We start from the raw sequence: 72,089 nt of genomic DNA on the forward strand, positions 1-72,089 counted from the left end.
TGCCAGAGGAAAGGGGGTGGGGGGAGAAGGGGGTCCTAATATAAGGTGAGAGGAGAAGATTTGATTTTGGGTGGTGGGCACACGGTGCAATATACAGATCTTGTAACATAGAACCCCACACATGAAACCTGTATGTTCATGTTGACCAATGTCACCCCAATCAATTTAATAAAAAAAAAATTTTTTAAGTAAAAAGAAGGAGAAGAAGAAGAGGAGGAGGAGGAGGGGGAAGAAGAAGAAGAGGTCCCTTCACTAGCTCTCCTGGGATGCCCCTAACTGGACTGTGTCATCAGTTTGGTCTTTGGACCATGACTGATCCAGGGTGATTGCAAATGCAGATGAAGGTGTGAATCCTGGAGATACCGCGGCCATACGATTCCAGGCAAGACATTTCACGCCTTATATCTCAGTGTCCTCCACTGTGAAACAGGGATAAAATAATGCCATCATGGAGGACTATCTGAGCATCAGACAAGTCACTGTCTGGAAAGAACCCAGAGAAGTCCTGCTCCTGCAGGATAAACTCAAGAAATACACATCCCCCACCCCCTCCCCCACCCCCCCACCCCAGCCGCCCCTCATCCCATTTCCCCTGTACCAATGTTTACCCATCTTAGAACAATGGAAGGCTTTGAATGATTTAAACGCTCTTTTCCATTTCAAGAGTGAAAAACAAGTAACAAAACCAAGTGATAAATTTCCCTGGGCCACAGACAGCAGCCTTTTTGTGCTTGTCAATAAAATGTTTAAAATAGGACTTGATTTGCTTTCACTTTAAAGGAGGTTATTAACTTGCTTAGATCTACCCGAGGAAGGGAGGTGTGTGTTGTTCCCCATTACTCACCATGTTTTTAATCAGCATCCAGGGCTCCGCAAGCTGCCCTGGTGGGGGCTGAAATGGCCCAGGGAGCTGTCTGGGTGCCGGGGGAGACAAAGGCTCCGTGGTAAAGACGTTAATAAATGGGAGAATTCAGCTCCATGAGAGAGAGAGAGCACAACTCTTCCCTAGATGGTTTACCTGCTTGAATTGTTACCAGCTCCTAATCCTCTTTGCACTCCAATGTTTCAGATCTCAGCCTGCAAACAGGGGTGAAGAACCCAGCATGGCAGCATATGCCAGTGTAGCAAGGGGCAAGAAGAACTGCCCATTGCCCTTAAACCCAGCAAAATGCATTCTGTGATGCCAAGCCTGGAGTTCTACCACTTAGGCATCCATTCCCCTTGGTATTTTCCAGAAAATTGTTTGAAAGGACAATGCCATGATCTTCTTCCCCTAAAGTTCATACAAGCTATCAAAGTGGGGATAAAGAACCAGGGCCAGATCTTTTCAGAGCAAGAAGAGCGGCAAATCAGGCAGAGCCGGGGTGGCTCTGCGAAGTTGGTCCAAAAGACCAGGATTCTGCTGAGTCCTTTCCAACACACCCCTCACCCAGGCCTGACCCCTTTGCCCTTGAAGAAGGGCCAGTGGCACCATGAGTTCTTAAGAGACACTTTCATGGAGATGTCCCCTGCCCTCATGGAATCCCAAGTTGAAGACATTTTATTTAAATAAAAGAATAATGACCATTCATTCATTCATTCATTCACTCTGTTAGGTGATACTCCCAGTTCTGTAGAGGACCACCCTGGTATTCATGGAATCCATGGGGGAGGCCAGTGGCATTTTTAAAAACTGTCTCATCAAGGAAGTGTGCAGTGAACTATCTCAAGCCACATTGCAAAGACAACTTTTCACACAAGTTCAAACAGCTCTTCCCACAGCCGCTCACATTGTGGCATCTCCCCCAGCCCCTTTTCCATTTGGCTCCCTCCCCAATACCTGAATACACCACAAGCAAGAATGTTATCCAGAAAAGGCCTGAAAATATTCCTGAACATTTCAGAAGCCTCCTATAGTGAACTTCATGACAGTAAGCACCTTATTTAGCCTCTTTGAATACCACCTTCCTCATCTGCACAATGATGTCACGATGACCCACTTCCTAGACTTGCTGTGAGTATTCATGAGACATACACAAATGGTTTGTTGGGTAGCCTGGAGCAGGGCAAACGTGCAACAAACTAAAGTCCTTTGCCACTTCTATGTCATCGTCATCATCATTTCTATTTTTGCAGCTTTGTCACAATTTATAAGATACGGAACAATCCATTAATATGAAGAAAACTCCACCAATGCTCCAAGACACTTGACCAAAGTGCAAGAGAGACCAAATGGCCAGCATCCTAAGAATACAATTTGACTGTTTCCTAATCACCACACCCAAGACAAGGCCGAGAAATGCTCTCAGAGAAAATGAACTCAGCACCTCACTGAGCAGCAGCAAATCAATGAGCATCATGACACTGAATAAGAGGAAAGGAAGAAGACAAATCAAGGCAGGTGTGAGCATTCACCTTAGGAGGTGAGCTCCCCACTTCTCAGACCCTCTGCTCACACCCCCGCTGGCTCCCCTAACAGAGGAGGGATGGCTAATCTAATTGCCCCTCCGCTGAGCCACGTTCGCTGCTGGATGTAGTTACTGTGCCTTAAAGCTCTGCTTCCTCCGGTAGACTCCCTCTGCTTTCCCACCCCACTGCTTTCCCACCCCATGCTGTCAGCACATCGACACAGGAGAGAGCAAGCAGGGGACCTCAATGAACTCTCCTCCAGGCTTATCCACATTCCCCATCTAGCGTTTTACTGCCACGCCCTGGGGAGTATTGGGTGCTTACCCAGCTATTTAAAAAGCAGTACTTTCTCTTCCGTTTAGCCGTTGCTTTTGCATGTACTGTACTTCCCTTAGTCAGGAATCCTTGGGAGAGAAAGACTGTTGGGGCAGAATTGGAGCATATCTTTGTTTGGGTTCCCCCAGAAGCAGGCCCCTGAGACAAGAATCTGAGTGAGAGCTGTTTTTTCTGAAAGTTCATGGAACACTGGAAAGAAAGTGGGAAAATAACACAGAAGGAGAAGGGCAGGCAATAAAAGGTACATTAACAAGCCAGTTTCCACAGTGGGCAGCCAAAGTTTAATCCCACAGGAGAACCTTGGGGAAAGGTGTAGAATGCATGACTCAGTACTGGGGAACTGGGTTCTATCTACACCCACTCTCCTCAGACATTGGGTGAGGGATGCTCCTTGGGGCAGGGTGGACATGGGAGGGTGGCGTTCATTCCTTGGCACATCCAGCCTGGCTTGCAGGTAAGCGGAATGGTTTTCCAGAAAATGTCAAGAGGTAGGGATGCAGATAGTGGCAGCTCAAAGTCATTCGGAGCCCAGGGAAATAGGAAGATGTAGGAGATGCAGACAGTAGCTGCTGTAGAGCATTTCTAGGTCTCTGGCCATAATTCCACCCTGTACTGTCAGAACACTGTTTATGAACCAGAGCATCCATAGAGCTAAACCCCAAGGATATCTTGTCTACTTTCCCTTTGAGTGTTCCCTCATCACAGCTTCCCCAGCACCTTGCCAGCCACTCTTCCAGGGACTGCGAGCAGCAGAGCCACACAATTCACCAAGAGGGCTGAGCAGGATGATCAAAGAGATTGAACTCAAGAACCAGAGAGTCCACGTTCATATCTCAGTTCTGCTACTTCCTGTGCATAAATTGCTTAATAACATCGTTGTTCCTCTGTTTCCCCATTGGTAAAACAAAGGCAATCACAGTGCCTACTTCCAAGGGTTGGTGTATTGTATGGGTTAATATCTATAATGTGTTTAACACCTAGTAAACATTGTATAAGTGCTTAATAAAATAAATGCATCTCAAGAGAAGCCCAGTAGGTTGAGAACCATTATGAACCATTGATTGGGCTGCGTGATGACATCCATTACTTCATATAACCCTTGCAACAACCCTTTGAGCTAAGAATTACTCTATTTTTATTTTTCATATGTTTTTTTCTTGATTGCAGAGAGGAAAGGAGAAGAAGAGAGAGAGAGAAACAGCAATGATGAGAGAATCATTGATCAGCTGCCTCCTGCAAGCCCCACACTGGGGACTGAGCCCACAACCTGGGCATGTGCCCTAACCAGGAGTCGAACCGTGACCTCTTGGTTCATAAGTCGGTGCTCAATCACTAAGCCGGCCAGGCAGGATGACTCTTATGATTTGAGCTAAGGATGACTAATGATTTTTCACACATGGAGATTGACTCTCAAAAGCCACATACTCTGCTTTATTCAAGCAACTGGATCTCCAGCGTACCAAACACTGAACTTACGCAAACAGTCAGTTTCACAGGCGACCAATCAAATATAACTTCCCTCATCATTCCTGGCCCATGTAACTTTAGCAATGATTATTCAGCCAACCAGAATAATTGTGTAAAGATGTTTCCTGGGATGATGAATTGGTTCGATAATAACTTCTAAAAGAGTCATTCTGAAGCCCATTAAAGAATTGGGTTCTTCTCAAGGAACTGGCCCAGAGCTAATCTACCCTTGTGTCTCTTAGGATGATATAAAGAAGTGGGGGAAGCTCTGGGAACAGGAATCTCATAGAGGAATGACAGAGCCGGCACCTTGAGAATGCTTTCAAAGACACGGGCTCCTGGTGTGAATTCTCATCACATCTGCTGAGGCTCAGCTTTCCCTGGAACCTAGATGTTGAATAGGAGCACACTGGTTTCCATCTGGTCCCTGGCGCCCTTTCCCACCATCCTTCCTCCCTCTGATATAGCACTGATCATTTGCAAATGAGCTCTCTCTGTCCTCTGGGTGTTTTGCCTTCACTGGAATTAAATTCGCTTTTTTAGGTTTCCTGCTGACAGCCGAGCCGGCCCTGGCATCCACTCTGTTTACCCTGCATCCTTAGCTATGCATGGCTTTTCACTCCCGGAGCCAAGGCACCAAAGTGTCACTGATTAGACCTAAGCTTAATTAGTCCAGACCCCTAGCAACACTTCCTCCCATATGCTTGGTGCTCGGGTACCCGGAGGCCCCTCACTTCCCCCAGCAACTCTCATGGAAGATAAATTACTTTCCTTTCTTTTCTCCCTACAAGATACTTATTCTGGATCAGAGAGATTTTACAGAGTAGTGAAAAGAGGCCAGGATATGCATTCAGATAAACCTAGATTGAAACCCTGTGATATACTAACTCTGATCTTGGCCAAGTTGTTTAACTTCTCTGAGCTTCCAATTTCTCATCAGTAAAGTGGGAAGAGGATACTAACTAGGACTCATGAGGACCTTTGATGAACGTTGAGTTAAAACATGCCTGTCTTTAGAGCCTGAAGTGCAGGAGGACCTCACGGATAAATACCTGTGTCTAAGATGCCCTGTAGAGTCCAGGCACCGGGTAGACTGAGCTCACAGTTCCTGCCATCAGAGACTCTGTCTCCCAGAGGTTGCCCTAAGAGTAGCTGTTGGAAATGGTTTACAAATCACTGGGTATTCTTATGGTAAGAAACTAATTTAAAGATGGCCCCCAAACCTCCCAGTTCCTCTGCTGATCTTGGCGCATTCTGAATGGGTTCGCTCTCTTGGGTTACTTTCCTATGGTGCATTGGCACATTTCTATTGCAAAGAGAGGCTGATTGGAGCAAACTACCTGCTTGCTCTCTAACTCAGATATCCTAAATCAGATATATTTTGAAGTTGATGCAACAACCTTGGGTAGTCATATTTGGATGTGTCTTTTCCCCTTCACTGACCGCCACCCCCCCACCCCCCCCCCCAGTTATCCCCTCAACGTGGGGAGCAGGGTTTCTGGCAGCCATATTTATACTGGACATCATACCTCTCTCCCCTCAGGCAACTTTCAATGTACAATGTCTATCAACCATCTGGGGAAATTGGATTTTCTCTCTCGAAAATTTGAAATCAGGACTTGAAGTAAGACAGGAAAACTCTGGACATCATCCTTTGCCTGTGAAATGGACAAAGAAGCAAAATAATAATAATTTTGCAGAAAAGAAAGTCTCTACTGCAGAGGGAGGAAGATGGATCAGATATTCAGAGAAAATCATAACTGAGAGATCAGAAAGCTTGGCTGGCTTTCCAGTTCCTAGTTCCTGACTCTTGCTCAGATGTGGTTCTCTGGGCCTCCAGGAGAGGTTTCAATACCTTTCAGTAATCCCTTGGCCCCTCACCTTTCATTTTCTTAGTCCAGTACCACTAGGATTGGACCATGATTAAGGTGACTCTTCAAAAGCCCTGGGCCCTAAGAATCACTCAGATTTTCAACTAGGAGTCCTTCTCTCAGTCCCATCACTGTGTTGACACTCCGTGGTCACTATTCATTCAACAGGTACTTGGCCAATGCCTTCTGTGGGCCTGGTCCTGAATTAGGCTCAAAGAATGCAGAGATGAATAACACCCCTTATTCAACCAGAATCCACCCACATGGGGGACTGGGATAGAAGCAGGTTTAAGTGTCTCAAATTAGGGAGCAGCATGCATAATAGGAAACAATTTCAGTCCCTGCATCCAGGATACCTGCACACAGTTCCTAACTCCACAGACTCCTAGCTTTTCAAGTTACTTTTTCTCTCTAAGCCTCATCTTTCTCATCTTTAAAATGGGGACAGAAAGAATGAAACATTGCAAGGTTTCAATGAGACAACCCATGGAACATGCTGAGAACAGTGTCTGACAGTAAGCATTTAGGAAATGATGGCTTGAAAAAACACCTTGAAGCTCTTTGGCCCTATCTCATAAGAAAGATGCCATGGTACCCTGGTAACAGATAAAAAAGATGAGTGGTATTTTTCTGACCAACGTTTGTCACATCTTAGGTGCTATCACTGCAGGAAGGAAATGGAGAATGATAACCACAGGTTCTCAGAGCATAAGTGCCTGCAAAACAGTGTTGTGGATCACGGGTTGAAAGCTGATAACAAGGGAAGGTGTCCAGGGCTCAACTAGAAGGGTTTCACACTGGTTCATTCTCAAGCCTGCATTCAGTCTGGGGAGAAATATTGGACCAGCCCTGACCTGGCAATAGTCAAGCATCCATGTGCTAAGGAAGAAGAAGGTAACATCACTTAGTGAAGGACTGTGAGTTGCAGAGGTGGCCAAAACCTCTACTGCAAAGAGATGCCAAGAAACACAGCCTGGTGCAAACTTGGACGGTTCTGGGCTCTATAATGAGACCTCACAGCCCGGCTGGATATTCCAGCTGACAGCTGGTCTGAATGGGCAAAGCATCTCAAATCTCACTGCTGAGGCTGAGAAGCATCAGGAGAATCCACCGGGAGGCCGAGGAGGTCTGTGGAGGGAGAGAGAGAAAAGATGTGGTGCAATGAACATCCCCAACTGAGTTTCCCACTGCCGGAAATAAACAGACCAACTTTATTATCATGGCATTTGGGGGTATAAAACTTAGAGACACAAAATTCTTCCACTCAGTGCCACATCAAAAATCTTTCAGGATTGCGTGGTTTATAAAGGAATCAGGTTGCCTCCTCAGAAAACTTTTGAAATCAAAGCACATACCCTGATTTTGCTTGCCTTGGGCATTTGTGGAGGCCACATTATTTCCCAGGAGTGGGTGCAAGACAACAAAGGCCTCTGACGCTGGCATTTTGATATTGCTTCTTTGCCCTAATTCAGTTACAATACACCAATCAGCCTTGTGGCATTCAGGTCTCAGAACGCCCATCCTCAATGGCCTGAAAATGATCTCCCTCCAGGACAGATGAGGATAATGATGATATGAATAGTAACATGGCCATTAACATTTACCTCCCAGAGCACTTACTATGTGTAAGATATAATGTTAAGCTTTTTACCTTTAACTTCCAATTCTTGACTATCCTAGGAGAAAGGCATCACTATTATCTCTATTATGTAGGTGAAATATTGAGGCTTAGAACAGTTACTATTGCTGCCTAACGAACAATCCTAAAACTTAGAGAGTGATACTGCAATTGTTTTTCAACCTTCATGGATTTAATGGGTAGGAAATTGGGTGGAGCACAGCAGGGATAGTTGGTCTCTGCTCCATCACCTTGGGGGATTCAGCTGGGAACACTTGATCAGCTGCAGGAGACTCAGATGGCTGATATCTGGAGATAACCGGAGGTATCTTCACTCACTTGGGCTGGGTGAGTTGAAGGCTCAGCTCAGCTAGAGTTGTCAACTGCAGGAACAACATGTGGCCTCTCCCTGTGATCCAAGCACCATCTGGCGACTTCTGTGCAGGTCAGCAGCAGCTACTTGGTCTTTAATGACCTCACCTTGAAGGTCACATGATGTTACTTCTGCTGTGCTCTACTACTTGAATCTACCAATATTCAAGGGAAGGGAACAGAGAGCCAACGTCTCAATGGAAACAGAGGCAAAAAGTTTACAGTCAGGTTAAGCTCTTGCCTAGATCACTCATCTAAAAAGAGTGTTAGAGGCAAGATTCAAATGCAAGCTTTGCAACTCCAGAGTGTGTCCTCTTACCTATTCCTACACCCGACATGTAGATTGGTGATTCTGTCATGGTGCCTCACCTTGACCTCAATTCCTTAAACACAATGTAGGAATCGCTTCATCCGGATCATCACAAGGGCCCAGGTTATCAGTGCCAGTCAGGGAAATAGACAGAAATAGAAGATCTGAGACATGCGTTTGTATCCTATGTTTTGTCCTTGTGTGACCTTGAGCATGTCCCTTCAAGCCATCTCAGAATGACATCACAAGTGTAAAATGAGAGTTCATAGGAAGCATTTTTATTAACTGTGATTCTATTTTTACTTCCATGTGAAGATGTCGAAGAAAAACTTTATCCTCTTTCCTCCATGGATTTTTTTATATGGTGCCTCAAGATTTTCACAAGAATGTGTTTTACTACAAAGCAAAAAGGGGCCACATGGTCAACAACATTCTAGAATGAGGCAGATGAACAAAACAGGTTCCTGACTATAAGGAGCTAACATGAGGTACGTATTATTACTAACCCCTTCTGATAAATGAGGAATTTGGGTTCAGGGAGGTTAAGGGACTAATTCAAGGTCATACAGCATGTATCTATATTTGGAAAACCCAGTCTCTTTGCTTTCAAAACTCCCCTTCCAGTTTGTGTATTGATGTGTTATTGAGAAGTTTTCTTAAGAATTTCAGTAATACCGTCCTTCTTCTTTTTATTTTTTATTTTATTCTGCTTGAACAACCATATGACAAATTGCATACCTAATTAGGGCTGGTGAGATAAAGAGGTGCATGGTGATCTTCATGGGCAGCATGTGTGGTTAGGCCTGGAGAATGAGATGAAACAACATCACTAATCACGTTGACGAGGTCAGCGGCACTCGTTCTCTTCATTCTTTTCATTCTTATTAGGTTAATTTTACACTTCCTATGCTCAGCAATTGAACAATGATTACTTTGCTAAATACTACATGAGTTTTGACAAAACAAACCCCTGAGGAATCAAAATAAGTAATTTCTATTCAGCAGAAATCATTCTCAGATTAGTCTGTGTGCCACATTATACAACCCAATTATCTCAATATGCAGACATGTATAATAAATAAAGGGCACACCATCTCACATGAGCTGGGGTTAGGCAAGAGGTGGGGTGGCTGCATTTGCAATTAGAAGCTGTCCATTTTTAGCCTGTTACCTCCAAGAAATAGAGCGTCAGGAGGACTCAAACCTCCATCCCAGCAATGCTGAAGTTCTTTTGTAGGTGACTTTCCAGCTCCATGGGTGTAATGGAGATGTGTTTGCTCATTTATTTAATGTTTGAATCCAGACAACATTCATTGGGCCTTACATTGGTGTTCAGCATGGTTCTGGGAACCAAGATGAACACAACACAATCCTTGCCTCATTGGGTTGTGATGAATTTAGCAATAGATAGATACCCAAACTAGCACACTCCTCTCTTTCTTTTGAAAATTTGATTGACACCACAACCTACCATTTTCACTCACTCATTCACTGTTCACTCTTTTTGAGCCCTTCTTATGTGCCAACCCCAGAGGCAAGCACTGGGGATACAATGGTGAACAGAAACAACCTCAGGGCCTGCCCTTATGGACCGACTGTCTTATGGGAAAGATAGACATTAGATAATCATATGACCACATGTCAGACTGCAACTGTGACAGGAGTTAGGAGGAAGGATACTCAGTAAGATGGGAACTTATCATAAGGGGATATGCCCCAGTCGAAAAGATCAGGAAAGCCTTTCCACAAGGTAGCATATCCTAAACCAAGAGTTCAAGAGAGAGAAGGGATGCTCTAGCCAGTTTGCTCAGTGGGTAGAGCATTGGCCACCGGACCAAAGGGGCACATACCTCAGTTGCAGGCTCGATCCCCAGCCTCAGTTGGGGCATGTGCAGGAGGCAACCAATTGATGTGCCTCTCTCACATCCATTTCTCTCTCTCTCTCTCTCTCTCTCTCTCTCTCTCTCTCTCTCTCTCCCCCTCCCTCCTTTCCACTCTGTCTAAAACTCAATGGGGGGAAAAGTCCTTGGGTGAGAATTAACAGAGAGACAGAGAGAGAGAAGAGAAAGAAGTTAACTAAGTAGATGGGGGTGGGAACAGAAAAAGCAAGATCTGAGTTCATTTCCTAACATGGTATACATAGGTGGTACCATATAGATGTAGAAATTGAAACTTGGAGACTTAAAGTAATTTAGTCAAGATCATACAACTCATAACAAGGAAGCTGGGATTTGAACCCAGGTCTGGAGCCAGCATGGGGCCAGCTTCCAATCATGGCCTCTTTCTATTGGATATCATTTGCCCTCCAGATCTCTTTTATAGTTGTCATCTAGTGTTCAAGGGGATGAAAGTAATTAAGACTTCACAGATAGTTACTTAAACTTAACTCTGCCCTGCGCATAGCTGGAATCAACTCCTGAGTCCACACCCAAAAGTAGAAATACTAAGTCACCACCGGGCTGGCATGGCTCAGTGGTTGAACATTGACCTATGAACCAGGAGGTCACGGTTCTATTCCAGGTCAGGTCACATACCCAAGTTGCAGGCTCTATTCCCCAGTAGGGGGCGTGCAGGAGGCAGCCAATCAATGATTCTCTCTCATCATTGACGTCTCTCTCTCTCCCTCTCACTTCCTCTCTAAAATCAATAAAATATATTTTTTTAAAAAAAGAATGAGTCATCCAGCAATCCCTATACTAGGGGTTTTTTCCAGTGGTGTTTGTGCCAAGATAGGACCACGCACAGAAGGCTCAATAAAAAAAAAAAAAAAATTGTCCAATAAATGTGGGAGGAAGCGGAGCAGTATAAAACCCTCAAAAAGTACCTGAGAGATGCTTGACCTTCCAATGGCCTTGGTTTGGAATGTGCTTCAGAGTTTCACCAGGTCCATTTTCTAAACAAGCCTAAGGCCACGTTTGAGCCCCTGGGTTATTTATTAGGCAAAGCAAGGCATTCAGGGTTCCAATCAGTGAACAAAGAGACTGCAGTGAAGAGCTGTTCCTGATTAGATGTGCTCAAAGGAAGCCTTGTAAAACAGGAGCTTGGCACTGTAATTGAACAAGTGGCTCCAAGCAGAGCCAAGACATTAGCAGTGAAGGAGAAAGGGCATTAATACAGCCAACATTATCTTTGCAGAAAAAGGCCCCTGAGATTCCACCTGCATTTTATTTATTCACTCAGTTATTTAGTTGTTTACTTAGCTCCATCTCAACCGCATGAAGATCTGAGTCATTTACAGAAATAAAACAAGATAAATATGTAATTATTTTTTTAAAAAAAAGAGTAAACTTATTATAAGGAGTAGGAAAGAAAGATACAGCAAGGGACAGAGCTATACACAAAATGAATGACAGAACCTGAAAGAAGTAAGACTTACATTTGAATTTGAATTTCCTGGCAGCCAAAGCAATGAGGGAAACAATCTCCAGAAAACTAAAACTTAGATGCTTGGGTGAGGTATGCAGTTCCCAGATACTGAAACCTGTGAGTAGTTCTAAAACTGCACCATGTGGAGTACTGTTTTCCTAAGAGGCTCCATGACCAAAAGGTATCCAGGTCAATTGGTTTGGCAATTGATTTGGAATATTCAAGTTAAAGACTGACTAGCCCTCTATGACTGACACACCTATGAACACTGGGCCTTTTTATTCACATCCCATGCTGTGTGTTCTGGGGATGACTAGCTTCATAAGAAAGTACTTATTAAGTGTCTAATGTCTACCACCAGTAGCTACCCTATAAGTGATTATTATATGTACTAGAGGCCCAGTGCACGAAATACATGCATGGGGGGGGGTGTCCCTCAGCCCAGCCTGCACCCTCTCCAATCTAGGACCCCTCGAGGGATGTCCGACTACCCATTTAGGCCTGATCCATCCCGGTAAGATCGGGCCTAAACAGGCAGTCAGACATCCCTCTCACAATCCAGGACTGCTGGCTCCCAACTGTTTGCCTGCCTGCCTTCCTGATTGCCCTTAACCGCTTCTGCCTGCCAGCCTGATCACCCCCTAACCACTACCCTGCCAGCCTGATCACCCCCTAACCACTACCCTGCCAACCTGATTGATGCCTAACTGCTCCCCTGCCAGCCTGATTGCCCCTAACTGCCCTCCCCTGCAGGCCTGGTCACCCCTAACTGCCCTCCCCTGCAAGCCTGGTCACCCCTAACTGCCCTCCCTTAAAGGCCTGGTCCCTCCCAACTGCCCTCCCCTGCTGGCCTGATCGCCCACAACTGCCCTCCCTTGCAGGCCTGGTCCCTCCCAACTTCCCTCCCCTGCTGGCCATCTTGTGGCGGCCATCTTGTGTCCACATGGGGCAGCCATCTTTGACCACATGGGGACAGCCATCTTGTGTGTTGGAATGATGGTCAATTTGCATATTACTCTTTTATTAGATAGGATATTATTTCATTTCATCCTTAATAGTCCCTGTAAAATGAATGGTATGCCCCCTCTTCCACAGTTGGAGAAACTAAAAAACAGAGAAGTTAAGGGTATTGGACAGTTATACACCAGGAAGCAACAGGGCCCTAATTTCTCTAATCCCTGTGGTCTAGCAGGGCTGTCAATCATATTCCCTGGATAAATGACACTGACTGCCAAGCCCTAATACTTCTCACAACCACTGCGATTGGCTCAGGGATGGGCACAAGACTAGTCTGTCAATCACATTCCCAAGTACATGACACGCTGACCAGTCCCTAATTCCTCCCAAACTTTTGAAATTAGCTCAGGGTTGGGCATGTGACCTCCCCCAAATGTTGCAAGAAGGGCACTTTCCTTTGCATGGCTACTGGCAGCCATCTCACCTACCATGGAGTGATTTGCTTTGTGAAGAAAGATGTCTAACTGAGCCAAGCAGATGTGAGAAATGCTGAACCAGAGAGGCAAAGTCATAACAATACATTTGAGTCCCAGGAACAGACTCTCTGAAACCACATTCATCCTTGGGCTTCTCACTTACACAATCTATGGATTTCTTTTGGCCAGTTTGATTTGAGTTTCTGTTACTACAATTGAAAGCATCTTAAATTAATACAGCATCCATGTGCATTTGTTTGTTTTTTATGAGAGAGAGAAATTGGCACCTGAGTCACACGTAAGAGTGGTGATAAAGTCCATTTGTCTAAATATAAGAACTAGATTCGGACCCAGGGGAAATAGTAATAAGGGTTTAAAAAGACATTTAAAGCAGATTTTCAAATCCCCAAAGAACTCGGTTTAAATGCTGACATAAGCTGAACCACAAAAGCACAAGTGGCCTCACTATAATTAGTTTACCTTTCAATTTTATCCTAATTCAACTTCTGAGGACTTGGCTGGGCACTCAGAGAGGAACAAAGTCTTAGCCACTGGTGTCTCCACAAGACATCCCTAAGAGGTCCTATTGACTTTGCACAGTTCATTCTGCATAATCTCAGAGCAGCCTAAAAGATTGCTAATGGCTTCATGGAATTCCCTTATGGACCCCAGACTCTGGGTGGCAGTGCTGGGGAGGCCACATCAGCAGGCTGTGAAGCATTCCAGGTGCAGAGATGTTTAATGAATGCAGAGCACAGAGCTAGTGGGGCATTTGTAAATGGAGCAAGGGAGAAGACGTGTGTGCAGAGCAGGGCTGAATGCAATATATCGTTGCCATTTAATTACAGCCAGCTTCTGAGTCCTTTGCTGGAAAGGAACCAAAGTTGTATGCACACGCACACACACACACACACACACACACACACAGAATGAGAAGAGAAAAGAAAATCCACGCCAAGCATTCACAATGCAGGTCCTGATTGATTATCCGGCAAACTCCAAAGTCAGTGATGCCAGCAAACCAAGTCTGCAAGCTCTCAGCTTCTCTTCTAGGAAAAAGAAAAAGACAAAGGAATGCTAACTTTCCTCTAGCTTTAAATGAAATTATAGGGAGATCAGAAAATGCCCTAGTCATATATGACAGTATAGAGGAACTGAAAAATGAGAGGGACAATCTCATATCACCCGGTCCATGCAAATGGTCCCCATTTGAGTTGTGCAGTGTGCAACATTCCTGACTATGCATGGAGGGTCTGGATAATAGGTGAAGAGTCAAAATTTTTGTCTGCCCATTTCCTTGCTGTTCCCAATGTCATTTCCAATGCCCTTATCCTCATATGTGTTTGTAAAAAATACCAATCTTATTGCCCCAGTTTCTTTACTATAATATAGGGTGTTGGACTAGATGCTCTCAAATGAATTGTCCAACTCTAGGAATTTATCAGTTATATCTTTGAGATTAAAAAGATCTATAAAGTTTGTCTTCTCCAGTCCCATGTATTGCAAGCTCCTAAGATTAATATTGGTTAAAGATATAGACTTCATATCACACAGAACTGAGCTAGAATCCCATCTCTTCCAATTCTTATCTGTGTATGCAATTAAATAAATTATCCCCTGCCCAATCAAATCTCTATTTCCTTGTCTGTAAAATGGGGCAATAATATAATCCTAGATCACAGAGTTATTGTGAGCATTCAATAAAATAAAAGACATAGAGCTATGAGCTCATGGCTGGCCCATGTTTAGCATCTAATTATTGTAACTTTTGTTGCCATTAATATGATTATGCTCATTTTTCATATGAAGTGGTATGGTCCCCCAGCTGGTAAGATGGTAGAAGGGGGAAAATGTCTCCCAATTTAGTATTTTTTATGCTCACCATTGACATTGCAAAATGGCAACAAGGAGGGCAGATAAAATTTCTTCCATGAAATGGTACCATCCCCTCTCCAGACCCACACCACACCAAGGCTAGCCATGGAATGTACAGGAATAAATAACTACATTTGGAGCTGAATTTTCAGGCCTCTGAGAAGTCCCTGAGTTCTCAAAAACTTTTCCTATTTAATGGAAATATCTAAAATGTCACCATTAAGGGTTTTGCCATATAGCTGAAGACTCTGAACTCTATGAGAGAGGAGTTGTGTTACTAGGAATAAAAAATAACCTAAGAATAGACTAAAGGAGAAAAATGAAATATAAGAGAGGGGAAATAAGTAATGCATTAACAAAAGGTGGGGACAAGGGATGAGAAGTCCAACTTTGCCCAACTTCTCCCTTGCCAAGGAATGATATAGGTCTATAGCGAATACATATAAGTATTCACGTCTTTTGGCTCTGGGCTTAACTTCAGTAAATTTGTAGAGAATTTAGAGAAAACTAATCCTATCCCCAGAATAAACCAAGTCCTATCTACACTAATAAAAGAGAAACATGCAAATTGACTGTACCTACGCTATGCCCACAAGCCACGCCCACCAGCCAATCAGGAGTGAGTATGCAAATTAACCCAACCACGATGGCTGCGGCCACGGAGTGAGCAGGAGGCTTGGGTTTCCCCGGCAATGGAGGAAGCCAAGCTTCCCGCCCACTCTGGCCAGCCCTGGCCTCCGCTCCAGGCTACAAAGTTTCAATTATAAAAGATAAATAAATCCCAACAAAAATGGCAGCAGCCACAGAGCTGGAGAGAACAGGAGGCTTGGGTTGCCCCTGGCGATTGAGGAAGCAAAGCTTCCTGGATGGCCCTAGCCTCCGCTCAAGGCTACAAAGTTTCAATTATAGAAGATAAATAAATCCCAGATACCAGGGCCTCCGCTTGGGTCACGGGGGTGGGGGAGGGGGGACGTGGCTGGCCTGCAAACCACCACAGGCCCCTCACCCAGGCTGCCCCATGCCCCAAGGAAACCCCCACCCTGATCTGGGGCACCCTTCAGGGCAAACCAGCTGGCCCCCACTTGTGCACCAGGCCTCTATCCTATCTAATAAAAGAGTAATATGCAAATTGACCATCACTCCAACACACAATATGGCTGTCCCCATGTGGTCAAAGATGGCTGCCCCCATGTGGACACAAGATAGCCACCACAAGATGGCCAGCAGGGGAGGGAAGATGGGAGGGACCAGGCCTGCAAGGGAGGGCAATTGTGGGCAATCAGGCCAGCAGGGGAGGGCAGTTGGGAGGGACCATGCCTGCAAGGGAAGGCAGTTGGGGGCAATCAAGCCTGCAGGGGAGGGCAGTTAGGGGTGACCAAGCCAGCAGAGGAGGGCAGTTGGGAGGGACCAGGCCTGCAGGGGAGGGCAGTTAGAAGCAATCAGGCTGGCAGGGGAGCAGTTAGGCATCAATCAGGCTGGCAGGGTAGTGGTTAGGGGGTGATCAGGCTGGCAGGCAGAAGCGATTAGGGGCAATCAGGAAGGCAGGCAGACGAGCAGTTGGGAGCCAGCAGTCCTGGATTGTGAGAGGGATGTCCGACTGCCCGTTTAGGCCCGATCCCAGGATCAGGCCTAAACGGGCAGTCAGACATCCCTCGAGGGGTCCTAGATTGGAGAGGGTGCAGGCTGGGCTGAGGGACACACACACCCATACACAAATTCCGTACACCGGGCCTCTAGTCTTATATAATAAAAGGCTAATATGCAAATCGACCGAACAGCAGAATGACCAGTTGCTATGATGTGCACTAACCACCAGGGGGCAGACACTCAATGTAGGAGCTGCCCCCTAGAAGCCCTGAGCTGGGCTCACAGCAGACAAGTGCAGCAATGGTGGCGGGAGCCTCTCCCACCTCCACGGCAGTACTAAGGACGTCCGACTGTGGGCTTAGGCCCACTTTCCACAGGAGCCATGGGGAACAGGCCTAAGCAGTCAGTCAGACATCCCCCGAGGGCTCCTAGACTGCAAGAGGGCACAAGCAGAGCTGAGGGACCCCCCTCCCCCCAGTGCACGAATCTCATGTACTGGGCCTCTAGTAAAAGATAAAAGAACTGTCCAAGGTCAGACAGCAAGTTGGATAGAAGAGCTCACCCCTCCCAATGCCTGACTCCAGCAGGGTTCTTTGTATTAAATCATGCCATCTCTTCATACCATGCTTCTCATAAATGAGAAATGAAGGGACAAGATAGATTCATTTAAGTCTTATGGTGCTGCCAGAAAGTTAGGACTTCAAAGCTACCCCAAGAACCCCCAACTCCCCAAAAAAAGCAGCTCCAAGGGCATAGGCAATGCTACCATGGATGGATCTTAGGACACAGAGGTGGAGATTGCAGATCCATGTCCTGTAGCTGTGTGACCTTGGCAGAGTCACAAACCTTTAGTTCCCCCAACTGACAAACAGTAGTAATGGTCCTTCCTATTTCACAGACTTGCTGGAAGATTAATGAGATGAAACTTGAGAAATATCCTGCCAGTTTCTAACATGCTGGCTCAGTTTTCCCTTCCTGTTTGTCCAAAATCCCTTTATATCTCTCTGATTTTTGACCTTATATTTACAGCAAGCCCAATTTCATCAAGCCCCCTTCCTTACCCTTTTCAATTTTCCCACATACCCAGTGCTCCAAAGTTATGATTAAATGAGGAGATCCATAGGTAAGTATATTTGACAAATGAATCTATTTATTTTCATTTCTATTCCACACCACACGTACCAGTCTGCAACTATCTTCACAATCATATCTTGGGAAGAATACCTGAAGGTACCTTTCTGATTGACTTCCTCCATCTATATGCAGATGTGTGCAAAGCCAGTAAATAATTTGTAACAATTTGCATTGAGTTTATGGTTTCTCTAACCCAATCCTGATCATTTGTAAATTGTTTCTATTCATGTGCAGATCAACTGTAATAAGATTGCTAATGAAAGAGTAGTTAATAAAATTCATAATGGGAAGACAAAGCATAATTTAGAGGCAGGTATTTTTGACACAAGGGCTTTTCCAGGCTGTAGGCAAAAATAGATTAATAAAATTGTATTTGTTTTTATTTTACATAGTAAAGAATACTTCATGGTGAAATGTGGTCTGGAATCCTACTCTTCCTCCTAGCCTTGACTGTGTGTCTTGAGTGATAGGGTTTGCTCATGTTTTGAAAAACTCTCCCAGTAATGACTCAGCCTCTCATCAACTCTATGTTAGTGGTTAGGAAGAATCGGAGTGGCCTGTATGCATTCATCTCATTTATTCAGAAAACATTTAAGTACCACTGTGTTGTAGATACCATGACAGGTCATGAAAATACCTGTGTGAGTGAAGCAGGGCTATCTCCATCAATGAACTGACAAACTGCTGACAAACAAGACTTAATATGTGTTGTTTGGCATCAGTAAATGCCTAAGAAGGCAGCTAATACATAGTATATGATTAATAAATGTTTGTAGAATAAGTGAATCTACTGGAACAGTTAGGCAATAAGCCAAACTAAAGCCATCAAACCTCAATGCACTCACCCATTACTCTGGGACTTTAGGAGTGAAGGCAAATCCCATTTGACTGGAAAAAAATGATAAAAGGTTTTATTGGTCAGATGACATGCATGAGATCATGGGAAACAGGTAAAACCCATACCAAATCTCTCTCCACAAGAGAGGTTCTCATAAAAGTCTGTGAACTCTCCTCGCTAATAAGTACCTAGTAAAGTGAATGGCTCGGGACTATTCCTTCTTTATTTCTGCCAGATTGGTGCTATTGTGGTTATTTTGCAAGTGAGAAAACTATGAATCATAGAGGATGAGCAACTATCTACAATCACAATTAGAAAGAGGCATGTCTGTCTCAATTTGGAGCCAATGTTTGTGAACAGCCATCCTTCCTTCGGACCTGTTAAGGGGTGGAGTGAGAGTGAGAAGAAAGTGCCAGAGTGTTATACCAACAGAGATTCGGCCACACAAATGGAAACATGAGGAAAGAAGATGTACTCCTTCCCCCAAAAGTCACTTCTGCTGTATTTTGAGCCTGTTTTCTCTTATTTGGTCCCTGGTTACCTAGTCCAAAACTTATCTTCCCTTCCCCAAGAAAGACAGCCCTTCTTGTGCCTGTACCTGCCATCCTAATCTTCTCCTCCTCTTACTAAACTAGCTCGATTCTTCCATTTAAATAATCCTCTACCAATTCCCCAAGGGAAGGATGGAATTCCCCATGGAGAAGAAGTCAAAGGTATATGCCTGGAACAGAAAGCAATGGCCATCACGGGCCTGACACATTGAATATTTCATGGGACTACAACGCAACCAGAGCTGCAATGCAGTCCCAAGTGGTAGCTGCCAAACGCCCATTGTAGGAAAATGACCTAATTTCCTCTTCTGTCATCAGGCCATCTTTCCAGGCCCCATGCCTAATTCAGAAGCCTTCTGTACACTTCACATTCACCCTGTTTTGCGCCTGGGGCTCAGGGATGCCAGCAAAGAGCTTCCACAGCTGCTGTTCTCTTTCAATGCTTTTTGTAGAATAAGGAGTGAGTGGGAGTGGGAATCGCAGATCAAAAGGAAACAGTGAAATGTCATCAGCATTACATAATTTGTACTATCACTTGTCAACATTGATCCCCTTAATACTATCCCTTTGACAGATGAACGAGGCAGGATTGTAGAATACTAAGAAGTAAACGAGTGGGATAAAAAGACAACCATGTTTGATTACCCTCTGCAATCCAAAGGATTTGAAAGTCACGACACTGGTTATTACTACGGTCTTTGGAGAGAGGAGCAGAACCTTAATCTATCTAATAAAATTGCCTCCAGAGATAAACTTAATCTAAACTTCCTTTCTGCTATCTCTCAGTATAATCTAATGGATTTTTCTTGTTCTTCATTGCAGCACAAGACAGCTGGGTGGAAGATAGACCCACCACGTTAATTAATCCACTCCGCTCCTGTCAAATGGACATGGTATGTGGGATACAGGTTGGTGCTCCTGAATGTGCAGGGATTCCATATTTAATAGAACTTGTCTGATGGGACAATCACAGCCCCTCACACTGGGAAGACTGACAGGATGTCAGTGATGTTGCTTGAAGGACTTTTGGATGATTATCGTGGAGCAGTGGGAGGTGAAAGGGGGAGTCAGGGAGAGCCAAATATCTGAGCTGTCACTATAGGAAAGCATCTGGGAGTGGAGAGAAGTGACTGGTCACTACACGCCAGGAATCATGCTGGGCCCTGGAGAAACAATGGTGTATATATGACAGAGAGCCTTCTCACCCAGATTACAGTTTAGCATAAAGACAGATGATTTACAATGCACGTTTCCAGGTACGTAGCACATGCTGAGTGATACCTGGCTGGTAGAAGAACAAGTTAGGGAAGGATGTTGTGCTGAGTCAGGCACCAGTGTCCCTGCCCTAAGGGAACAGAAATTTTCCAGGAAGAGCTTGGTCATCCTCACTTCTCAAAGCTATATCAGACCCTTGTTTCCCTTTTTGGGTAATTGGGCTGCAGCATGCACTTGGATAAAGGGTGTACAACCAGGGGACCACCCAGGCTCAGAATTTATCTGTAGGGTCTCTGTCCTCAAGTATGGGCAATTCCCATTGGCTTTTCTTCCCCAGATCCATTCCCCCCACCCCAAATCTGAAAAGAGGTGATTGCAATGAAGCCAAATTTTATTTCAAAGCCAGTAGTCCCCACTGATAGAAACCATACAGGAGTGAGTGACAACTGCTTTATGCAAAGCAAGCAATTTCCTTCTCCCTCCCAGGAGGAAGGGATCCCTTTCTAACATTTTTTTTTCTTACTTTTTTTTCTTTCTAGTGCAAACCTTCATATGGGGGATAAGAGAATGGATGTCTATGCACACTCAATGTGAGCCAGCAGTGATGGGGGCAATTATATGAAGACATTGTCTCTTTCAGCAGAGTGGGTAGTCATCTGAGAGAGAGTCACCTTCAATGGCATTGTTTGATAAGCCTGCTACAGTTTAGATGCAAGTGTCTACGTCCTGGCACCAGGTCTGATAAGGAAGAAAGAAGAGACTGTGTTTGATGGTGGAGGGAAGAGTTAACAATGTTCCAAGAGCAGGTGGGTACCAGCCTGCGGAACTGCTCACTCCATAGGGAAGAGTGAAGAGGCTATCTCCCAGTGATCTCACTGAGGAGGGAGTTTGGAACAAAAGGAAATATCCAATGGGGAATAAACTGTGTGCTATGATATATACAATGTCAATAGCCCCTCTGACTCCCATGTAAAATATTCAGAAAAGACAACATTGCTCTCTAACGCACCATCAAGCAGACTCATTGTGGACCTTGAAGAGCCCATCCTGTTCATGAGACTGCAAAAGGCAGAAGGGGAAAGCTTCATTGGCATCGCTCCTACATTAGCAAACATTTATTCACTAGTTCCTCCCAGTAAGCCTTTCTTACAGCTAAAGAAACCCATTTATTTATGTACTCAATCATTCATTCAAGAAATCTATATTATATATATATATATATATATATATATATATATATATATATATATATTACTAAGAAATGTGCTTGGTGCTGGGACTACATACACTGGTGAGCAAGCCAAGCTTTAAAAAAGAAAGAGAAAAAAAGAAAAACCTGATTTTACCTGTGACTGAGATAAAACAAACCAAATAATCATACCAGTTAATAATTAATTAGCTAACTAATTTTAATTATAGTTGTCCCTCGGTACCCATGGGGACCTGGTTCCAGGAATCCCTCCAGAGATATAAAAATCTACAGGTGCTCATATGCACAACCCATGCACACAGACAATAAGGTGCTGAAGGCCTGCCACGGGGTTGGGGGGGAGGGCTGGAGGGGGTCAATGAGGGGAAAAGGGGACATATGTAATACTTTCAACAATAAAGAATTATTTTTTAAAAAACCTACAGATGCTCAAGTCCCTTATATAAAATGGCATAATATTTGCATATAACCTGTGGCCATCCTTCTGTATATTTTAAATCATCTCTAGCTTACTTATAATATCTAATACAGTGTAACTGCTATGTAAATAGTTGTTATACTATACTAGAGGTCCGGTGCACAAAATTTGTGCAAATGGGGGGCGTGTCCCTCAGCCCAGCCTGCACCCTCTCCAATCTGGGACCCCTTGGGGGATGTCCGACTGCCGGTTTAGGCCCGATCCCACAGTCAGACATCCCTCTCACAATCCAGGACTGCTGGTTCCCAACTGCTCGCCTGCCTGCCTGCCTGATCACCCCCTAACCACTCCCCTGCCAGCCTGATCGATGCCTAACTACTCCCCTGCCAGCCTGATTGCCCCCAACTGCCCCTCCCCTGCCAGCCTGGTCGCCCCTAACTGCCCTCCCCTGCCAGCCTGGTCCCCCCCCAACTGTTCTCTCCTGCAGGCCTGGCCCCCTCAACTGCCCTCCCCTGCTGTCATGGTTGCCCACAACTGCCCTCCCCTGCTGGCCATCTTATGGTGGCCATCTTGTGACCACATGGGGCAGCCATCTGTGCGAGGGTGTGATGATCAATTTGCATATTACCCTTTTATTATATAGGACTAGACGCCCAATGCACAAAGATTCATGCAGAATGGGCCTTCCTTACCCTGGCTGCCGGCACCACCTTTGCTCCAGCCCGGAGCCACCTTTCTGCCTTCCCACGCTGCCCAGAGCCCGGAACAGCTGGGGCGGTGCGAAATGCCTGCGTCGTCACCATGGTGATGATGCAAGTGTCCTGCCCCCAGCCACTGGGCACCTTTGTATGCAAATTAACCCACCATATTTGTTGGGTTAATTTGCATACTCACTCCTGATTGGCTGGTGGTCGTTATGAAGGTACGGTCAATTTGCATCTTTCTCTTTTATTAGTGTAGATTGTTTAGAAAATAATGACAAGAAAAAAATGTCTGTACATACTCAGTACAGATGTAACCAGTTTAGGCCTAACTACATAGTACATGTCAACAACAATGTAAATTTTTAAAATATGCTTTTATTGATTTTTAGAGAGAGAGGAAGAGAGAGGTGGGAGAAGAGAGAGATTGAAATATGGATGAGAAAGGAACATCAAGAAGCTGCCTGCTGCACATCACCTACTGGAGATTGAGCCCACAACCAGGGCAAGTGCCCTAATGGGGAACTGAACCAGTGACCTCTTGGTGCATGGAAGGATGCCAACCACTGAGCAACACCAACCAGTGTAACTTTTTTTTAATTTTCCATCTGAGGTTGGTTGAATCTGTGGATGCAGAATCCAGGGATTCAAAGGGCCAACTGCAATTCACTACAATTGTGATAAGAGCTAAGTAGGGAAAGTATAGGGTGTTATTCTGTACTTGTCCATGGAGACCCAGACAAGTCTAGGGGAGCCATGAAAGGATTCCATGAAGAAGCAACATTTAATCTATGACCTCAATACTGAGGGGAGGTAGCCTGATAAAGAAGAGGTTGAAGAGTGTACCTAGCAGAGGGAACAGTACATGAAACATCCCTGAGGTTGGACAGGAAGAAGCTGGGCAAGCTCAGGGCATTGAAAAACCAGCAGTCTGTGTGTGAAAGGGAGAATTATCCAAGAAAAGACTGGAGGGGCTGGATGATGCAAAGTCCTGTAAGTCATAGGAGAGATTGTAGACTTTATTCAAGAGTCATGAGAAGTCATGGAAAGGTTTTCAACGTGATCCTAACATGGCCACATTTGCCAGACTTAGAAAAGTTAAACATCTCTATGAAGCTTACTTAGTAAGCAAGGTTCAGATCACCTCCAGACCCATCTGACTTTAAAGTGCATGCTCAGTATGGTTTGTAACATTAGCTACTTTTTAAATGAGTTCAAGTCTCCAAGTTGGGATAGTTGAAGCAGCACATCCCCTGCCGCCCTACACACACACACACACACACACACACACACAGTACATCCCCTGCCGCCCTACACGCACACACACACACACACACATACACACCACATTCCTTATGCAGAATATGAGGACCAAAAACTGGTCCAATGGTTGAAGATGACAAAGGAGGGAAAATTCACAAAATGTGGAAGTAATAGGAAAGGGTGTCTTGGAAGATGCAGGATTTCAACCAAACTTTGAAGGATGGGTAGACTTCTAAAAGGTGGAAAGGAAATTCCAGACAGAAGAAAAGTCCCTAATTACAGGAGAAAAGTCCTAGGAGTATGAGCAATTAATAGATGAGTTTGACTATAATAAAGGATGGGAATGAGCTTTAATTTATGGTCACAAGTTATATATAAAATCATAACAACAACTGATCATTTATTGAGAAGTTACTCTACATAAACCAGGTATGATAGAGGAAACAGATTAATACAATAATCCCATTCTTACAGCAACCCTGCAAAGTAGATTTCACCATCCTCATTTTATAGATGAGACCTAAAGAGGCGAAGCAATTTGCTCAAGGTGTTTAAGATTAGTATTTTTAGCCAGGTCTGTTGAATTTCTTGTATCATGCTATACCACCTACTTGAAAATGCACATTGTTTTCATTGTCTATGGCTGACTAACAAGTGACTCCCAAACTGAGTGACTTTAAACAACATTTATTAACAGTTTCTGTGGGTGAGGAATCCAGGTGTGGCTTTCTGCTTCAGGGTCTCTTGAAGGCTGCAATCAAAGTGTGTTCCTTAGGTCTGCAGTCATCTGAAGGCTCTACTGGAGAAAGATCTATTTCCAAGCCTACTCATGTGGTTGTTGGCAGAATTTAGTTCCTCACTGGCTGTTAGCCGGAGGCCACCCTCAGTTCCCAGCCAGATGAGCTTCTCTAACATGGCAGCCCACTTCACTGAAGCCTGCAAGCTGAGAATGTAGTCAGGCAGAATAGGAGCAAGAAGGAAATCAATCCTTGTAACCTAATCGCAGAAATAACAGCCATCACTTTTTCCATTTGCTACTCAGTAGAAGCAAGGGTAGAGGATTACACACAGGTGTGATTACCAGGTGGTGGGGATCACTGAAGCCACCTTAAAACCAATTTTACTATAGACTAACTGATATAAACAAGCGTTCACTTCCTACACCATCTCATCAATGTTATAATGAAACGATATTAAAACAAATGACATTATTCCAGGACCTGCTTGTATACCTGAAGCGACTCATTCTGCTGTTTTGATTAAAATTTTGTGTGCCCCTGAATCTGGATTATTCCTCTATAAAGTGGACATGAAGTGAAATAATATCCATCCAGTAAAGTTCCTGGTCCACAATAAGAACTCAAGAAGTGGTGGCTACCCATGAGTGGGGAGGACTGAGCCCCTGTCAGTTTTATGAATCTATGACCTTCCTTGTCCCTTCTGATGGATGCTTATCCTATAAACTCATTCCTTATACCATTGGCAAGTAATTCCCTGATCCCTTGGGTGGCACTTCCTCAAAAGTTATGCCTCTTCTATTGAGATTAACTCATGAGGTCACAAGAGAATGTTTGTCTTTAAAGAAAACATCTGTAAACCGAGAAGGCAAATCCATTAGGCAAATGTTCCTGCTTGGGCTAATAAGGCTCTTGAATCGTCTCAGCATCCTGGGTCAGCATAAAACACGACCACCCCTTCCTTGTTTTGCCAAGCTTGGTTTTTATCCAACCCTTTCGAAATGTCAATTTCACCCACCACCTAATCTGTTAGCTCCCATTTCCTGAGATGTTTCTAGCTCCACATCCATAACACAATCCAGGTCTCTCAAAGATGCAAAAACTCATGAAAGACAAATAGCAAAGCTCACTTTTTCCTTAGAAAGCAGTTAGCTGACTGGGCAGCTGAATTCACTGGCTCCCAAGGCATGATTTGCTCAAAGGCTTGGCAGAGAAGTCCATTTGGCAACAGGGAGGAATTCACTGCCAGGCAGGAGGCTAACTTGGAGTCAATGTGCCCAGGACCATGGGCAGAGAACTCACGAGAGAGGGAAGCAGGGCCATGCCACTGGGAAATGACCACGCAGGACCCCGATTCAAGACACACAGACCACGAATGCCAGGCTTGCTCCTTCATTTATTTATTTAATTGTGCCGTTTCCCCTTTGTGGGGGAGGGGATATATAGTTCCCATCACTGTTATCAGCATGGCCTCAAAATGACTTTCCTATTATTGCTTATACACAAAACCTTTATCACAGATAGCTTGCCTGCTGAATTAAGACACTGTGTTAAGCAGTATATTGCTTCTGTCTGGCAGATCAGCTGTTTGTAGGAAGATAATAATACCAAAAGCAACCACAACAATCAACTACTGTAAATTAACTTAACCGTGTGAAATAATGCCTCCCCTATCAGATTAGCTTTCTGAATGACTTTATCCTTAAATTAAAGCTTGCTGGGGCTGAAGAGTAAATCATTTAAATGGTGCCGGGTTTTTCAGGTAATGTCTTCATATATTACTATAATTTCACTCCGCCAAGGCATGCAGATGGCTTTGGTCTCTCGCTGCTTGTCTCCAGAAAACCTCTCCTGCACTGCCATTTTGTAATTACAGTGCGGCTGAGCTCCTGCCGAGGCTAGATTTCCCAGGGTGCACCAGCAGCCAAGGCAATGTATCTTAAAATTATTATTCTTGTGTGGCCCTCGTAACATAAATGTAAATCTTTTATGCTAACGCTGTCAGAGGGTTAGCTCTGGGGCTCCAAGGTGTGCTGATGTAGAAATCACCCGCCATCCATCAACCGCGGACCATTTGGGATCCGGCAAATAACTCGCTGTGGGGGGGAGGGGAGAGGGTTGTAAGCGGAATGAATATTGCTTTGGAGTTCGAGTGGTATCAAACAAGGCACTGGTATTTTTTATTTGCTTTTTGGAAGGGGAGGGCGCCCTGCAAAGCCATCTGTATGGGGGAGTCTCCTAGCTCTGCAGCCCTCTCCTGGGAGGGGAGGAAGCCACAAATATAGGTCACGGTGATATTGCAGTGATGTCTGCGGCAGGGAAGGTGGGGAAATAGTATCTTCAGAAAGCGGCCTGGAAATTAAGCTTCACTTTGAACGCCGGCCTTGGAGAAGACGGTGGAGAAGCACCTCTCTCCTCCAGCAAAAAAGAGTTTGCAGGTATCTGATCTTCTAATCCAAGTGGGTCCCAATTCCCACCCTCCCTCTGGGAGAGTCCAGAGCCTACTTCAAGGGACTGAGATGAGGGTTGGTTCTGCCAGACTGGGCACTGGAATAGGGGAATCAGGCAACAAAGAGGTGACAGAGGCAACCAGGAGACAGGAACCCAAATGCTAGGGAGACAGTGGGCACTAACTCCAGAGGATCTAAAGAAGCATCCAGGGACTTGCAACCTGGGAGATGAGATGTTTTAAAAAACAGGGGGGAAAGATGACAAAAACAGATCATGAAGACCATGAGAGAAGATAATATTAATAACAAGAGGCCCAGTGCATGAAATCATGCACTGGTAGGGTCTCTAGGTCTGGCCAGCGATCAGGGCCTATCTGTGGGGCGACCAGTGGGGTGATGGGCACCACCTTGGCTGGCCTGAGGCCTGCTGGCTGGGGTCAGCTCCTGCATTGAGCATCTGCCCCCTGGTGGTCAGTGCGCATCATAGCGACCAGTCATTCTGCCGTTCGGTCAATTTGCATATTAGGCTTTTATTATATAGGATAATAGCAGTAGTGCCCAGCCAGTGTGATTCAGTTGGTTAGGCCTCCCATACACTGAGAGGGTGCCAGTTGATTCCCCATCAAGGCACTAGTGGGGGGTTGCAGGCTGGTCCCCAGTAGGGAGCATGCAAGAGGCCGTGGATTGATGTTTTTCTCTCATCAATGTTTCTCTCTCTTCCTCTGCCTCCTCTCTCCCTCTAAAATCAATAAAAATAAGGTGGGCTGGGTGGGTGGGTGGGAAAAGATCAAACAAAGAACTTGTATGTATATATGCATAACCCAGGAACACAGACAATAGTGTGGTTGAAGTTCGGGGGCGGGGGGGGGGGGGGGGGCGGGCGGGGAAGAAGGCTAGATGGGGTCAATGGGAGAAAAAAGGGAATGGATGTATGTAATACTTTCAACAATAAAGATATTTTTCAAAAAACATACTTTAAAAATAATAATAGTAGTAATAGTAATAATAGCAATAGAGTAATAACAATAGTAATAATAGCTGTAGTACTAATGATAATAGTAGGAATAACAATACTATAGCAAATATTATGTACCAGGCATTGTTCCAAAAGATTTATATACTCTATTTTCTATCTTTACCAAGTTAAAGATGCCAACCTATTTTTACCAATTCTACCTTTGAGGCTTCTCTTTATATACTAGTGGGAATGATAGGTGAGTCATTCATTCAGTCTGCCTTAAAGACAAGCTTAATTTCATTTGAATTGGACAGCAGGAACTAAGCCTCACCCACTATCTGGCATGTGGATGGCAAATTAAATGAGTTCTGGATTGGGTGAGAGAGTTTGTAGCTTGCCCAAGACATTTCTAGTAAATGTGTCCCCAGTTGATTGAGTGGACTATGGCTGCAGTGGCCAAATTTCATCAACATATGGACTTTTTACCCAAGATTTTTTTTTCATGATTCACAAGTTTATTGATAATAATAAACATAATGGAGCATCAGTAGGGTGTTTTGTTTGTGCCAGGCACCAATAAAGCATATTATATAAATCATCTCATTTATTCCTCTCAAGAATCCTATTGGATTCTATAAGTGAGAAACATGTAGCACCAAAAGGTTGAATTACTTGACCAGAGAATAAGGGATGAAGCCAGATTTTAAGTCCTAGAAGTTTGATTCATAACTCAAGGAGGGGTACTAAAATTTATAGAGTGCCTCCTAAAGCCAAGTTTTATTTTAAACTATGTACATTATTTTAATTCAACTATGTAAAAATTCTACAAGGATATGCAAGCAGCTCTCTTAAAATATGTTTGGAGGTACCTGCCCACCCTTGTCCTCTTGCCTGAGAATCTGCCCCATCATAGCCTCTGATATTGATGTGATGCCCTTGTATTAGTCAGCATTATCTAGGTTATGCTGCAGGAACAAAACACCCTTGAATCTCAATGACTTATGGCAACAAAGGCTTATTTCTCACTCATGTTACAAGTTAGTGGAGAGCCAGCTGTGGCTCTGTTTTCTTGTCTGAAAAGGAAGCCCTGTCTAGGACATCAATATTCTCATGGCAAGGAAAAAATAGTGATATCGATGGCTCTTAGCACATCTGCTCAGAAGTCACTCATGTTACTTTACTCATACCATTACCCAAAGCAAGTCACATGGCCAAGCTGATATCCATGGCTGGGAGCGGGGGAAGCGGGGAGAAGAACCACAAACACCCAGTAATGAGAAGCTGGTAGATGATGGACACTGAGCATTTACAATAATGTGATCTATCCCTGACCCCACCCATGAGATCTGGCACCCACAGCTGATTGGACTACAGGTACTCAGTGCAAAAATAGCTCATTTTCTCAGAATTTGGAATTAGGACACCCAAAGCTGGAACTTGAAGCAGGAAGGTCATGATGTAGAGTGGGGAGTATATGAGTAATTAAATATGCCAGCTGATGAGGAAACAGAGGCTGCTCATCTTCAGAACAAGGAGAATAAGACAAACACATGGGGGAGGGGCAGAAAAGGGAGAGAGATCCTGAAATCCCAGGAGACTTTCTTTCAGTTGCTATTTAAGTTTGATCTTTAAATTCTTATGGAGTCATTAGAGCTAATTTGAGTGGATTTCTGTTCCTTACAAAGCTGAGGCCTCAGAGAGGTTAAGTTACTTGCCTATAGTCACACAGCTCTCTTAACTGGGAAAGTAAGATACAAATATGAATCTCTAAAAGTGACTTGTTTTTTACATTTATTATAAATTTTTACCTCCAAAAACATAATCCTATATAATAAAAGGCTAATATGCAAATAGACCAAATGGTGGAACAACCAAACAACCGGTCGTTATGATGTGCACTGACCACCAGGGGGTGTGCGCGGAACATGGTGGGCATCGGCAGCAGGTGGCAGAGCGTGGATCGTGGTGGGTGTCGGCCACAGTGGGATGGTGGAGCAGGTGAGCAGGGACACCAGACCAAGGTGGGGCACCGGTCGCTGTCATTGGGAGAGCCTCTGGTGGTTACTGAAAACTCTTTGCTCCCACACGCCATGGTCCCAACCAGTGCTCGCACCTGCTGCTGGCACCAGTCCTGCTCGCACCTGCTGCTGGCGCCCAGCACCAGACCGGATTGCTCGGCACCATCAGCAGGTATGAGCAGCAGCTGCCAGCCCCGATTGCCCCTCAGGGCTTCTCCACCTCCCCCTGCTCTTGAGGGGTGATCGGGGCCAGCAGCTGCCTCTTGCACCCACTGCCAGCGACGGCCCCACTCACACCCGCTGCCAGTGCTGGAGCCACCCCTCACACCCACTACTGATGTCTGGCACTGGTCCCAATCACTTGGCACCATCAGCAAGTGCAAGCAGCGGCTGACAGCCCTGATCGCCCCTGAGTGCTTCTCCACCTCTCCTTGCTCCTGAGGGGTGATTGGGGCAGCAGCCGCTGCTCACACCCACTGATGGCGCTGGTTCCAATCGCTCCATACCATCAGTGGGTGCAAGCGGGGCTGGCACCATCAGCGCGTGGGAGTGGCAGCAGCAGGAGTGGGGCTGCCGGCAGACAGGGGGCTGGGGGCCGCGACGGGAGGGGCTGGGTGGGGGTGCGGAGGATAGGTCAAGACCCGCCCCTATGCCCATCACAGCCTTGTGGCCTACAGTTCCTTTCAAGGTGCATGAATTCATGCACTTGGCCCCTAGTGAATAATAAAATAAATACTCATGCACCTACAACCCAGACCATGAAATAAAACTTGACCAATAGAGGTGAAAACTCTGGTGCCCCTCCTGGACCCCATTTCTCTTCCTCTCAACGGCTCTCCCCACCCAAAAGGTAAATATTCTTTCAAATTTGGTGTTTACCATTCCCATGTATTTATTTATACATTTTCAAAAATCATGTATGCTTACATGTAGTTTTAAATACTATAAAAATTAGGTCATTCTGTACATTTTCTTCTAAAGGTCTTTCCCAACAAAGTTTGCTAAGTTTCTCAAGACATTGCTTCACCATGGTCTACTTTGGATGGGGTCCCTGGGAAACAGCATGCAGTAGGCTTGTTGGAGAATGCTGGCAGAAGCGCCCCCTGCAGGACAGTGAGAGAAGCAGGCTTCAGGAGCAATGCCTCCGCTGATCCCTGGGGAGTTCTATAGCTGGGGGCAGCCTTTTGTTCCAAATTGAAGCAAGAAGGCCAGACATTTATTTCCTACATTGTCGTTAATAAATATGGGCTGTTCCTGGGTGAGGGTGTGATCTTGGGTGATGCAACTTTCTCCAGCCAACAACTTGGCTGAGCCTTGCCAGCCACTACGCTCTCAGCAGCAGGGACAACGAGAGCCTCTGTTCTGAAAGGGTATCTGGGCAGTGCCACCCACTGGTTATCACAGGTTCTGGTTCTTTCAGGGTCCTGGGCTGACCAGCTCTGTGTTACTCCCAGGGCCCCCACCCACCCCCATTTAGTCCTGTTCCTTAACCTCCCAGAGAAGTTGCTGTGTGCTCATTTTAGATGCATCCAGAGTCTACCAGATATTAATCCTCCTATCTCAATTATAATGTACAAGCCAGAGAGGAAGTGCCTTGTTGAAGATTTTTTAGAGTAATAGGCTATTATTTCTAAGAAGAAGAAATCATCCCTGGGTGCCACTGACCTGGAGGACTTTTTCATTTTTCTCCTTCTTTTTAAAGCTTTGTGACCCGAGGTATCGGAGCTGCAGCGTTATGTAAGAAACTCCAAGCAAAGAGACTTGAACTTGACTTAAAGTCTTTCTTTAATATTCAATAAAAAAAAAAAGTTGGAGATTTATTGGCCTATGGCAGAGACCAATTTCCTGTTACATGGACCAGAGAGGAGATTAAAAAAAGATTTTTAGAGCAGTGCCCATATTTCTTAAAAAGAGGCAAAGAACAGAGCTCACCTAATTTTGCAGATCGGGCTTCTAGCACTGTTCTTTTCTCTAGGCTGATCTGAAATTAGAAGGCTGGAACTAAAATTCTGCAGTCTCCCCACAGGGACCATTTCAATTTTCCTCTGAGTAACAGCCCCATAAGGATCATCTTCACGGCTCTGAGGTCAAGGTTGGAAGTGGCTGAGTGTGGGAAAGATTGAAGACCATGCCACAGGATTTCAGTGATGTTCACTGGTGTGCTCCCTGCAGATGGAGGAGGGAGGAGTAATTCTTGCAGGCTCCTGAATTTAAAAGCCCTGCCACAAAGGTTTGGGACCGCAGGAAATATGGCAGACAGTACTGACAACAGGTCGGCAGGAGCTATCAATTCCCGAAGTGTCCCAAGCTCAGGGTCACATTGTCTGAGTTTGAATACTGGTTCTGTGACCTTGGGTAAGTTACTAACCCTTTCTGGGCCTCTTATACCTTGTCTGTAAAATATAGATACCTGTAGTATCTACCTCATAAGGTAAAGGTGTAGGTAAACGAGATAACATGTGCCACGCTTTGAAATAATGCTGGCACACAATAAAAACTCAGAATGTTAGGTTATTATTACTATAATTATAATTACCCATTGGAAAACCTATTAAATCTGGTTTGAGCTCCGAACTGATATATCAGAAGTAGCCTCAGTGGAATTAGGAAGCAAAGGATTCAACTCACCCAGGCAGATAGTTATGGAGCCCATGATGTGCAGGGCTCTGAGTGAGGCACTGGGAATACACATATGAAGAAAGCATGGCTCCTGCATTGGAGGAATCTATATCATTGGACAGCCACACAAACACCAGGACACAGACCCAAATGCCATACTTGACGTTATATTTAGAGTGCAGAGGTAGCCCAGAGCAAGGAGTAATTAAACTTGTTCAACAATGGTCTGCAAAGGCATCCTGGGAGGATGATACTGGTGCAGGAGTTTGAAAGATGAATAAGAGTTTGACAAGGTGAACAAGATGGGGAGAGATTCCAGGCAAGGTGCTAGAAGGTGAAAAGGCACCGCTGTCTGAAAGAACACAGCATATGTGTATGTACAAAACTTCACACTTTCAGCATGCGTGTAGGCTTGGGGCAAGAAATTAGAGGTAGAGAGGTGGTCAGGGACATGACCATGAGAGGTCCTGAATGTCATGAGTTTGTGTGTCCTGCAAACAATGGGAAAACAAGGCTATGTGATACCTCCTGATTCCCCCATTTAGTTCTGTCCCTGACTTGTCAATAGCACCAATATTTTCTTGCAGCACTGGGTCACACTTTCATTCATCACACCCTAATTGGGCATTTTCTACATGTCAAGTAGAGTGCCGTTCACTGAGATGGCTTCACATATAAGCTAGCATGCCTGTCCTGACAAAGCTCAAAGTTGAGGAGGAGAGATGCCTAATCACAATGCAACCCAAGAGGTCTCATTCTATAGGTAAATATGAGATCTTGCATGAACAAAGAGGAGAAAGCCTAGGCATGTAAATAAAATAATAACAAGGGCTACAGAGAAGAAGTGACACTGGCATGGGATCTTGAAAGCATGAGTCAAAGCTCCATCAGCTGACAAACGGGGGACAATATTCAAAGCCTGAGAAAGGACTTATTTAACTGTCCAGAGATGTAAAAAGCTTGATCATGGCTGAAATTATTGAGTGCAAATGTGGGTAACTCTCCCTGTTTATTGGAGTGGAACATCTCTCTTTGAATCCCCAACTTCCTTTCGGATCCCATTGGCCTGAAGTGGGTCAGGTGTTTGCAAGTGCCCCACGTTGGGCTACCAGTTGCGAGTGTCCCCCCCACAGCCCACATCCTGTGTGGTTCAGGGTTCAGGTTCAGGGTTCGGGCTCTGGAGGAGGCCGCACACAAATGAAAGAGACTAGAAAATATTAATTTGGAAATATTGGGGGCCAGGCAGGAGCCCAACTCAAGGGGAAGGACTTCACCCCGCTCTGGCCTTGCTATCCCTTTTATTAAGACTATCGGATACACCCATAGCCTTTAGGCAGGCAATTCCAATAATAGCCAATCAGCAAGGATTTACATAAAACTAAAAGGTGGAAGTTGCTTTAGCTACCATTGTCTCTACTAAACAGTGGGTGGTTGGCTCTGACCTTTCAGAGCTTCAAGGTTGACCAGCCTTCCGGGTTCCTTATCCACACCTCTCTGCTAATGAAGGCAATGGGCGGCTTCCAACATCTCCCCATTTTTTTTCCTTAAAAAAATCTTGCATTTGAAGACTAGAAATAAACATATAAGAACAAAAATGAGACAAGCAATAGTGGTTATGCTGAGAGGCAAATGAATCAGTCTGTAGTAAGTTTCTTTCTGGGCCAACAGTTCTTTGAGTCCCAATTTCAATGTCCAACAGTTCCTTATATGTACATGTCAGCAATGATATTTCAGTTCTGGATGGTGGACAAATGGTGGTAATGCAGGTCCGACCCTTTCTGGTTTGGTCCTGGGCAACCTGCAGCGATGCACAGCTGCTGATTGCTAGCATAGAAAGGCATCTTCACCGTCTTCAGTCTCTGGACTGTTTCTCCTCTTGTCTTCATGGCTGGAGCAATCTGGTCAGTTTCTCTCTGGGATCCGCTGTAGCAGGAATCCACATGGTCTTTTCTGGAAATATACAAACATATTCTCGACCAAAGGTTAATAAAGAATTCTTTTCTATAAATTTCTTGGGATCCTTTTTCATTTTTTGCCCAAACAATTTTCCTTTGGCTTATTTTCACACCATGTGATTTTTCATGGGTGTCTTGCTATCAGTATTATAAATGAAAAATAACCTTCAAAGTAAAAAAATTTTCTTGATGTAATTTACTTACAGAATATTATTTCTTACAGGATATTACTCTACTATCCCCCCCTTTTTCTATTTAAATATTAGGAGGCTTTTAGAAATTTTTAATGCAGTCTTGATAAATTTTAATTTTTTGCACAAAAATATGACTGCTTTGGATTCATTGTATGTTAGGCAATTTTACTATGAGATGAACTATCAATAAAAAATTTTTATTTAATACTTCAGGAACAGGTTTTTTGTCCAGTACAATTAAGTTTTCTTGAATATTCACTTATTTCAATTAGCCAATTTAAATTAATCTGAAATAAGGTTTATTTTTTAACTTCACTTGTCCTAGATTATGGACAATAAATGACATTAATTAAATTTCGGCACTTAATCTTTAAGTAACTTAACATAAACTTTGTCAGGGAAACAAAGACACAAATTACTTACTTCAGTTTATGAGGCCAAATTTATTGACTTTTAATTACAGTTCTTCAGATGTTTGAAGAAAACCTCTCTTTATTTCCTTCCAAAATAATTTTTCAGGCTACAGAGAGTTTCATTTAAAATTCTTTGTCTTTCTTTAAGACTACTATTTTACTGTCAGATTTAATACTTTAACAACAATCTTAGTTTACCCTGTAAATATTAGTGGAAGAGATTTCAAAATTTTCAAATTTCTCCTTTTTATTAAGCTTAGAATATTATTTTTAAAGAGTATCCCCTTTGGCTAATTAGCATATACAGAGGGATCATGGGAGGTCTCAGTAACTTTATTCAAAGAGAGGGGTTGGCCTTTGCTGTTTCAAGATGGTGGCCCCCAGGAAAGTGGTAAGCCATGAGGCCAAGTCAGGCAGTCCAAAAATAGTGACTGTCTAAACCAGGGGTGGGCAAACTTTTTGACTCGAGGGCCACAATGGGTTCTTAAACTGGACCAGAGGGCCGGAACAAAAGCATGGATGGAGTGTTTGTGTGAACTAATATAAATTCAAAGTAAAGGAATGGAGGGGAGAGCAAGAGAACCCTCCGCTCTTTCGGCTCCACGGGCCGGATAGCACAGCCGAATGGGCCGGATAGAACAGCCGAACGGACTGGATCCGGCCCGCGGGCCGTAGTTTGCCCACGGCTGGTCTAAACTGTTAAAGTCAAAACTACACTGTGGACAAACAGAAATCTCACTAGCTGTTTCTGGTGGCTTTATTAGAATTTAATTGTTTATAATTTAAGTAGGTATCTTTAATTAAAAAAGCAAAGTAAAGCAAATTTAGTGTCTGATTCACAAGGTGCAAAAGCGGCCCCACATTCAGCCCAATTATGGGCTTTTTGTCATTTTAACTTTCCGCCTTAAAATTTTGCTGTTGTATTTTAAGAAATATTTAGTTACTTCACTTTGCCCTTTTTAGAGAAAGACAAAGAGTTTTAAATGAAACTCTCTGTAGCCTGAAAAATTATTTCATAACATTTCAAATATTTCAAAACCTTCATAACATTTATAAGTAAAAATATAGTTATTAATTTTTATTTAATAAAGCTTTCCATGCAATTTCAAGTATATTAGATCAGTTTAACTTCAAAAATATTTCCTTTAAGAAGAGAGTACAAATTTCTTGAATTACTCCGGGCCCTTGGAGCTCTCCAAGAATCATCTCTCGGTTAAAGCCTTGAAATTTTAACATGGAAAAAAACATCAAACAAATATCTATATATGATTTAAAGATTATATTACTTTTTATAATTATCTTAAGATATCAATTAAATTTTAAACTGGTCTTTATATTAAAAATTCAGTTGGGATCACAGAATCAATCCTTTTTTATTTAATTAGACCAACAAAGAACATATTTTAAATTCCTAATTATTAGAGAAAACACATTTTAAATTTCTATACTTTAGGCATTTAGTTACCACATTTACATTTTCTCCCAATTCAATTTGAATCTTTGAACTTTTAGAGCTGGCAAGTCAAATATTTAGCAGTTCTTGATTAGTAACATTTGTATATTTTTAAGAATAAATTTCAAAAATACAAGACATTAACAATCTTTAGCTTTAATTCTGTCCTCTAGGTTTTTCATGAGGCAAATTTAGATTAATATTTTAGCATTTTTTAATTTCAAAATATCTAAACCTTTAACTTTATTATTTATATAATTAAGCAAACTTCTAAAATTTTTTAAGCCGCCTTTCTGGATGGTGAAATAGGTTTGGTCTTTTCAAATGTAAATTACCACATTCTTTGTCATTAGAAGTTTCAGCAGGAAGCTGATTTACCTGTCTGCTGGGGGAAGGGCGACCACCCCTTCCTCCATTAACAAAGGGTGTAGCTTTAAAACTTTTTCATGGCTAGAAAAGAGACTTTAAATTAGCATACTGGGAGAGTGGCCTTCCATATTGGATTGCCACGTGTCTCCCTTCCCCCACATCCTGCTTGTTCTGGGGGAAGTTCTCAGTAACAGATCTGGCTGCATTTCTTTTCATGCTTAATAGAAAAAGACAGAACTTACATTTTTTCTTTCTTTTTCACTTTCCAAAGTAATAACTAGCACCCAATTTGGCCAAATTTTGCATTTCCCTGGGAGTTCTTCTATAATTTTTAAACAAAATTTTAAGTAATCTCATTGCGGGAGAGTGGATAGCCCTGCCCTCTCCTGCCACCTTTGAATTTCTCTGCACCAGAGGTGGTTTCAGCAGTGGAGTTGCATTTCTTATTACAGATTTTAGACTCCAAATACAAATTAAGATTTTAATTTGAACAAGAAACCACATTCCTTAAGCATGCAAACCAAAAGTCTATAATAAAGTTTACTTTATAACATAATTCTTCCCCATTAGCCTGGCTGAAAAAGACATTCCCACACTACTTACAGATTGCAACTTCTGCAGCTGATCATGGGCTTTGTGTGCGGTGAATTTCCCTCACCTATATGGTGATCTTTTCCCAACCTTTTCAGTGAATTCTTAATCTTCCCCACCTTTTCGGTGAAATCTTCCTTTCTTCGCTCTAGGGGAAAATATCATCCCTTCCAGAGGTCCCACATCGAAGGCACCAGTTGTGAGTGTCCCCCCTCCCCCCCCCCCCCGCCACGTCCTGCGTGGTTCAGGGTTCAGGTTCAGGGTTCGGGCTCTGGAGGAGGCCGCACACAAATGAAAGAGACTAGAAAATATTAATTTGGAAATATTGGGGGCCAGGCGGGAGCACAACTTAAGGGGAAGGACTCCGCTTTGCCGTAGCCTAGCCATCCCTTTTATTCAGATTGTGGGATACACCCATAGCCCTTAGGCAGGCAATTCCAATAATAGCCAATCAGCAAGGATTTACATAAAACTAAAAGGTGGAAGTTGCTTTAGCTCCCTTTGTCTCAACTAAACAGTGGGTGGTTGGCTCTGACCTTTCAGAGCTTCAAGGTTGACCAGCCTTCCGGGTTCCCTGTCCACACCTCTCTGCTAGTGAAGGCAATGGGCAACTTCCAACAGTGTTCGTCCCTCAACCAATCATTGGCAAAGGGTAATGAGGTTCCCGTAATTGGCTTAGATCCCATCATAGGTCATCCAGAGATAAAAGAGTTGTCATTTTCCCTGAACACTTGCCTGCCCAGACTTCAACCTAAAAGCAGTGTATTATTAACACAGGTGAAAGGAGGAGGACTATCACTAAGTAGCCAGTAGTCTCTACCATGGAGAACAGTGGCATCTCATCTTGGGAGAGTCCAGATAGAGTTGAGAAAAAGGCCCAGCACTGATGTCTGAAGGTGACCAATATTATGAATTTGGGGAGACGAGATATCTGCTAAGAAGCTTGAGACAGCCAATGAGGTAGGAACAAAATAAATGGGTTGTGATGTTGTGGAGACCCAAAGTGTGAAGAAGGGACGTCAGTTACAAGAAGGCATGAATACCTGTAACTGACACAGAGTGTAGGACATTTCTATGTTCCAACAGGATCAGACAGAGGGAACGATGGCAGTTGGAGACCTATGGAATAGCTTTTGATAGGCAGAATTCCAAGTACTGAGGCATCTGACCAAGAATCCTAACCCTCCATACCATGACCACAGTGGCCTTTCTATAAACCAGGCTCCAGGGGCAGCTGAGTCTGGGGGATGTCTGTGCAGAAGGTCTGGCAGTGCCCAGCTGCAGGGAAAATGCTTGTCTGGGAGGCAGCGAGTTCATCTTCCCCGAGCTGGAGGAAGGCAATCTCTCTGGCAATGAGGTGACAGGGTTCTGATGGTTTCCCCTCTCCCAGATCAGAACAAAACTAGAGCCTGTCAGCCAACCCACTAAACACTCAATCTTCCATCTTTATGGAAGAGTCTTTCAACAAATGAAAGAGAGGTCATCCTGGAAGAATCCATGCACAGAGTCTTCTAAATTCTCTTTCTAGGGACTCTGATTGTGCTTCTGGCCTGGAGGTGGGACAGACAGACAAACAGAGAGATAGACAATACTCTCCACCAATCTTAGCCAAGACTTATGCCAGCTACATCCTTAGATACCTCATTTGCCAGAGCCAGTGCATTTTCTTTTGTGCTTATGTTAGTTGGAGTTATTTTTTTTAGTTCTTTTTGGAGTTACTTTGTGTCTCCTTAATCAAAATAGTCCTATGACACTATCTCTGGCTTACTTTTTCTGAGCCTTGGCTATTTTCCTTTGCAAAATGGGAACAAACACCTTCAGTCCTGCCTGGCTCATAAGGCTGACATGAAATGGTTTTTGCAAAATGTCAAGTGTTATAAGGATATAAGTCATCCCTAGATATATGGCCCTGGTTATGCAGAGGGCTACAGAACTCTTGACTCAGCAAAGCCCGCTCTTCCCTCCATGGTCCTCATTTCAGCAGATGGCAGCACTCAGATGCTCTATCTAAAAATCATTGAGTCATTTTTTATGCCTCTCATTCTCCCACATGCCACATGCAATCCTTCAGCAAATTCTATTTACTCTAGCTTCAAAATATGTCCCCAAATGATATACTTATCATCTGCTCCATAATGACCTTCAATCATTGGACAACCACAATAGCCAAATAACTGGCCTCCCTTTTTCCACCTTTGCTATCCTACAATTGCTTCCCTGCAGAACAGCCAAAGCAGGTGGTCCTTCCGAAATGAGAGTCAGATCAAGTCACCCCTCTGTTCTCAATGCTTCAGTCACTTCCCACCAGCCTTCATCATGCTCCTTCCCGTGACCTGCTCCTGGGCATGCTTCATACTCTCCTCCTAGCTCTCTCATTCAGCTCACTCTGTCCCACTTGCATGGGTCTGTCAGTTACTTTCTGAACATGCCAATTAACTTCCTACCCCAGGATCTTTGCATGTTCTCTACCCTCTGATTGGAGAAATTCTCCCCCAAAATCCAGCAAAGTTCAATCCTTCTCCATTCAGACTTCACCTAATTGGTATAGCCTCAGTGACAGCTTTCTTGATCCTGTTTAAAGTAACACATAGACATATAGATACCACAATCAGAAATCCACCACTTCCCACATCACATGAACCCTTTGCCCTCCTTTGCTTTTATTCCTCATTAAAGTTATCATAACCTAACATTATATTACACATTTACTTATGTGTCAATTAATGTCTATGTCCCTCTCCAGAAAAGATATAATGGCCTGGGATATAATGGAAACTCAAGTATTTATTGAATGAAGGAATGAATGAATGGTGTTATTCCCCAAAATTGATGAGAGTTAGAAAACTGAAATCATTATTGATTTCTAATTTTAACTTGAATCAGTTTAACTTATTTCATCAAAGTTGAAATCCTGCCCTTCCCAGGGTAACCAAACAGTGTTATCATTTGGGCTTCTGTGTATTTCTCCCCAGCCTGTTGAAGAATAGAAACTACAGATGGGTCTCTGCAGCCTGGTTCCTGAACATTGGCCATCCCCAAAGCTTTGGAGTTCTCCAACACATGGTGGTAGCAGTTGACCCATTGTTTACTGTACCGAAAAGACACAAATCCTAACAGAATTCAAATTACTAAGAAATTCTGTCTAGGTTAATAGCATCATGGTCCTAACCAAACACAGTAATGGCTGTAGCTTGAGTATGACTAGATAGTTTAGCAAAGTGTATGTGCTTAATAACACCAGCTCCAGGTCAGGAGAGAGCAATCAAAATACATGTATTGTCCAAGAGTTTTATTAGAATTGCCATGTGACCAAAGTTAAGCAAGGCAAATCATGGTTTCATAAGAAAAAGAAAAATTGCTGACATCTTTAGCAATACCTTACTCTGTAATAGACACTGTGCTAAGCATGCTATTTACCTTGTCATCTAATTTAAGACGAGAATCACTTTCTACATCCACAAGGTGGAATAAGATTCTAAAATATGTACTTTTATTGATTTCATAGAGAGGGAGAGGGAGAGAAAGATAGAAACATCAATGATGAGAGAAAATCATTGGTTGGCTGCCACCTACATGCCCCCCACTGGGGATCGAGCCCAAAACCTGGGCATGTTCCCTAACTGGGAATAGAACCATGATCTCCTGGTTCATAGGTCGATGCTCAACCAATGAGCAACCCCAGCCAGGCTAGAATAAGATTTATGTTAATCCCTAGTTTCCTACACCTGTCTTATCATTATTCAGACTTACTTCCCCAGCAGCCTCAAGAGACATCGTCACTTCAATGTCCCAGAGGCACCCCAAGTTCACCTTGCCCTGAATGAATCAACCATCTTATTTCCCAACATCTCTTCTTGGGTTGCCCACCTCAGTGAAACTGATCACCATGAACCAAAATATCAAAGGTGGAAAACAGGATGTTCCCTAGGCTCTGCCCTCTCCCTCCTTTTTCCAACCCATTCTCTCTCTGAAATGGCAAGAGGATCCATCTCCTCATCTCTGTTCATTCTGCTACTGCCTTTAGCACCCATGCCTGTGGGAGGATTATGCATGCATGCCCTGTCAAGGCCCAGAAGTACCACAAGACCTGCTTTGGCTAATGAATGATGAGCAGAAGCATGGTGTGTCTCCCTTAGGCAGGACCTTTTAGAGTCAGTTTGTGACTCACTATATCTATTTTGCCTCTGCTACAGCAGCTGAAATATTACAGATAAAGGCTTCTCTCTTAGCCTGGATCCAGGCGGGTGGATGGAATAGAGAAGAAACCCAGCCAGCTAATTATGGACATGTATTTTGAATGAGAAATTAGCCTTGAAAGCCACTGAGACATGAGGGCTTGTTTGTTACCACAGCACAACCTTGCATATCCTGACTAATACATTACCCTAATAGAATATACTGCAAGAGAGAAACCAGTCTTGAAAGCCACTGAGATTTGCAGGATCTCTTGTTACTACAGCACAACCTAGTATGTCCTGAATGATATATTACCTCAATAACTATCTTATTTGGCTAACAATAGTTTCCACTAATTTCTAAACTTCCAGGTCATCTTCCACACCTGAAAGATATGATAGATCAGCCATGGGCAAACGGATCTGGCCCGTTAGGCTGTTCTATCCGGCCCGCGGAGCCGAAAGAGCAGAGGGTTCTCTTGCTCTCCCCTCCAGTTGTGCGAAGGTTGAGAAAACCTACTGCAGGGTATTAATGAGTTTGAATTTATATTAGTTCACACAAACTCCATCCATGCTTTTGTTCCGGCCCTCCGGTCCAGTTTAAGAACCCATTGTGGCCCTCGAGTCAAAAAGTTTGCCCACCCCTGTGATAGATCATTCTAGTCTCTAACTGAGGCTTTAGCAAACTTTTTCTGTAAAGAGCCAGATAGTAAATATTTTAGGCTTTGCAAGCCATACGGTCTCTGTCATCACTACTCAACTCAGCTGCAGTGTGAAAGCAGCCATAGACAATAAACAAACAAATGAGCATGTGCCATGTGCCAATAAACTTAATTCATGAACACTGATTTACCTGAAATTTGAATTACATATCATTTTCTCATGTCACAAAATATTATTCTACTTTGGATTTTTGTTAAAACCTTTGAAGATAAAAACCATTCATAGCTAATGAGTCATTCAAAAATAGGCAACAGGCTGGGTTTGGTCCTCAGGCTATAATTGGCTGACCCCTAATTTTATGGAAAGCTCCTGAACGTGGGGTTGAAAGCCTTCACAATTTTGCCCCAGTGGCTTTGTTTCAACACACACACACACACACACACACACACACCCGGCTTCAGCCCTCTTAAAACTATCATCATTCGCTGAATCGACCTTGTGTGCCCCTAGGCCTTAGGTCCTCCTACTATGAATGCCCTTCCTCTCTCTCCATACCAAGTAAGCTTTGATTAATCTATCAAACCTGCATGCAAATGTCACATTCTCCATAAAAACTTTGCCAGTGCCAGCGGCTGGTTTGGTTGCTCTTTCTGTGTTCCTATAGAACTTGCATGTGGCTTATTACAGAACTCATTAATACCCTGCAGTAGGTTTTCTCAACCTTCGCACAACTGGCATTTGTTGTGGAAGCCTGGCCTGCACACTGTAGGATGTTTAGCAGCATCGCAGGCCTCCCTGCCTACTAGGTGCTGATAGCACACTCTCCCCAGTTGCTAAAACCAAAATGTCTCCAGATATTATCAAATTCCCATTTGCCCACACACCCCATTCAGTGAGAACCACTGCCCTAAATATTGATGTGGGCATTTAAATTTGTAGCCCCTTGAGGACAAGGGCTAGAGATTTTTTTTGTTAGCATCAGCACCAAGCACATGGATTAGTGTAGAGCAGGCCTTCATCAAGGATTTGTAGAATAAAAAAAATGAAGACACTGAAAATTATTGACTCCATTAGCATCGATCTGAATAATTTTTAAGAGATGTAATTCTAGTACTCCTGTTATTTTTTTTTCTTTACCTTTGCAGAAAAGACAGTTCTGTAAAATCTGAGCATCATAAAAAGATTTTCTAGTACATGCATTGTTTTATTTATGCTGCTCTCACAAGCACAATTAACACTGCATCTGTTTTACTAACAATTCCCTTTGTTTTATGCAGTGCTCTATATTTCGCCAAATGTGCGCAGGCCTGGGCTTTCCACAGTCTGCAAGTGGGTAAATCCCTGCATCTGGGGATTTAAAGACAATCAAAACTCTTCTGGCAGCATCGTTTCTCTGTTCTCTGGCACATCCGGGGCTAAATGCGCTAATTGGTTTACACAGCCCACCCTATTCAGTAGATCAGAGAAGAGATAAGAGGAGATGATGCCGTCCGGGGAGAGCATTGTATTGGGGGGCCTGCTGCATCTTCCCTTTAATCAGTGTTTGGGGAGGTCATACAGAGAATCTTTCCTCCTCACAGTCAAACACGCTCACATAGCATGCACCCTGAAACACTGCAACCCAGTCGCAAGGACTCGGCTGCTGCTCATGGACTCTGAGGTCCAGGTGATAGAAAGAGATCAGACTTGAAGTTGTAAACATGTTCCTGTCCAAAATCCTAGACATGTTCCTGTCCAAAACCCTAGACTGGGCAAGTTGATGCCAGAACATATCCCATTCCTGGTGTAGAGATGAAAGATGCAAGGCAAGTGCTTGAAGTAATATGAATGACGGTCTTACCTTTAGGAGGATTCGGCTAATAAAATATTAAAGAGATGAAGAAAACAATAAAGCATTTAAATTTTAAAAAAAAAGAGAGAGAGAGAGGAAGATGAAGAAGAGTGGAGTGGAAGAAGCATGGACTGCAGAGCCAGGCTGCCCGGGCTCCTCAATGGACTCTGCCATTTCCCGTGGGGGACATGGGATGTACTTCTAAACCTCCATGGACACTGAGGTAAAACAAGAATTAGTACCTGCATCCTTATGAACAGTAAAAGATGAATACATGAGAAGTACTTAGCAAGTACTATGTGCTTGGCACATAATAAGCACACAAAAGTCCATCTGTTATTAATAAGATTGAGTGCTTGACACAGTGAACACACTCAGTTAATCTTAGCTGTTCTTATACCAAGTGTTAAAATTGGTCTTTGAAGATTATTTGGTTTAAGAGCTATGAACCCTAAATACACACACACACACACACACACACACACACAATTGTGCACCCAGTGTGCTATGACAACCATCAACCAGATGAAGAAAATAGAAACAAACTTTAATCTCCATATTTTGAGCACCTACTATGTAAGTAATAAGCTTTGTGTTTTATTTGTGTGTTGCTTCACCCAGAAATGTAAACTCCATGAAGTCAGGGACCCTGCCTGATTCCTACAATACCCTGGATTAACACAATGGCAGAGGAAATCACAGGCTATTTGGTGAGAAAAAAAACTGGCCCCAGACATGAAACCCTGGCAGAGATGGCAATGAGTTAAGTGTTACAGAAAAAGTAGGCAAACAAGAAAAGTATTGTGTGTGCGCACTGCTCTATTTCGCTGATTTCTTTTTAAGTCCAAATCACCAAACCCTCCCTTTATCCACACTCTTGGGGCATATGAACAAGACACAAACATTAACACTGGAGATCATTTTTATTAGTCTGTCTTCACCTCTGCAGCGAGGGGGATATATATTTATCCCAAGCCTTAACGAAAGCTTGATTCCACGCCTTGATGAAACGTTATTCATTCCTGATGAGTAACCTGTTTTGTATCCTTCCCCCGAGATTGGGCCCTGTCTCAGCACAATGATTGCTGCATTCCAAATTTAACTGACCGCACAGATGCATTACTTGCAAGCAAGAAAGAGCCTTCTCCTTCCTGACTTGGAGAAGCGGGATGTTTATGACCTGTTTATAAGAGTCTGCATAAAATAACAGCTTCAGAGTCTTGGCTGTGAGTAGGCTACCTGGAGTCAAGTGTGTCTCTTAAAATATGATGCATCACTTGCAGGAATGGTTTCTTAGTCTCCTGCCTCTGCCTCCCCCTTTGACCCCTCAAATCCATTGCTCTCCCATAAATAACGATGGGAGGTGATGGCGCGACCACCACTTCCATCATGCCCCCACCTGTACGATGTCTTCCCTGGTGGATTTTTGTTAAGAAACAAGATACAACTTTTATTGAGATCAATAAAAGATTAAGGTGACAAAGTGATTTATTGACTATAGAGGAGGCTCATTTTTCCCTCACCACTGCAATCGCTACCGGAAAGGATGTTTTTTTAGCCTGGGTCTTCAGGAAAGTGGTGAGAAGCCAAGACTCATTTATCAAAGCAAAAGAGAATGATTAAAAGCCATGTGGAAACAGACAAAGAACACAAGTGAGCCAAAGTTGGCCTTGCCATGGGTTACTTCACTGAAATACCAGGTCCTAGAGTGGGAAGGCGTGGAGGAAATACACAGGTTCTTATGGAGAATGAAGCGCAGAAGGATGTGAGAGTGATGGGTCAGAAATGCTCGGGCTGAGGTCCAAGCAAGGAAAGAACTGCCCTTTGGGAAACAGGAAATCGGGCTGTGAGCCATGCCATCTGTCCTTAGCTACCGCTAGGGGCAACCTAGAGATCTGGGAGCCAGCACATCAGGTGGGAGATGCACCCTCTACGCTTCATTTGGACCAGATTCTTCACTTTTGCAAACAGCCTACTGTCCTTCCTTCTCCACACCCTTTCCCACGCTGTTTCCTCTGCTGGGAAGTCTCAGCATGCACCACCCTTCCCTTCCTGGAGACCAGGCCCTCATCATTCAAGGCAAACTCAATACCTCCCCCAGTCCCCGAGTCTCCCAAGCAGAAAGAATCCCTCTCTGCCTTCTGGTGAGGACAAACGCCAGAAGCGCTCATGCGTGGAGTCCTACTAGGCGCCAGAACAACACAGAGCCCTTCACATAGTAACAGTATCCATGTGACAGGGAATTTTGTGAATTCTGTCTTCATTCCCTGAGCCTCACGCATAGTTGGTATTTAGTAAATATTTTAAACAAATGAATGCGTGAACTAATTAAATCCTCGAAACAGGCCCAGGAGGAGTAGCTATCATTATTCCCATTTCACGGAAAGGGAAACTATAATGTTCAGAAGTTCGCACGATGCCTAAGCATGGCTGGCGTTGACACTTTCCCCTTTCTCTCCCCTGTCTCTTGCTGTAGAAAGCAGCCCCACTAACCACACCTCACCCCACCCCCCATATCCGGTAGCACAAGAAGAAAAATAACCCCTGAGACAATAGGCAAAGTCAGAATTAGAGACGTTTAGAGTATGGAAGATAAGACCTGACCCCAGGGCTGCTTTTAAAGATAATTGAGTTTGATGCTGCTGTTAACAGAAAATCATCCCATGAACCTCTCTGCCATTTATGGTCCCTGAGACCCATGGCACCTTCTCCTGGTGGGGGGTGGGGCAGAGGGGTGGTTGCAGGGTCAGATTTCCGATTTAGCAGTCACTGTGAATTCTCCATTAACTGCATAATGAGTTGATTTTAAATCCTGACACTATGAAACACACTACACCATTACCCTCTGGATCAGCATAGCCACGAACACCCCTCTCACGAAAGCTGAACTTGCCAAGCATTGATTTTTGTTTTTAAGTAAGCCAACGCCATTTCATTTCTAGGAATCTATCCATGAATCCACTTGTATTTGTGGGAAATGATGCAAGCACTGCATTATTCATTGTAGTCGTGTCTGCAAGAGCCAGATACTGGGACCTGCCCCAAAGTCCATCACTGGGGGCCTGGAGAGACACCACATGCACACTCGTACAGGTACATAAGAGATGAATGTCCAGATGTGAAAGGATTGCTAAGATGCTGGGTAAAAAAAGAAGGGTGAAAAACGGCAGTATATGATGTTACAGAAATAGATAGATGATAGATAGATAGATAGATAGATAGATAGATAGATATTAGATAGATAGATAGATAGATAGATAGATAGATAGATAGAGGAATAGGTACAGAGATAAGGACAAGGGTAGGGATAGGTATAGAGACAGGGACAGGGATAGGACTAGGTACAGGAATAGGCACAGGGCCAGGGACAAGGATAGAGACAGAGACAGAGATAGAGACAGAGACAGAGACTGAGATAGAGACAGAGACACACACAGATGTTTGTCTCTGTAGAATATCTCTGGAAGGATACAGGATGATCTGACATGACTGTTGCTTCCTGAGAGAGCAAGTGCAGGGCTAAAAGCCAAGAGTGGGGAGGAAAATTTTCTCTCCTAAACCTTGTAAATGTTGCATTACATGAGAACATTTGAGATCTTGTTCTCAGGCATATGTCATCAGTTTGGCTCAAATAAACTCTTATAAACATTCACACAAAACCTAAAATTTGTATTACATGCTTGTGTTGCCATAATGTCATTCAGCAAATATAAACTAAGTGCCTACTGTGTGCCAAGTACATAGCAATAATCAACAGACAGCAATCCCTGTGCCCTGCTAGCAGAGAGATAGAAAACAAACAAGATAAATACACAAAATGTCTAGTCATATATGCCAGTCGTAAGTGCTAAAAGGAAACAAAAGAAAGAAAAGTCATGGGCTTTGAATCGGTGAGAAGTGGTTGGAATGCTAGGGCAAGTTACGTGAGCACTGAGTAAAGAGAGTGAGGAGAGAGTCAGCCCAGCGGGCACAGAGGAGGGCAGTGCAGGCCGCCGGGAGGGCTGGGACCTCAGCGTGTTTGTGTTCTAGGAGTAGATCGATGTGGCCAGAGCAAGGAGGGATGGGAGGAAGGGATGGCTAATGAGCCAGAGAGGTGCCGTGAGTCAGATCCCTTGGGTTTGCAGGAAGGAGTGTGGCTTTTACTCTGGATGAGCTGGGAGCAATTGAGGGCTCAGAGGGGAGAAGTGACATGACCTAACTTACTGCTTCAGGATTGATGGCCACGGTGGCTTCAGTACGGAGGATGGATGACAGGGAACTGCAGCAAGGCAAATGGTTAGGAGGCTGTTGCAATATCCAGAAAAGAGATGAGGATGATGTGCAGCAGGCGATGGCAGTGGGGTCCATTCTCGATACAGTGGGAAGATGGAGCGGGCGGGGTTTACTAACATGTCAGATGGGAGGCATGAGAAAAGAGGGGTGAAAAATGACACCAAAATTCTTGGCCTAGACCTCTGGGAGAGAGAGAGAGTGTGTTTGTGTGTGTGTGTGTGTGTGTGTGTGTGTATGTGTGTGTGTGTGTGAATCAACAGTCAACCCGGAATAACAGGGAGGCATCTGGGCAGAGAGTGTTTTGCCAGAGCAGCCCAGGCACTATCCAAAGTTAAGACAGCCCTCCGTGAACTTGGCCCAGGAAAGTCAAGGGGGAAAGACCAGCTACAACCCTGGGGCTTGGCCAGATGGCAGAGTCCCACTGAGTGGCGCTGAGAACACAGGCTGGGCATCCAAAGGGTCTGTGTTCTTTCCCTGACTCTGCCACTTACAGGCTGTGCAACCTCAGATTTCTTACCCTCTCTTGGTATCCATTTTCCTGCCTGTTTCATGGAGATAATAACAATATCTACTCCCTCCGGTTGTGCTGCCTATGAAGTCCTTTAACTTGTGTGGAGGGCTTGGCATTGTGTCTGACTCTTTGTTTTTTCTCAGTCAATGCCAGCTGCTTCTGGGAAAATGGAAATTATGTTACTGTGTCATGGGTTTAACATTTGGATTGAGGGAGGTAATGTGTGTAAAGCCCTGGGCCTTTCTACTCTAGAAAGTGCCTCGTAAGCCTAGGAAGCAGGTGACGATGATGGTATGGTGGTGGTGGTGGTGATAATGATCAATGCTGTCACCATCATTGATGACAGGATAGGGTGCAATGAATGATGAACTCCTTCGGAGCTTAGAGGGGGAAGCCAAGGTAGAGCGGAGGGCAAGCTGGTTAACAAGGAGACAGAAAGTTGGTCAACTGACCAAATTGTGCCATTTGTCCTGCGAACAATGAGATTTCAAGGCCGGGAGCCACCTGGAACTCACAGGAGAATTTAAATCGTTCCAGTCCCACCACCTCCAAGCACCTTCCTTTGTGGCTACCAGGAAATGTGATGTGGAGGTGCCTGTGTGCAGACCTCGTTAGCAGGAGAGAGAGAGGAGGCATTGATTGCAGCACGAGTATTTTGCCCCAATAGTGTGTTCCGCACAGGGCCCAGAGCTGAGGGTGGGAGTTGTCCCAGGAGGCCCTGCAAACCAAGCCTCAGATGCATCGCAGGACCAGCTGCCTGGGGCCATCACAGGCCACGCCCATAATTGTCCTCCAGCTTAAAAATGGATGGTCTGCCCCATCCACAGAAAGAAATGGGCAATGTGGGAAAGGAAAGGACTCATGTGACCTGGACATACACACTGAACCCATACACAGAGGGAGGCCCACAGGCAGCCAATCACAGGCACACACCGATATGCAGGCCAGTGCCTGCACCGAGAGACACAGAGACAAGCAGACAGGTATCACAAATAAGCACAGTGTGACATACAGACACCATGAAACCATGCACAAGCACATCCACCGAGAAACACATAAACATGCAGGAGACGATGTATGATGCAAATACATGCAAATACAGGCAGACACGGTAAGAAATACACAATGCAGACATGCAGAGATCCAAAGATGCACACATGGGCATGAATGCACACATGCACATGCACACGCATGCGCACACACACACATATGCATCACACAGTGCAATGATTAAAAGCTAAACTTCAACTAAGAATCATGATAGAAAAAGTCAGGAAGGAGTATGCTGACAATTCTACAAGTTTCCAATGCTCAAAGAGGGCAGATACTCTGCCCCCTCCCAATGCCAATCCTATGTAGCTCTCTATCTGATGCGCTTTGCTCTGCACGTAAGCAGTTCTGATTTAGATGATAGATAGAAACCATTTATACAGTTAAACACGGTAGGGGTCTAAACGCTGCTCCCCGCAGAACACCAGATGTGAATAGATGAACATTTGATTGTCCTCACGCCTGTTTCTGACAAGCTAACAGATAAGAAACCATCCCACTGAATTCCCAGAAAACTGGAGACCATGAGTGCAGATAGCAGCACGCGGGAAGAGCTGGGATTTATTAAGGCAGAGCTCTAAATATTAAAGAGATGGCAGCTGGCCATGCTTCCCTCAGCAGACTTTGTAGGCGGGATATCACTTGATAACCAAGATGAATGAGCAGAGCTTATAGTGGAGAGTGTTCAGAGCCCGGAGCATCAGGAATGACCACATGTAGGCAGGAAGCAGGCATCGTGTGCCCTTCTGGACACCAGGGTATTTGGAACTGGGGAGGTCCCACTGTCTAAATTGTCTCTGCCTGAAATTCCACTAGGAAGTGTTCCAAAATTCCTTATTAAAATATAAATACACACATGAAAAGACACTCAACAAAACGAGTCATTAGGGAAATGCAAAGCAAAACCACAAGGATGTGGAGAAATCTGAACCCTCATGCATTGCTGGTAGGAATTTAAAATGGCACAGCTGCTGCAAAAAACAGAATGGCATTCCTAAAAAAAAAAACAAAAAAAAACAAAACACAGAATTACCATATAATCTAGCAATTACACTTCTGGGTATAGACTCTAAACAAGTAAAAGCAGGAACCCAAACATATATTTGTACATCCATGATCATAGCAGCATTATTTACAATAGCCCAAAGGTGGAAGCTGCCCAAGTGTCCATCAACAGATCAATGAATTAAAAAAGTGTAATACACATACATGCACACACACAGAGGAATATTTTTCTTTTTTTATTGATTTTTAGAAAGAGGGAGGGAGAGAAACATCGACATGATAAAGAAGCATCAATTGTACCCCAATCGAGGATCAAACCTGCAACCTGACATGCACCCTGACCAAGAATCGGAACAACAACCCCTCAGTGCACAGGACAATGCCCAACCAACTGAGCCACACCAGCCAGATCCAGAGGAATATTTTTCAAGTTAAATGGGAAGGAAATTTTGACACACTCTACAACATGGATGAACCTTGAGGAAATTATGTTAAGTGAAAGAAGCCAGTCACAAATTATATATATATATATATATATATATATATATATATATATATATATATATATATATTAGTTCTACTTATATAAGGTTTCTAGAGCAGTCAAAGTCAAAGAGATAGAAAGTGGAATGGTGATTGCCAGGGGCTGGGGAAGGAGAAATGGGAGTTAGTGTCTAATGGGGACAGAGTTTCAGTTTGGGATGATGAGAAGAGTTTTAGAGATGGATGGGTGGTGGTGGTTGCATAACATGAATGTACTGAATGCTACAGAACTGTATACTTAAAAATGGTTAAAATAGTACATTTTACATTATGCATATTTAACTACAATAATACATATATACTGCCTGATGGATTAATGCATGAAAATACTTCCCTTCCAATGGGATCATAGGATTAGTTTACAGCTAGCAGACACTAAGATCCCCTAGGAGGAAAGGTGGGAGATCTTAGGAATGTCATCATAGAGAAACACCCCCAGTGACAGAGGACATGTGAATATCATCTGTGAACATGCCTCCTCTCCTCATCCCAACTGGCCTGCCCTATGTCCCAATACCTACCCCTCATCTTCACCCAAGCAAGGCCACTGGGCCCACAGTTAACACCCTCTTGTTCTACCCCAACAAGATCCTAAATCAAAAGAGGGCAGAAGGAAGAAAATGGCCAACCTGAGGTAGCCCAGATGTCTAAATATTCTAAAGGCAGCAAGAAAACTTACATTGTGCAGCATCTTGCACAGGATCCCTGCACCAAGCATTTTACATTTATTATTTGTACTCACAGCAGTTAGATGAGTTGTTAGCTCCATTTTGCAGATCAGAAGATCAGAACAGAGGTCATTTTTTAAATTTGTCCCCTGTTTCACAGCTTGCAAGTGACAGAGCCAGGATTCAAACACTAGAATGCCCACCTTCAAAACTACAAAGCCCATGAGATTGTTCTAGCATTTGTGAAGCCGAAACAATTATATATTGGTCCAGGTAAAACAACTCAAGCCACCGAAAAAATCAATGGCATTTACTCCATGCTAGAATTACATCAGTGCTTTTCCACTGAGGGAGATTTTGTTCTCCTCACCAGGGAACATCTGATAATGCCTGGAGAGGGTTGGGGTGGGTGCTGCTGGCATCTAGTGGGTAGAGGCCAGAGATGCTGCTAAACATTCTAGCCCCTCTCCCTCTAAAAGAGAATTATCTGGCCCAAAACAGCAACAGTGCCAAAGCTGAGAAACCCTGAATTGTAGCAACTGTGGGTGAGGTTGGTTGTGCCTCTCCCTTCATCCCTGCCTGTACCTTGCCCCTTTGTTCCTTCCTAAGTCATCTGCTCACTCACATACCACTTTCCCCCCTCAAAAAAATCCACCCATGCTAATTCACTGGACCCTCGTTTAGGAGTTGTAATGTTCTAAGTGCTCATCAGAGCTCCTGAGCAAACATACGCAGAGTGAACATGCAGAAAAGGTTGTCAATAAGGAAGTTTTTGTTTAATGGGAAGATCACGTATTCAAAAACAAGGATTGGTGACCCAATTTTCCAAACCATGTAAACTATGTAGAAGTCATAATGGTAATAACTCTGCTTTACGGGTACATATTAGCACCCCTAAACTCAGTGAATAGTATCAGATTGCCTTGGAGACATAAAACTTAAACCACGCTCATTATTATATAGAATCAGAATTAGACCTGGCCAAGAAAGGGGCTTCCTTTCCTCTTTTGAAGATATTCTAAGACAGGACGACTGCTCTCTTATTTGTCCAAAGCACCCCAGAAATAGGTCTTCTTCCCTTCTTTCCTTCCTTCTGTCTCTTCCAGCAGCTCAGGTTAAGCAAACTCAACTTGACCAGCCTCAACTTGAGGTGGGTTAGGGAGGCATGGTGAACAGACCCTAAGGTTACCCCCACCCCCCTTTCCCCACCTGCTGATATTCACATTTTGCATAATCCCCTCTCCTTGAGTGTGGGCAAGACCATGACTTGCTTCTAACCAATTGAAGATGACCACGGTGATGGATTTCCATAACTAGTTACATTACATAAGACTCAGTCTTGCTGACGGACTCACCAGAGACTCTTCTTCCTGCTTGATTCAGTGGCTGTGGGGAAAGTTCACGTGGCAAGAAACTGCATGGTGAGGAGCGGAGGTGGCCTCTGGACATCAGTGGGGGGCGGGGGAGGGGGAAATAAGCTACAACACTGAGGAATTGGACTGAATGCTGCCCACACCACACCAATGGGGACATGAACCCTTCTCCAGTGGAGCCTCCAGACTGCAGCCTCCTGCAATCTTAAGCAAAAGACCCACCCAAGGTGTTTCTGAATTCCCAATCCACACAATCCACAAGATAATACATGTGCCTGTTGTAAGCCTCTACCCTGTGGTAACTTGTGATGCAGCAACAGAAAACTGTATCAGCAAAACACTCCTTCCTGCCCTTTAATCCCTCCCACTGGCAAGCCTTCCAGCAACAAGGACATTTGCCTCAGCTCTGAGCCCAATGAGCAATCCTGGAGCCACCATTCTGTCCAAGTGGCCTGAGATTTATGAATGGCTCTACCGTCCATTAGGCTGCGGGAAGGGGCTGGGGTGTCTCTGTTCCTGTTTAGAAGTCCATTTGTTTCCATTCCTTGTCAGCAGTTTGCATAAGTGAGTGGTTTTATTTCTTGGGAGAGAGGAGGGAAAACGCACGAGTTACCCCAGCAGTGGAAGATTTGTCAAATAAAGCTTTTAATAATGGGGCTGTTTGACAGTTTTATAGTTCTTCAACTTTCCGGCCATTTGAAGGTGGTAGGTTTTCAATAAAAATGAAGTCCTTTTCCAAGAGAAACTCGGTCCCCTGTTATTTTAAAACAACTGGTCCAGGGTGCACTGAAGCACCTTAATTCCACTACCGAAAGTAAATCTCTCTCCTTTTCCGTATTAATAACTCGGGCAATCCATCAGCCCGAGACGGACTGTGAGCTTTTTGCACTAGTATATCCAGGTGGCCTGATGAACCACATCTGTAACGAGACTTGCTGGGTGATCATTAGGCTGTTCCTGAAAATGAATGGTCTGGCCTTCTCTGCAGCTTACTTAAGTACACCAGGGAGGGGCCGGTGGCTCAGACTTCATTCTTTAAATTCCTTGGATTCTTCAAAAGTTCTGGATCTCAGGAAGTGGTTCAGAGATTAGGTGATGAGAAGAAGGTGGTACATTGGACAGAACCCAAGATTTGGAGTTTGAAAACTGGTTCTAGAATGAGCTCCATCACAGCCCCAACCCCCTCCACCCCCAATGATATGACCAGGGGTCTATCACCTGAATTCATAAAAGAAGGATGAAAGCTTGGGTTCAGAAGTCAGAATTCTGGGCCTCAAATCCTGACTCTGTAACCTGCCAGAGTGATCGGGGAATATATCTATTCCCTCTGTGCTTGAATTCCCTCGTATGAAAAATGTAGTCTCTAGCAGGTCTCACAGGCTCAAAAAAAAAGGGTTTATCTTTGTAAATTACATAGCCAGGTTCTTCTGATTCTTGCTAAGTGCTTATTCAATGCTAATTGTTCTATTATTATTGTTACTTTTAATTATTGGGCATGTCATTATCCTCAGTCAAGAAAAATTTTGTTAAACCCAGATATCAGAAATTCATATTCCGGGCAGAGCCCTTGCTTGGCTAAGACCCATTCTTTCTGCCCTTATCAGAGAGGGTACCCAGTGTCCGATGGATCCTGTGTTGGGCCCAGTATTTCCATACAATAGGTCATGGCATCTGGCATCTCTGAACATCAAGTGATGCTCCAGACCCAGGAGAAACAGCCAAAAGAATGGTTGACTCTAAAGTTAAAGGTTCAGCCTGGCCGGTGTGTCTCAGTGTTGAGCATAGACCCATGAACCCGGTCAGGAAACATGCCAGAGTTGTGGGCTCGATCCCCAGTGGGGGGCGTGCAGGAGGCAGCTGGTCAATGATTATCTCTCATCATTAGTGTTTCTATCTCTCTCTCCCTCTCTCTTCTTCTCTCTGAAATCAATAAAAACATATTTTTAAAAAATAATAATAAAGATAAAGGTTCAGCAGTGGGAAGGTTGGGGAGAGGATCATTGTTTTTCATTATAAGTCCTGTGTATTGCTTGAATTGTTTTGCAATGTATATCTACTTCTTTTATTAGAAACTAAGAGCCCAATGCACGAAATTCATGCAAGAGTAGGCCTTCCTTCTCTGGCACCTGGGACCCAGGCTTTCCTCGCAGCTCCAGCTTCGTCAGGAAGGTCATCCAGAAGGACATGTGATCTAATTAGCATATTATGCTTTTATTATTATGCTAGTAGATGTGCTATTATTATAAGTGCAAAACAAATGGCATTAAGGCTATGCACCTCAGGGCACTAGAGAGAGACTAGCTGTTGCTCAGGTTGACCCCAGACCTGGACATTCAAGTGCATCTTTCACCAAGCCTGAGGTGGTCCTTATCCTCCAGGGCTGCAGAACCATCAATGACCACACAGTGGTTCCAGAGACCCGGTTTCTGGGAAGAAAAGATGCTCAAATCCTCTCCTCTCCGAAGCCCAGAAGGCACCCCTACCACAGGCTATGTCCCTTTCTGCCTCCTGCTCTTCTCAATGGAAGCACATGACCCTCCTCCCTTGGTACCATAGGTCCCTGCCTGCTCCACCAGTGCTGATGTTCTAGGCCCTGTGAAGCCTTCCATGTGCCAGGATATGCTCCCCAGTAATGCCCTTCTACCTGGAGTTTCTTGTCCCCAAAGCCTCTTTATTCTCGTGGCATAAACACAGATCCTGTGTCCTACAGCACCCAGAACCCCCAATTCAATCCCCACCCATTGTCAAGTGCACCTACCACAGGTGTAAACCATTGTCATTCTTCTCTTACCCTTCCCCATCTCCATTATCATTCTCATTGTCAGTCTCTCTTTTTAACAAGTCAGGAATCCCTCCCCGACCCACAGAGCCCTCTGTCAGCTCTGCAACCACTCGTTTTCCTGTTACAATGAGTTTAATAGTTCAGCACACTCCATTCTTAGCCCTTGTCTTTCCAGGCTGAAAAGGCAGAATCTTACAGCCTGCATTATATTAAAACCATTTTTTACAATTAAGTTTCTGAATCTTGTGCATTTTTTTAACCACGGTGACCCTTTGCCCGTGTCTTTCAGAATTCAGTCACTCCCTTCTCTGAGTGGCCACAGTCCCTGCTCACTGGTCTCCTGGCCACCTTCCCCCCCATCCTCAGCTGTCTGCCGAGGAGTTAGCTCTGCCCAGGGCCTCTGCTCTGGCGGGGGGACCTTCTTGGAACAATATGGCTCCATTATGATCCCTCTCTGTCATTCCTTCCTGGAATTTAATTGGATTTTTCTCTTCTCTTTGTTAGTCAAAATCACATAATAAAAAATCTCCCCGAGTGCAATCACTTTTCATAGGCACCATTCCAACACGTGTCATGAGGAGGCTGATAGAAAAGGGGCTCTCTCCTATTCCACACAGGAGATAAATATTTGACTTGCAAGCAAGACTTTATTTATGAAGTGGATTAACCCAGGCAATGCCCTAGCAAGGAAAGTCCCTAACTGCCTACTTAAGGTGGAGGTCACTTCATCAGCTGCTTTCACAAAGGAATCCTGCAGGTGAAATTGTTTGGGGATTCAAGCAGGGCAGCGTTTCATAGAGTGGAGGTCACAGACGACCTAAATCAGAATTTCTTGGGGTGCTTGATAAAAAGTCAGATTCATGCCCTGGCTGGAGTGGCTCAGCTGGTTGTGTGCCGTCTCATGGACCTCAAAGTTGCTGGTTCAATTCCCAGTCAGGGCACATGCCCAGGTTGGGGGCTCAATCTCCAGTGGGGAGCATGTAGGAGGCAGTGATCGATGTTTCTCTCTCTCTCCCTTCCTCTCTCTCTCTAAAAATCAATTTTAAAAAACATAGAAAAAATTCTTAAAGTCAGATTCCTACGCCTAAGCTCAGGCCCCTATTGAGTCCAGATCTCTTGCAGATCAAACCCGAGAGCCCATTTTTTAAAATATAATTTTATTAATTTGAGAGAAGAAGGGAGAGGGGGAGAGAGATAGAAACATCAATGATGAGAGAGAATCATAGATCAGCTGCCACCTGCACGCCCCACACTGGGGATCGAGCCCACAACCTAGGCATGTGCCCTGACCGGGAATAGAACCGTGACTTCTAGGTTCATAGGTCGATGTTCAACCACCAAGCCACACTGGCCGGGCCTGAGAGCCCATTATTTTAATAGTAAAGCAATGGTTCTCAGATTTTAGTGCTTATCAGTTAAGATGCTGGGGAGTGAGGGCGGAGGAGGTCCCAAAGTAGAAACTTGCAGCGTGAAATTTTAAAAAGAGGAAATGCATGGTATCCCCTCAGACACTTGGATTACAGCACTAAAAGCTGCCATGAAGACATTTCTCCCTTCCCACCTGCATAACCTATCCATTTAATTTTCCCCTATTTCTTCCCTGTCTTTGTGGAAGTTTAGTTGGCTTCTCAAAAGTTGAACACCAGACTCAGAGAGAAGATTTAGTGGTTTGGATGATTTTTAAATACATTTATATGATGTATACATACACACACACACACCTATAGATAAATAAAAACATTGGTTCTGAAATATTTAAGCAATCAATATTGCAGATTGATATTGATGTGCAAAGCAATTAATTATGCATCATTTCAGTTCTTATTCCTGTTGATCTAAGGCCAAAATGTAGCCTGCATTTTCAAAATTAAGCACTTATTTCTGGAGCAGTCAGGTCTAGTGAAGGAAACCACAAAATAGAAAGTTGATGGAAACTCTTCAAATGAGCCAGAGAGTCCTTAAAGTCCTAAGAGGAAAACAGTTTGTCTTTTTCCTTCACCTTCATATTCTCCAGGACTTCCTCTCTTTAAATACACAGACCTGTCTAGACCTGTGTAGGTGTGATCATGGTATAATCTGAGAAGTCCTGGAGAATGGCCCCTGCCCACAATACCCCCAGGCTGCTGGCTCTGCAATGCTTGACAAAGTCAGTCTTAACTTGGCTTTTGTCATTAACAAGATTCAGCTAGCTAGTATTCTATCCAGAGGCAGTACCAAACTAATGCTCTAAATATCAATTATGTAGTTTTTTTCCTCAGTTATTTCCTTAGAATGAATTTCAGAGGTAGGCCTTACTAGCATCTACTTGTGGAGTAAAAAGTTAGAAATTTTTTTTTAGCTTTTGATGCATATTACCCTTCACTTTCCCAAAAGTGTCATAACAGTTGCAGTAATTTTCTAGTGCTGTCCCAACAAATTGCTACACACGGCCACTCAAAATAACACAAGTTTATTCTCTGACATTTTTATAGAAATCTAACCTGGTTCTCCTTGGATGGAAATCAAGGTGCTGACAGAGCTGCATTCCTCCTGGAGGCTCTAAGGGAGGATTCGTTTGCTTGCTTCTTTTTCAGCTTCTAGAGGCCACCCACATTCCTTGGCTAGTGGCCCCTCCCAGTCAAATACATCACTGACTCTGCTTCTCTCGTCCCATCTTTCTCTGACCCTCCTCTTCTGCCTCTCTCTTCCAACTTTTAGGCCTCTTGTGATTACATGGGGCTGACCTAGATAATCCAGGATAATCTCTTTATTTTGTGTTCATCTGATCAGCAACCTGAATTTCAGCTCCAGCCTTCATTCCTTTGCTATGTAGGGTAATATATGCATGGGACCATCTACCACTGATTATTTCCATCTATAAGAATACAAACAGATGCATTCACCAAAAGCTTAGCATCTTTGCTATCATCACTTACTAATGAATTTAGAAGCTACCAAATACCTCTTTGTCACAGGTGCGGTCCCAAGTAGCAGAGTCTGAGATGAGAATTAGTGAACAGGACATTGATCGGGGTGCTCTGGGGCACAACACCCGCTGAAAGGTGGGGAAGGAGGCAGGATTTGGGCAGAGGGAAAGTTGAAGCTATGATACAGTCTCAGCATTGGCCTCAGGTAAATACGCTCTGGAAATAGGATGTCTGTCAGGTTTGTACCAAGCTGTTGGAGGGCACCCGGCCAGCTCTTCTATCAGGCACTGACTGGGTGCCCAGGGCAAGGCAAGTTTTTTCAGCTGAGACCATCCCCAAAGAGAGCTGACAGCTGAGGGGCACCCTGGGCAATGCTCCCAGCCGCCAAGAGAACCATAACCTAACACATATATAGCCTTGCAGATAGCCTGGCATAGGACTAACTCTTATTTTAGAATTCGTAATTTTGTTCAGAGTAAACTGCAAACCCACTTAGATCACCCTAATTGCTATAAGGTGTGCTAACCACATCCTGCGATTCGCTAAGAAAAGGGCTGAGACTTAGTTAAACTTTCTTATGTGTCTTTGCCATCCTTCACATGACAATTGCCCAACCTGTCTTCTCAGGGAGTTGCAAGGATGATTTGGGGAAAATGAGAGCTCATCAGGCTCAAATCACCCAGGGGTGCCGGGATAGGCCTCGAGGAACCTCTACTAACCTACTTACAAACGTTTCTATAATACTAAAATCTCCTCGCAGGGGCAGAGGAGATTTTCCACTATTTTTGAGCACGCGATGTATGTATAGCATGTTTGCTAATTGCACATGTGCAGGAAGTTGCCCCCAGCACTTAGGAAGCTCACCTTGATGTTTTATGCATGATTTCCTAGAATAAAGACGAATCCGATCCTTTGTGTTGGAATGCACTGCTCTGGGAGAGACACCCAGTGTGTTCCTTGCTTGCTGGCTGGCAATAAAGTTCTTTCTCATAAAATCATCTCAGAGTTGTCTTTGGCTGGTAACTACTGAGTCATGGGACCGGTTCAGGCAGGTAACAGAACGAGGCTTCCCACAGAAGGGGTGTCTGAGCTATGCATCAGGGCATCTGCACATGCATCTTGATTAATGCTGAATACACAATATAGCCGGAAATCGCTGTTTGGTTAGACCTCTCCACCGCTCTCCACCTTCTGTGTATGGCCCTTGAGATTGCTTGGACTCAGTTGGGCTGCTCTCAAGTTACCAAGAGCCACAAACACTTGTATTTCCCCACCAGCGTCTTGCTCATTCTTCAGAACCTCACCCACATCTCAGGTTCCCCTCTTCTTTCTGGACAGTCTTCCTTCTCTGTCTAGTCCTCTGCCTTTTGCAATGGAGGCATGTTTTCCCATTCGATTCATTTTCTTTTTTCTTTTTTTTTTCAAACAGATACTGAGAGCATGGCCTGCCTTTTCCACAGCAAGGCGGATGGTTTTGAACCACAACCGACATAGGTTAAGCTCTGCTAAACTCTATGACACGAGGATTATAAATTAAAGGTCAACCTGTTCCTTCATGTGGTTGCTATTGAAAAATCCCTCGAAACATACTCAATTCCAATGAATTGGAATTTTATGTCAAGGCTACAGAAGCAACGCCAGAGGTGGAATAAAGATCTGTTTCCAAGAGCGTATTTAGACAGAGCCTGACCCGGTGATTCATCTCTGATGTGGAGTCTCCTTAACCAGACACGGTTCATCCCTCTGCCTGCAGCATCGATGGTCATCACCACTCCTCACCCAGCTAGTGGCTCAATCCCGTGGCAGGCAAGGTCTGTTTGGGAGAATTTTGCAAAGCTTCTCTGAGAAGTGAGTTTCCATCTTCCCAAGGTGGCAGCACTCACAATGACAAAGAACTGACCCCCAGGTCAACAGCCAACAATCAGTGCGGCCCTGTTAGCACTGGGAAACACTAATGAGCGACCTGGCTCTGCTAGGATGAGAGACGTCTGCCACCCTGGGTTAAGCCGCTAGGCTGACACACTGCAGACCCAGCCAGGAATGCACTGCTAACCGGGACGCCCATTTGCATCTGACAGAGCACCAGCATGCCTATTATCTCATTTTGACCCATCAACAACCCTGTCAGATAGGTAAGGCAGGGATCATGATTTTTATGGCAATTTTATTTGTTTCTTTGTGAAAGACAGCATGTACACAACAATGCAGCCACTGCTGGGCCAGGCTATTGGGGAGGGAGCTAGCGTAGACACAGGCAGACCAAACAAACCACATCTGACCCTTAGGCCATCACAAACACAGAATCTGGCGATGGGGGGAGCACTGGCGGCGGCGGGGGGAGGGGGCGGGGGGGGTGAGGCGTGCAAAATAGGACTTTCCTTCTCCATCAAATCTCCTTTCAGTCTTAAGCATCCACCTCTAATGAAACCAAAAAAGCCTTTACTCTCATCTCCCTCCTCCTTTCTCTTGTATAATCCTGCCATTTCTCCTGGTTTGGACTTTTATCCCACCCGTGCTTGGGCATAGAAATTGCTTTTCTTCCTAGAAGCCAAAGCAAACAAAATTCACTTTCCCTGGATCCTTTAAAACCCCTCCTTGCCAGGCCTCTTCCCTCCTTCCCTGTCCTGGGACATACACTTGCCCCTCTGGCCGAGCCAGCAAGTTCCATGTGCCCCCAATCCAGAATGAAGCTCATACTCTGACTAGGCTCTCTCTTGGTGACACTAATCACCTCTCCTAGAATAATGTCAAAGGGCGATTATACTAAAGAGCCCACCATCAGTGATGAGAACGGAGAGGAACAAAGGACCCTCCCTTTCCACATGTTTACTATTAAATATGTGCACACTGCAGAGCAGTAGGAAAGATGCCAGTAATCTCACCAGTCAGTGGCAACCACTGTTAACATTTGATGGCATCCCTTCTAATCTCGATTATTTTTTCAACAAAATAGAACTCACCCTATCTAATTAAAGAGTAATATGCAAATTGACTGTACCTCCGCTACATTCACAAGGCACACCCACCAGCCAATCAGGAGCAGGTATGCAAATTAACCCAACCAAGATGGCTACAGCCATGGAGTGAGCAGGAGGCTTGGGTTTCCCTGGCAATAGAGGAAGCCAAGCTTCTTGGCCGGCCCAGACCTCTGCTCAAAGCTACAAAGTTTCAATTATAGAAGATAAATAAATCCCAGATACCAGGGCCTCCACTTGGGTCACCAGGGTGCGTGGCTGGCCTGCAAACCACCACAGGCCCCTCAAGGGAACCCCCACCCTGATCCAGGACACCCTTCAGGGCAAACCAGCTGGCCTCCACCCGTGCACCAGGCCTCTATCTTATCTAATAAAAGAATAATATGCAAATTGACCATCACTCCAACACACAAGATGGCTGCCCCCATGTGGACACAAGATGGCCACCACAAGATGGCCAGCAGGGAAGGGCAGTTGGGAGGGACCAGGTCTGCAAGGGAGGGCAGTTGGGGGCAATCAAGCCTGCAGGGGAAGGCAGTTAGGGGTGACCAAGCTGGCAGAGGAGGGAAGTTGGGGGCATCCGGGCCTGCAGAGAAGGGCAGTTGGGGGGAACCCAGGCCTGCAGGGGAGAGCAGTTGGGGGGGACCAGGCCTGCAGGGGAGGGTAGTTGGGGGTGACCAGGCCTGCAGGGGAGGGAAGTTAGGGGCAATCAGGCTGGAAGGGGAGTGATTAGGGGGTGATCAGGCTGGCAGGCAGAAGCAGTTAGGGGCAATCAGGAAGGCAGGCAGGTGAGCAGTTGGGAGCCTGCAATCCTGGATTGTGAGAGGGATGTCCGACTGCCCATTTAGGATTGTGCCTAAATGGGCAGGGACATCCCTCGAGGGGTCCCAGATTGGAGAGGGTGCAGACTGGGCTGAGGGACACCCCCCACCCCCTGTGCACGAATTTCATGCACTGGGCCTCTAGTACTATATATAAATTTTCATCCTGCTTCTCTATACTTAATTTCTCACACCATTAAACATTTCTTGAAAGTGTGACTTTTTAATGACCATAGTATTCCATTGTCTAGAGGTAATATTATTACAATTAAGTGTTTCCAAGACTACATTTGTATTCTTTGTGAATGGTACCGCCTGGAGTTATGTAGTAAGGTGGCACCATTAATTATATGCTATTACAAGTAACCATGGCCATTTTAACTTACAGGAAAGGGACCCTTAGTGACTTGCACTCTTAATGCCAGTGAGCAGTGTAACTAGAAATCCATCTTAGCCAACTTTGTGCTGCTTTAACAAAAATGCCATAAACCAACATTTATTTATCATAGTTCTGGAAGCTGGGAGTCCAAGATCAAGGTGCAAACCTGGTTGGGTTCAGGTGAGAGCCCTCTTCCTGGTTGCACACTGCCAAGTTCTTTATCCTCATATGGTAGAAAGAGAGCCAGAGCTCTCTGAGGTTTCTTTTATAAGGGCACTAATCCCATTCATGAGGGCTCCACCCTCATGACCTAATTACCTCCCAAAGGCCCCACCTCCTAACACTATCACATAGGAGGTTGGATCTCAACATATGAATCAGGGGTAGACCCAGTCATTCAGTCATTCACACCAACCCAGTCCATTCACTGATCAGTAATGGTCCGCAGGTCACAGGGAGTCTCGAGTTCCAGTGACTCACACCCCAAAAACCCAAGGGATGGCCAAGAAAGAACAGGGCTGGACATCATTACAGTAATGACAACAGTAAACACCCTGAATACTTTGGGTGGATGTTGGTATGCCCCAAGTTCTATAACAGGAAACCTAAGTTATTTTATTTTAATCCTGTGTCAATGGATTGCTATTACTACTAGTATCATCGTTATTAGAATAATTCCTTTCAAGGATGAAAGCACTGAAATTGGAGAAGGGAGGCAACTTGATCAAAGTCACATTGTGAGGAAGTGTTTGACCATGGCCTGTTACAGGGAAAACCCAAGCTCTTGAACACCGTCTAAGTCAGAGACATTTGGCTGCTATCCTCAATTGAACCAGGGTCTTATATCTAGAAAATGAAACAGACTTCTCCTCCCCGAGTTCTGAAAGTGATTCCTCTCATTCACTCACCACTCCATTCTCAGAACTTTCCAGAACTCTCTTCCAATAATTCTCTAAGGGTGTATAAGATACAGATATTCCATAGCAGCTCTATAGAATAGTCCAATAGAACAGTAACGTGAGCCACCTATGTCATTTTAAATTTTCTAGTAACTACATTAGACAAGTAAAAAGAGACAGGTGGTATATGTTTTAAAAATATTTTTTATTTAACCCAAGAGATCCAACATATTTTCATCTCAATAAGTGGCACTAACCACATTTTGAGAGCTCAAAAAGCCACATGTGGTTGGTGGCTATCATAGTGAATACTATAGTGGACAGCACAACCATAGGATAGAATTCAGTGTGCATTAGAATAGACTTGAAATCTTATTTATAACATAAGCTCTTGGGGCCCATTCTTAGAGATTTTGATTCTGTAGATGAGTGACAGGACCCAGGAATCTTTGTTTCTAACAAGTACCTTCAGGTCACTCCAATGAGAGTGGTCTAGAGAACACACTTTGAGAAATTCAGGTGTGGAAGATTTTCAGGGAGAAGTAGAAGGTTCACCCAGCCTTGAGGACACAGAATACCCTGAGTAACCACAGTTGCAATGACATCCACATCCCCAAGAGGATCCACCACTGCAATTTTTATTCTTCTCTGACTCAACCTGAACAAGTATGCCTGAGACATGCATGTGATAATGCAGGTGCCCCGTGTTGGGATGGCTCCATTCACTGTCGCACCATGACCCATTTCTTCAAATGATGTTTACGGTAAAATATTAGTGATCCTAATGAAGTTGGGAAGGAGCTCAGACAGAACCCTGTTCCTTTCCAAGCCAAACAACTTTGAATGGTTGTACATCTGCATAATGGTTTCTCTTTGTTTTATTCATGGCCTACTAGGTGGGTAAGAATATTTTCTGTATACAAACTTGATTCTGGGCTTGGATCCAGGTATAAGCAAGATGAAGACAGGAATGGTCCAACATCTGGGTTTTCCCCTATGTTAGTGTTTCCCAAAACATGATCTCAGGACCACATAAGGCAGTGATCCTAGGAATTTAATAGACAGACCTGCAAATTCCCAAGGTCCTACTCCAGAGACAAATTTCTATGGTCAAGAATTTCCACAGGTATAGTCCTCCCCTCACCAAAGTAGCTCTGATGCAGGTGCTCAGGGTGAAACTAATGGAACCCTATATATTGCACTCGTTTCCTCTGCATGAAACTACAAAATTCAATAACACCTTGTCTTTCTCCTTTTACTTTAATTATATGGGTAGTTGGAATAGATTTCCTTCCAATTATAAAATATTTTAACTAATACAAGAATATCTAGGAAAGTTGGACTTCATTTCAAATGTGATGAAAGCCTTGAGAGAATTTAATGAGGAGGGTAGCATAATCTTACTAACATTTTTAAAGATCATTTCAGCTGCTATGGAGAATATAGATTCAGAGGAGGGAGCTATAAGAGTGAGGCAGGGGACCAGTAAGAAGGTTATTGAAATAGCCAACTGGTTAACTACTAAATGGTACACAAGCCAAATTCCACGGTAATGATATCCCATCTAAGGCACTAGCAAAGTTGGGGTGTGCTGAGTCAAACTCAATTCGTCCTTCATCCTTCGTCTTCCCTGCCACAATCATTCTCTACCCACCATGACCATAACAAAGGCTCCAACCAGATCACACACATTCACACACTGCCCAAGACCTCCACGGCAATTTCTAAGCATACAGCAGTCCATATTCAGATTTAGGGTGAAATGTAACTTTAAAATGGCTCAGTTCCGCTACCACATCCATTTTATATTGCCGAAATTAAACTGGTTTTGGTCTGAAGCACCTGCACGATGGTTGCTTTGCTGTATTTAGAGATTCTCCAAGACTGTGGGGAAGAATTTGATTGGCATTCACACATCTAGTGTGCCCTCCAAAATGGTCCTTCTGGAAGAAATCTAAGGACCATTGTCCTTAAGGCAAATTTTGAACTCCTTCTAAAAAATAAAACACCAATTATCACCTCCAAATCAGCAGTTCCTTCCACATTTCAAAACATAAGCTCCCATCTTCACCTGACATCCTGTTACTTAAGTGTAAGGTGCCAATATGCTAATGAGAACAGGTAGCAAGCAAGCTCAGTTGTTGTCTTGAGCATCTTCGCAGATGGTTGTCTTTTACCACATCTGGACAACATGCTCAGTCTGAGGTGCTGCTTCCTGAATTTGGCTGCACACAGACGGGGTGAGATTTCCAGTTAATTTCTGGAGGTGCAAAAGCAACTAGACTATTTTGACTACTTCAGAGATCAGGAATCACTGGCTTCACTAACCCTCACTTCAACTGGGTCTTGAATGCCAGCTCATTTTGAAGCCCAATGTATTATTGGCTGACATATAAAGTCTTTCTTCTCTTTATAAAACATTGACAGCCACTGCTAGTGAGAAATATATTTTGTATGTTTCCAATCAAAACAGTGATGCGTGCTGTATGGAATTTAACAGTAGCAGTAGAAGGACAGACCAGGTCTTTTATCAGTGGCTCCACTCATACCTTTGGGATGTCAGGTATGATGTGTAACGGTGCTGTCTTCCTCATCAGTGTGTTTCTAGAACAGTTTCTGGATAAATAAAGTTAGTGGGTGAGGAAGGAAAGGAGGGGAAGAAGGGATAAGGAGGCAAGAATGCTGAAAGAGGTCAGTTGTCATACGGCAACCGGATTGGTGGTGGCTGTGCTGGGACTCAGCCTCTATATGTCATCCATCATGGGAAAGCCCAATAAATCCCTTCTCCGTGAGCACTTGTAACACAGCTTCTGCTTCCTAATCCATAAATCCAGGAAGCAGAGAGAAATGGCATTTCTCACTTCTCCTGCTTGCACAATTCCCTTTGGCCCTGTGCTAATTGCTGGCCCAGTTCACACACTAATACTTTGCTCCTCAGTCCTCTGAAATCTTTCTTCACCACTCCATAGCCATCATCTCCAATGTAAGTAATTAACATTTACACCATTGGAGGTATTTTGCATTTATTATCTCATCTGACCCTTGCCATAAAAAGAGGTATGATCATCCCACTTTTATATAGGAATAACTAGAGACCCTAAAGTCAATTTGCACCAATTTATATAACAACCAGCCGCACATTAGAGTGTCTGCTCATCACACCCCAGCCGGCCCTACATCTTATAATGTTTTAATTGGCCAATTTGATAGGAAAAATTATGCCTCATTGTTCTCCTAGTTTCCATTTCTTTGATGCCTATTAACGATGAACATTTTTCTTTATATGCTTACTAGAGTCCCAGTACACGAAATTCGTGCACTGGGGGGGAAGGAGGTGTCCCTCAGCCCAGCCTGCACCCTCTCCAATATGGGACCCCTCGGGGGATGTCCAACTGCCGATTTAGGCCCAATCCCACAGTCGGACATCCCTCTCACAATCTGGGAGAGATTGCTGGCTCCCAACTGCTCGCCTTCCTTCCTGCCTGATTGCCCCTAACTGCTTCTGCCTGCCAGCCTGATCACCCCCTAACTACTCCCCTGCCAGCCCGATTGCCCCCAACTGCCCTCTCTTGCCAGCCCGATCATCCCCAACTGCCCTCCCCTGCTGGCCTGGTTGCCCCCAAATGCCCTCCTCTGCCATCCCAGTCTCCCCCAACTGCCCTCCCCTGCTGGCCTGGTTGCCCCTAACTGCCCTCCCCTGCCAGCTTGGTCACCCCCAACTGCCCTCCCCTGCCAGCCTGGTCACCCCAATTGCCCTCCCCTACAGGCCTGGTTCCCCCCAACTTCCCTCCTTCCCCTGCAGGCCCAGTTGCCCTCAACTGCCCTCCCCTGAAGGCCTGGTCCCCCCCAACTGCCCTCCCTTCCCTGCAGGCCTGATCACCCCCAACTGCCCTCCCCTGCTGTCCTGGTCACCTCTAACTGCCCTCCCCTGCTGGCCCGATCACCCACAACTACCCTCCCCTGCCAGCCATCTTGTGGTGGCCATCTTGTGACCACAGGGGGGCAGCCATCTTGTGCGAAGGTGTGACAGTCAATTTGCATATTACCTCTTTATTATATAGGATAGACCATTTGTATGTCTCACTTTGTAAACCAACCTTTCTTTCCCTTTGTACATTTTTCTTTTGGGTTTTAAAGATTTCTTGGTGTTGTAAAACTATTCATCATTATTGTATTTTGTGCAACACCCCCCCACACACAAAATTGCCACTTGCCCTTTAATTTTTATCATTGTCCTGTGTTGTACAGAGTCTTCATATTTTTTTTTTACATTATGCACATTAGACCCTCAGAAATTATTCAAAGTTTCCTACTTTTAAAATTGAATCTACTAGTATTTTTCTTGTAATTTCCTCTATACATTTCATGCTTAAAACAATCCCAGCTCAAAATGAAATAAATATTTATGTGTAATTCATTCTAATTTATTTCTTCATTTTTACAGATTTTTTTTTCATATGTACCTTTTTCATTCATTTGGAATGTATTTGGGAGCATGATGTGTTTCTGAAGATCTAACTTGCTTCTTTTCCCCTAAACAACTAAATCTTCTGACCTGACTTCTTAAATGTACTTGTTTCCCATTGGCTGATGATGCCTTCTTTGTCTCAATTTGATATGATATATGCTCAGTTTTAGTCAGTAGTATTTCTTTTACTCCATTGATTGTTTCTTATACCATGTCACATTGTTTCAATAATTACAGTCTATGAAACATTTTGGTCAGGCAAGTACTTTTGTTTTCTGAATGTCATTGTATTACCATTTTTCGTTTTACAAAATGCCCTTAGATAATTTCACCCATTAATTCTTCCAGATGAACTTGAGAATGATTTTCAAAGGATTCTGATTGGGGTATTGTGAACTTTGTATATAAATTTTCAAATAATTGACAACTTCATAAGATTTAGTCTTCTCATTTTAAAAACAAAAAACAAACAAACAAACAAAAACAAAACAAAACAAAACAAACCCAGAATTCTTTTAAATTTGTTCCTCAGTTGGGATCACAATACCAGATTTCAAGCTATACTACAAAGCCACTGTTCTCAAAACTGCCTGCTACTGGCACAAGAACAGACTTATAGACCAATGGAACAGAACAGAGAACCCAGAAATCGACCCAAGCCATCATGTCCAATTAATATTCACCAAAGGAGGCAAGAGCATACAATGGAGTCAAGACAGTTTCTTCAATAAATGATGTTGGGATAATTGGACAGATACATGCAAAAAAATGAAACTAGACCACCAACTTACACCATACACAAAAATAAACTCAAAATGGAAAAAGGACTTAAATGTAAGACGGAAAACCATAAAACTCTTAGAAGAAGCCATAGGCAGCAAAATAGCAGACATTTGTCGTAGCAATATCTTGACCGACACAGCTCCTAGGGCAATGGAAACTAAGGAGAAAATAAACAAATGGGACTACATCAAAATAAAAAGGTTCTGCACAGCAAAAGAAACCATCAACAAAACAACAAGAAAGTCTACTGCATGGGAGAACATATTTGCCAACGTTATCTCTGATAAGGGTTTAATCTCCAACATTTACAGGGAACTCATACAACTTAACAAAAGGAAGATAAACAATCCAATCAAAAAATGAGCAAAGGACCTAAATAGACACTTTTTGAAAGAGGACATACAGAAGGCCAAGAGACGTATGAAAACATGCTCAAAGTCACTAATCATCTGAGAGATGCAAATCAAAACAACAATGAGGTACCATCTCACACCTGTCAGACTGGCTATCATCAACAAATCAACAAACGACAAGTGCTGGGGAGGATACAGAGAAAAAGGAACCCTCTTACACTGCTGGTGGGAATGCAGACTGGTGCAACCACTGTGGAGAACAGTATGGCGTTTCCTCAAACAATTAAAAATGGAACTGCCATTTGACCCAGTAATCCTACTTCTAGAGACATATCCCAAGAAAACAGAAACACCAATCACAAAAGATATATGCACCCCTATGTTCATAGCAGCACAATTTACAATAGCTAAGATATGGAAACAGCCTAAGTGCCCATCAGCAGATGAATGGATTAGAAAACTGTGGTACATCTACACAATGGAATACTACGCTGCAGTAAAAAAGAAGGAATTCTTACCATTTGCAACAGCATGTATGAAACTGGAGAGCATTATGTTCTCCCCTGCAGTGGGCTTTCTTATTGTTTTTGTTGATGGTTTCTTTTGCTATGCAGAAAGATAAAGGTCACATGATCTCACTCATTTGTGGAATATAAAGAACATCATAAACCGATGAACAAAAATAGATACAGAGACAAAGAAGCATTGAACAGACGGTCAAACTTCAGCAGGAAGTGTTGAGGGGGGGTAAAAGGTCAATCAAAGGACTTTTATGCATGCATATAAGCATAACCAATGGACACAGACACTGGGGGGTGAGGGTATATGCCAGGGGGGTGGTGAGGATTGGGGGAGGCTAGGGGAAGGTAAATGGGGGGGAAAAAGAAGACATATGTACTACTATTTGTAATACATTAAACAATAAAAAAAAATTGTCCCTCAGTCAAGTTGGGTCTATCATAGATGGACTTAATTGTGTTATGCATTACATTTAAGTTAGTTAAAAACATATTTTAACATATATTTCTTTATATTTTATTGACTTTTTTTTTAGAGAGAGAAACATTAATGTGAGAGAGAAACATCCATCGGTTGCCTCCTGCAACCTAGGTGTTTGCCCTCACCAGGAATCAAACCCACCACACTCCAACTGACTGAGCTACACTGGCCAGGGCTTAACATATACTTCTTAAATAAAATTTTTCTTGTGAAATATGTTGCATAGTGCCTAGAATATAGTAAGAGCTTAATAATATGAATGAAATGGTATCTGTTGACACTCTTCTATGGAAGAGAAATAATAAGTGAGCTTTTCTTTCCTTTTGCTTTCTCCAATACATATCTTGTCTTTCAAAATATATATCAGCATTCATAATCAATTTTATTGCCAATGTCTTTATGCCAAAATAGTCTCAATCTTGGGTTTTCTCTTTTAAATACTTTCCCAATTGGCTGGAGTGTATCTTTTTTAGTTTTTTGGGGGTTTTTTTGTTTTTTGTTTTTTGTTTTTTGTTTTCAGAGAGAAAGGAGAGGGAGCGAGAGATAGAAACATCAATGATGAGAGAGAATAATTGACCAGCCACCTCCTGCATGCCCCCTACTTGGGATTGAGCCCACAACCCAGGCATGTACTCTGACTGGGAACCAAACTGTGACCTCCTGGTTCATAGGTCAATGTTCAAACACTGAGCCACACCAGCCAGGCATGGAATGTAACTTAAAGTACTGTTTTGGGGGTGCTGAATGAAAGAATTTGAAGGGATTACGCAAAAAATCATATATCTATAACACTTAGACACAGACCACAGTGTGGTGATAGCCAGAGGGAAAAGGAGTGGAGATGGATAGACGTAGGCAAAGAGGGAATAAATGAGAATGGAAAGAGACTTAGTTTGGGGCAATGAGTTCATGATGCAGTGTGC

Source organism: Plecotus auritus (genome assembly GCF_963455305.1).
Source record: "Plecotus auritus genome assembly, chromosome: 7".
Lineage (NCBI taxonomy): Eukaryota > Metazoa > Chordata > Mammalia > Chiroptera > Vespertilionidae > Plecotus > Plecotus auritus.